This window comes from Nicotiana attenuata, chromosome 6 (genome assembly GCF_001879085.1).
Source record: "Nicotiana attenuata strain UT chromosome 6, NIATTr2, whole genome shotgun sequence".
Taxonomy (NCBI): Eukaryota; Viridiplantae; Streptophyta; class Magnoliopsida; order Solanales; family Solanaceae; genus Nicotiana; species Nicotiana attenuata.
In genome coordinates, this window is record NC_031994.1 from 77,723,205 (window position 1) to 77,795,293 (window position 72,089).

The 72,089-nt window shown below is 41.5% G+C and overlaps 1 protein-coding gene, 1 long non-coding RNA gene and 1 other non-coding gene across 4 annotated transcripts; all 3 read left to right on the forward strand.

Annotated features, from left to right (window-relative positions):
• Window positions 33,752-33,823, forward strand: TRNAR-UCU. Its single transcript has one exon. It is a non-coding gene; the product is annotated as a tRNA-Arg (tRNA).
• LOC109227278 lies at window positions 35,468-46,381 on the forward strand. Its single transcript, XR_002068250.1, has 3 exons — window positions 35,468-35,954; window positions 42,606-42,608; window positions 46,370-46,381. It is a non-coding gene; the product is annotated as an uncharacterized LOC109227278 (long non-coding RNA).
• Window positions 62,135-63,984, forward strand: LOC109227279. Of its 2 annotated transcripts, XM_019392382.1 has the most exons (3): window positions 62,135-62,214; window positions 62,301-62,432; window positions 62,841-63,984. In XM_019392382.1, the coding sequence occupies exon 3, from the start codon at window positions 62,930-62,932 to the stop codon at window positions 63,809-63,811; it is 882 nt and encodes a 293-aa protein (XP_019247927.1). In that variant the 5' UTR covers window positions 62,135-62,214; window positions 62,301-62,432; window positions 62,841-62,929; the 3' UTR covers window positions 63,812-63,984. The 2 variants fall into 2 exon arrangements, with proteins under 2 accessions (XP_019247927.1, XP_019247925.1); XM_019392380.1 differs by having other exon boundaries at window positions 62,301-63,984.

Consider the following 72,089-nt stretch of genomic DNA (forward strand, 5'->3'; position numbering starts at 1 on the left):
GAGAATTAAGAACTTGAAGATTCAATAGTTCGATTCATTTGGTTTTAGGGGGTGATTCCAAGATTTAGCGTTATTTTGAGTAATCTGAGGGTTCGAGTAGGTCCGCCTCGTGATTTCAGACTTGTCGGTATGTTCGGGCGGGGCTCGGGAGCCCCGAGCGTCAAACGAGCGAGGTTCGAGCGAAGTAGAAAAACTTAGGAAGAGCTGAAGATTTTGCTGCTTCTGTCATAACCGCATCTGCGGTTCTTGAGCCGCAGAAGCGGGACCGCAGATGCGGTCAGACTATCACAGAAGCGAAAAGGGCAGGCCAAGGGGAAAATCGCAGAAGCGGCCCAGGGACCGCAGAAGCGGTTCCGCTTATGCGATCCCCAGACCGCAGATGCGGTCCAGTCACTTTAGGCCCAAGCCGCAGAAGCGGTTCCGTATATGCGGGCCTCAGGCCGCAGAAGCGGTCCAATCCCCTCTTGCCCAGTTCCGCAGATGCGGCCCCATTTTTGCAGATGCGGCCCCATTTTTGCAGATGCGGGACCGCAGATGCGGTCCCCTAACCGCGGAAGCGGAAATCGCTGGGCAGTGGCCTTCATTTAATTCGAACTCAAACACCATTTTTCATTTTACACTCCACACTTAGGCGATTTGGGGGCTTCCAAAGAGAGGGTTCCAACATAGCACTTCAAGGTAAGTTACTCCCATTCATTATTAGTTAAATACATGTATATTAGGTAGATTAAACACTAAAAATTAGATAAAATCAAAGGGTTAGAGCTAGACCTAGGGTTTTAATAAAATTAAGATTTAAGCATGAAATTTGTTAGGGAATGGACTAGAATTTATATATTATTGATCCTTAGGTTGTAGAGAACAATTTCCTTCGAAAAATATCTGAATCCGGGCACGTGGGCCCGGGGTCGGAATTTAGGAAACTTGTGGAAAGGGTTGGGAAATTACTTAAATAGTTAGAATTCGACCTTTTAAGCCTTTATTGACTAGTTCTTACCTATTTTAACTAGTTTGCGATCGATCGGCTTCGAATTAAGAACTTGGGCTTGTTCTCGAAATTGGGAGCGCGCTTTGGAGCGAGGTGAGTCTCTTTTCTAATCTTGTAAGAGGGAATTGTCCCCATAGGGTTAATAATTGAGTAATTGTTGCTAAATGCGGGGGCTACGCACGCGCTAGGTGACGAGAGTCCGTGCGTAGCTACTACTATGTTAATGGTCTGGGTAGTTTAGGACCCACATCATGCTTATTTTACGTGACTCTCTATATTATCTTGTTACTACGAGCACTAGGATATGCTAGAGATTTAAAAAGGGAATAAGAACGTACTTGTACAATTGTTGAAGTCTTGCTTGGCATTTATGACTATTGATGTGCCTTGTGTGTATACTTGATATTTCTTCTTATTTGTGGATCGGGCCGATCGCCTCGGTATGAATAGATGCACCTATAGGCGCGCCGTCGACCCTCGGCAAGTGCACAATTTATTTCTATTGGATCGGGTCGTCGCCTCGGCATATTTGCGTATGCTTATATAGCTTTGCCTGAGATTGTTAAATATTGGTACTGCTTTCATGGCCCGAAATGCATTGATAATTGTAACTGTAGTAATCGATTAATCGGAATCCTAGCAATAATATGACTTATATGCCTTGTTGTAACTGCTGCCTATTAAAGATTTTCATTGTTAAACTTATACTCATAATATTATCTGACCCTAGTGAGTATCAAGTCGACCTCTCGTCTCTACTTCTTCGAGATTAGGCGGGATACTCACTGGGTACATATTGTTTATGTACTCATGCTACGCTTCTGTACTTAAATGTATAGGGTCTGAGGCAGGTGGATCCGGTTATTTCTCTGGTGAGCATTCGTGAGCAGACTTGGGACTTCTACGGTGAGCTGCTTTCCTTCCATGTCGATCCGCAACCGAAGAAGTCTTTCTTTTGTATTGTTATTTTCTTTCTATTCTAATCCAGACAGTAGGGTAGTGTAGTATTCTTTTGGTTTGTATATTCTACTAGTTGCCCGTAGCTTGTGACACCAGGTTCTGGCACACACTTTGGTAGACGATTATTTTGGGGTTGTGTAACTCTTTTATTATAGTACTTATCTCTCCTGGTTTTAAATTCCAAGTTGAGTGCTTATTCCACTTATTCTAATTAAAAACAATATGATTATTTTAGTAATATTTCCGCACTGGCTTGCCTGATAAGGGTGCCAGGCGCCCTCATGACCTATTGTGAAAATGGGTCGTGACAACATGGTATCAGAGCACTAGGTTCACATAGGTCTCACGAGTTATGGGCAAACCTGATAGAGTTTTATTGATCGGTACAGAGACGTCTGTATTTATCTTCGAGAGGCTAAAGGGTATTAGGAAAGACTACTCTTTATTCATTTCCTGTGGTGCAGTGCTTAGAGTACTAAATTTCCCTCTTCTATTCTCTCACAGATGGTGAGAACTCGTACCGCTGACGTTCTGGACCCGGGAGGAGCTGCTCCCCCCGGTGCTAGAGGTCGAGGTAGAGGCCGGGGGAGGGCACCGGCCCGTGGTAGGGGACGAGGGCGTCCTAGAGCTGTTCCAGTTGCACCACCAGCAGATCCTGTGGAGGACCCTATTATTGAGGAGCAGGGCGAGGTGCCCGCAGCTGAGCCTACCCCGGCGGATTTCATGACAGCACCGGGATTTTAGGAGGTCATGGGCCGCATGCTACGGTTCATGGATACCATGACTCAGGCTGGGTTATTTCCAGCAGACCCAGCCACTTCACAGGCAGGAGGGGGGCCCAGACCCCTACTACTCAGGCTCCAGGCCATGCAGCTGCGGTGTATCAGACTCCGGGTGCACTACCCGCAGATGGGGCACAGCTAGTTGCTGAAGCGGCACCCCAGCCCAGGCCAGCTGCGGATGGTGATCCACAGAAGCTACTAGACAGATGGACCAGGCTTCATCCTCCAGTCTTCGGGGGTGAGCGCTATGAGGATGCTCAGGACTTCATAGACAGGTGCAGGGACAGACTGCACAACATGAGGATATTGGAGTCGCACGGAGTTGACTTCACTACCTTTCAGCTCGAGGGCAGGGCCCGTAGATGGTGGCAGTCCTACGTTCTCGACAGACCAGCGGGTTCTCCTCCAATCACTTGGGATCAGTTTGTACATTTGTTCAAGGATAGGTACATCCCGCCCTCTGAGAGGGAGGAGCTGCGGTACCAGTTTGAGCAGCTCGAGCAGGGTCAGATGTCTGTGACTGACTATGAGGCGAGGTTTTTCGAGTTGTCCCGCCATGCACTCATGATACTTCCTACAGATGCGGAGAGGGTGCGGAGGTTTGTCGCTGGATTGCAGCCCGGTATTCGATTTAGTATGGCTCGAGAGGTGGAGATGGGCACAGAGTATCAGCTAGTGGTCGAGATTGCTCGTCGGATTGAGGGATATCGCCAAAGGGGTAGAGAGCAGATACAGCAGGATAAGAGAGCTAGGTTCTCCGGCGGGTTCAGAGGTGCCCCAGCTAGGGGCAGAGGTCAGTATGGGAGAGGCCAGCCTAGTAGGCCACCAGTTTCAGCACCACCTCCTACCCGGGGGGCTCCAGCACGCCCCTATTTCAGTGCTATGCCAGAGACTTCCTACCGCCCGCCAGCCATTCAGGGTTCCTCCAGTGGGCATTCAGGTCCCCAGGGTCCTCCTGATTCTTATTTCAGTGCCATGCTGGAGAGTTCATGTCGTCCACCGGCTATCCAGGCTTCTTCCAGTGGTTCTACGGGTTATCAGGGTCAGCCATCAGGGCAGCAGGTCGCAGCCCCGCGCTGTTGTTTTAAGTGCAGAGATCCCGGTCACATGAGGAGATACTGCCCCAAGCTTCGGGGCAAGGCAGTGCAGCAGGGTCAGCAGCCCATGATTCCAGCACCAGCTGCCCAGCCACCTAGAGGTGGAGGGCAGACGGGTAGAGGCCGTCCTAGAGGTGGAGGCCAGATAGGGAGAGGTCAGCCAGCTACTACTCAGTCAGGTGGAGGTCAGACAGTCGGCGTTCCAGCCAGGTTCTATGCTCTTCCAGCCAGGCCGGATGCATTGTCCTCAGATGCCGTCATCACAGGTATTATTCCCGTTGGTGGTAGGGATGCTTCGGTATTATTTGATCCAGGGTCTACTTATTCATATGTATCATCTCTATTCGCTCGCTTCTTGGTTATTTCTCCTGAGCCCTTGGGTGTTCCCGTTTATGTGTCCACACCTGTGGGTGATTCTGTGGTTGTTGATCGGGTCTACCGGTCCTGTGTGGTCACTTTCTGTGGTCTCGAGACTAGAGTAGATCTTCTATTGCTGGACATGATCGATTTTGAGGTCATCTTGGGCATGGATTGGCTATCTCCATATCACGCCGTCCTTGATTGCCATGCCAAAATTGTTTCACTAGTGATGCCAGGATCGCCGAGATTGGAGTGGAGGGTTCCACAGTTGACATGCCTAGCAGGGTTATCTCTTTCCTGAAGGCTCAGCACATGGTTAGAAAAGGGTGTTTGGCTTACTTAGCTTATGTTCGAGACACCACTGCAGAGTCTCCGACGGTTGATTCAGTGCCAGTAGCTCGAGAGTTCGCCGATGTGTTTCCTTCTGATCTTCCCGGCATGCCTCCGGATCGTGATATTGATTTCTGCATTGATTTGTCCCCAGGCACTCAACCTATATCCATTCCACCGTACCGTATGGCCCCTAAGGAGTTGAAGAAGTTGAAGGAGCAGCTAGAGGAGTTATTAGCAAAGGGGTTTATCAGGCCCAGTGTATCTCCTTGGGGCGCACCAGTGCTATTTGTGAAGAAGAAGGATGGGACCGTGCGGATGTGCATTGATTACCGCCAGTTGAACAAGGTCACCATCAAGAACAAGTACCCGTTGCCTCGTATTGATGATTTGTTCGATCAGCTGCAGGGTGCTAGGGTGTTCTCTAAGATTGACCTGAGGTCAGGATATCATCAGCTGAAGATTCGGGACTCAGATGTTCCGAAGACTGCATTCCGGACTAGATATGGCCACTATGAGTTTCTAGTGATGTCCTTTGGCTTGACCAATGCACCAGCAGCATTTATGGATTTGATGAACAGGGTATCCAGGCCTTATATTGATTCCTTTGTCATCGTCTTCATTGACGACATCTTGATATACTCGCGTAGCCGGGGAGAGCACGAGCAGCATTTGAGAGTAGTGCTTCAGACCTTGCGAGAGCAGCAGCTGTATGCTAAGTTCTCCAAGTGTGAGTTTTGGCTCGAGTCAGTGGCATTCTTGGGGCATATTGTGTCCGGAGAGGGTATTAAGGTTTATCCCAAGAAGATTGAGGCAGTTCAGAGTTGGCCACGTCCCACTTCAGTGACCGAGATCAGGAGTTTCCTGGGATTAGCAGGTTATTACCGGCGATTGGTACAGGGCTTTTCATCCATTGCGTCACCCTTAATGAGACTGACTCAGAAGGGTGCCCCATTCATTTGGTCCGATGATTGTGAGGAGAGCTTCCAGAAGCTCAAGACAGCTTTGACTACGACACCAGTTCTTGTATTGCCTTCCGGTACGGGGATGTATTCGATGTATTGCGATGCCTCACGCATTGGTCTGGGATGTGTGTTGATGCATGAGGGGAGAGTTATTGCATATGCCTCGCGTCAGCTGAAGATTCATGAGAAAAATTACCCCGTGCACGATCTGGAGTTGGCAGTGATTGTTCATGCTCTTAAGATATGGAGGCACTATTTGTATGTGGTGCCTTGTGAGGTTTACACCGATCACCGCAGCCTACAGCATTTGTTCAAGCAGAGGGATCTCAATTTGAGGCAGCGCAGGTGGCTTGAGTTGCTGAAGGATTATGACATCACCATTCTTTATCATCCGAGAAAGGCGAATGTGGTCGCGGATGCCCTGAGCAGGAAGGCGGAGAGCATGGGTAGCCTAGCATTCATTCCAGCGGAGGAGAGGCCACTAGCCTTGGACATTCAGTCCTTGGCTAACAGACTTGTGAGGTTGGACATTTCAGAGCCCAGCCGAGTTCTAGCTTGCGTGGTCACCCAGTCTTCGTTATTGGGGGAGATCAAGGCCCGGCAGTATGATGATCCACATTTGGCGGTCCTTAGAGAGACGGTACTTCAGGGAGGTGCCAGGGAGGTTTTATTGGCAAGGATGGTGTGTTGCGGCTCCAGGGCCGTCTATGTGTTCCTAATGTTGATGGTCTCAGGGAGCGAATTCTAGAAGAGGCCCACAGTTCGAGGTATTCTATTCACCCGGGAGTCACGAAGATGTATCGTGATTTGAGGCAGCATTACTGGTGGCGGGGGATGAAGAAGGACATAGTGAAGTATGTGACTAAGTGTTTGAATTGCTAGCAGGTCAAGTAAGAGCATCAGAGACCAGGCGGCCTACTTCAGCGGATGCCTATTCCAGCGCGGAAGTAGGAGTGCATTACTATGGACTTCGTAGTTGGGTTACCGCGGACCTTGCGGAAGGTTGATTCAGTGTGGGTCATTGTGGATAGATTGACCAAGTCGGCCCATTTCATTCCAGTGGCGACTACTTATACAGCGGAGAGGTATGCTCAGATCTATATTCGGGAGATAGTCTGATTGCATGGTGTGCCGGTGTCTATCATATCAGACAGAGGCCCTCAGTTTACTTCCCATTTCTGGAGAGCCGTGCAGAGTAAGTTGGGGACTCGTGTAGAGCTTAGCACAGCATTCCATCCTCAGACCGACGGATAGTCGGAGCAGACGGTGCAGATTTTGGAGGATATGCTTAGAGCATGCGCGATTGATTTTGGAGGGTAGTAGGATCAGTTCTTGCCCTTAGCGGAGTTTGCATACAATAACAGCTACCAGTCCAGCATAGAGATGGCCCCGTACGAGGCTTTATATGGTAGGCGTTGTTGTTCTCCTATCGGGTGGTTCGAGCCTGGTAAGGCTAAGATACTTGGTACAGATTTAGTACAGGATGCCTTGGATAAGGTAAAGTTGATTCAGGAGAGGCTTTGCACAGCTCAGTCCAGACAAAAGAGCTACGCAGATCAGAAGGCACGGGATGTATCATTTATGGTGGGCGAGAAGGTTCTCTTGAAAGTCTCGCCCATGAAGGGTATTATGAGGTTCGGGAAGAAGGGCAAGTTGAGCCCAAGGTTTATTGGCCCCTTTGAGGTGTTGAGCAAAGTTGGGGAGGTGGCTTATGAGCTTGCCTTGCCCCCTAGTTTATCAGGAGTTCACCCAGTCTTTCATGTTTCGATGCTTCGGAAGTATCATGCCGACCTATCCCACGTGTTGGACTTCAGCACCATTCAGCTAGATGAGAGCTTGGGCTATGAGGAGGAGCCAGTTGCTATTACTGATAGACAGGATCGCCAGCTGAGGTCCAAGAAGATTTCTGCTGTGAGAGTCCAGTGGAGGGGCCAACCGGTCGAGGAGGCGACCTGGGAGTCCGAGGAGGACATGCGGAGCAGATATCCCCACTTATTCAGCAGTCCAGGTACTTTTCTATGTCCGTTCGAGGACGAACGTTTGTTTAAGAGGTGGAGAATGTAACGACCCGATCGGTTGTTTTGCCTTTTAGAACCCCATTCCCCAAAATAAAGCCTCCCGTACTTGCTTTAACTAATTTACGACTTGCGGGGGCGATTGGTTCGGGAGTTGGAAGGGTTTTGAGTAAAATATGCTCATTTGTTTCTTTAAGACTTTCTTAAAAGACCAAGTTTGACTTCGGTCAACATTTTGGGAAAACGTACCCGAATTCATGATTTGACAATTTCTGAGGGTCCGTGGGAAAATATGGGACCTGGGCGTGTGTCCGGAATCGAATTCCGAGGTCCCTAGCCCGAGTAATGAATTTTTATCTAAAATTGTTTAATTGAAGCTTTAAGGAATTAAAGAAGCTAAGTAATCATTGATTCCCTAGGTATCGGGCTCGGATTTTGGTTTCGAAGCTTGGTACAGGTCCGTAATGTCATTTAAGACTTGCCCGTAAAATTTGGTGTCAATCCGAGTAGTTTAAGGGCGTTTTGACCCGTTAGAGGAGAATTAAGAACTTGAAGATTCAATAGTTTGATTCATTTGGTTTTAGGGGGTGATTCCAAGATTTAGCGTTGTTTTGAGTGATCCGAGGGTTCGAGTAGGTCCGCCTCATGATTTCAGACTTGTCGGTATGTTCGGGCGGGGCTCGGGAGCCCCGAGAGTCAAACGAGCGAGGTTCGAGCGAAGTAGAAAAACTTAGGAAGAGCTGAAGATTTTGTTGCTTCTGTCATAACCGCATCTGCGGTTCTTGAGCCGTAGATACGGTCAAACCATCGCAGAAGCGAAAAGGGCAGGCCAAAGGGAAAATCGCAGAAGCGGCCCAGGGACCGCAGAAGCGGTTCCGCTTATGCGATCCCCAGACCGCAGATGCGGTCCAGTCACTTTAGGCCCAAGCCGCAGAAGCGGCCCAGTAACCGCAAAAGCGGTTCCGCATATGCGGGCCTCAAACCGCAGAAGCGGTCCAATCCCCTCTTGCCAAGTTCCGCAGACGCGGCCCCATTTTCGCAGATGCGGTCCCCTAACCGCAGAAGCGGAAATCGCTGGGAAGTGGCCTTCATTTAATTCGAACTCAAACACCATTTTTCATTTTACACTCCACACTTAGGCGATTTGGGGGCTTCCAAAGAGAGGGTTCCAACATAGCACTTCAAGGTAAGTTACTCCCATTCATTATTAGTTAAATACATGTATATTAGGTAGATTAAACACTAAAAATTAGATAAAATTAAAGGGTTAGAGCTAGACCTAGGGTTTTAATAAAATTAAGATTTAAGCATGAAATTTGTTAGGGAATGGACTAGAATTTATATATTATTGATCCTTAGGTTGTAGAGAACAATTTCCTTCGAAAAATATCGGAATCCGGGCACGTGGGCCCGAGGTCGGAATTTAGGAAACTTGTGGAAAAGGTTGGGAAATTACTTAAATAGTTAGAATTCGACCTTTTAAGCCTTTATTGACTAGTTCTTACCTATTTTAACTAGTTTGCAATCGATCGGCTTCGAATTAAGAGCTTGGGCTTGTTCTCGATATTGGGAGCGCGCTTTGGAGCGAGGTGAGTCTCTTTTCTAACCTTGTAAGAGGAAATTGTCCCCATAGGGTTAATAATTGAGTAATTGTTGCTAAATGCGGGGGCTACGCACGCGCTAGGTGACGAGAGTCCGTGCGTAGCTACTACTATGTTAATGGTCTGGGTAGTTTAGGACCCACATCATGCTTATTTTACGTGACTCTCTATATTATCTTGTTACTACGAGCACTAGGATATGCTAGAGATTTAAAAAGGGAATAAGAACGTACTTGTACAATTGTTGAAGTCTTGCTTGGCATTTATGACTATTGATGTGCCTTGTGTGTATACTTGATATTTCTTCTTATTTGTGGATCGGGCCGATCGCCTCGGTATGAATAGATGCATCTATTGGCGCGCTGTCGACCCTCGGCAAGTGCACAATTTATTTCTATTGGATCGGGCCGTCACCTCGGCATATTTTCGCATGCTTATATAGCTTTGCCTGAGATTGTTAAATATTGGTACTGCTTTCATGGCCCGAAATGCATTGATAATTGTAACTGTAGTAATCGATTAATCGGAATCCTAGCAATAATATGACTTATATGCCTTGTTGTAACTGCTGCCTATTAAAGATTTTCATTGTTAAACTTATACTCATAATATTATCTGACCCTAGTGAGTATCAAGTCGACCTCTCGTCTCTACTTCTTCGAGATTAGGCGGGATACTCAGTGGGTACATATTGTTTATGTACTCATACTACGCTTCTGTACTTAAATGTACAGGGTCTGAGGCAGGTGGATCCGGTTATTTCTCTGGTGCGCATTCGTGAGCAAACTTGGGACTTCTACGGTGAGCTGCTTTCCTTCCATGTCGATCCGCAGCCGAAGAAGTCTTTCTTTTGTATTGTTATTTTCTGTCTATTCTGATCCAGACAATAGGGTAGTGTAGTATTCTTTTGGGTTGTATATTCTACTAGTTGCCCGTAGCTTGTGACACCAGGTTCTGGCACACACTTTGGTAGACGATTATTTTGGGGTTGTGTAACTATTTTATTATAGTATTTATCTCTCCTGATTTTAAATTCCAAGTGGAGTGCTTATTCCACTTATTCTAATTAAAAACAATATGATTATTTTAGTAATATTTCTGCAATGGCTTGCCTGACAAGGGTGTCGCGCCCTCATGACCTATTGTAAAAATGGGTCGTGACAATAGCAATCAGCGATGTCGGGAGCCAAGCTTGACGTACGGACGGATGTTATCAAGGACACCGACATCATGGAAGCATCCGATTCAACGATAGAAAATCTTAATCCCGTCCTACTGGACGGCAACGACAACAAAAAAAGGGCTTATATCGGGCACAACATCTCGGAACCAGGTAAGTTTTATAAGTTCTTGACTGACCATGCCGATCTGTTATCTTTCTCCCATGCAGATATGCTAGGTATCCTAAAGGATATCGCCACACATAAGCTAAATGTCGACCCCCTATACCCGCCAGTACGGCAAATAAGAAGGAAGTTCAACGCCGCGATCAACGAAGCCGTCAGTGAAGAAGTCGATAAGCTGCTCGCAAATGGCTCCGTACGAGAGTCATAATACCCTCAATGGGTCGCCAATGTGGTCATGGTGAAAAGGAAAAACGGAAAGTGGCGGATGTGTATAGATTTCACGGACCTAAACAAGGCATGTCCAAACGATTCTTTTCCATTGCCACACATCGACCAGCTCATCGACGCAACAGCAGGACACCAGTTGCTAAGCTTCTTGGATGCCTGCTCGGGTTACAACCAGATCCTCATGGAAGAAGAAGACCAGGAGAAAACCACTTTCATCACTCACCAAGGAACATACTGCTATAAGGTTATGCCATTTGGACTAAAGAATGCAGAGGCGACGTATCAGAGATTGGTCACCAAAATGTTCAAAAACCAACTAGGCAAAACAATGGAAGTCTACATCGACGACATGCTGGTTAAGTCAAAAAGGAAAGAAGATCATATCGATCATCTGAAGGAAGCCTTCGACATATTAAGACGATATGGCATGAAACTGAACCCCGAAAAATGCGCCTTCAGCGTAAGCTCAGGAAAGTTCCTCGGTTTCTTGGTATCACAAAGAGGCATCGAGGTCAACCTAGAACAGATTAAGGCCATTGAAGGAATACCCGAAACATTGACCGGCAAAAAACAGGTACAAAAATTGACGGGACGGATAGCCGCCTTGTCGAGGTTCATCTCACGCTCATCGGATAGATGCCATAAATTCTTTAATGCGTTAAGGAAAGACAATGGACTTCACTGGAATTCAGAATGCGTCGACGCCCTAAGGAAACTAAAAGCATACTTGTCTTCACCACCCTTACTCGCCAAGGTAGATCCAGGCGAATGCCTCCTGGTCTACCTAGCCGTATTCGAAGTCGCGGTAAGTGCAGTTCTATTCCGAGAAAACAAAGGTACGCAATCTCCAATTTACTATATCAACAAAACCTTAATTGACGCCGAAATAAGGTACCCCCACCTTGAAAAACTGGCTCTAGCGTTAGCCGTAGCTTCACGAAAGCTTAGACTATATTTTCAGTGCCACCCCATAAAGGTGGTGACAACCTTTCCTCTCAGGAGTATCCTGCACAAACCCGATTTATCAGGTAGGTTGGCCAAATGGGCCATAGAGCTGAGAGAGCATGATATAACATATCAATCGCGAACCGCAATAAAGTCGCAAGTGCTCGCCGATTTCGTCGCCGATTTCAGCGCAGAGATACTGCCCGAAGTCGAGCAAGAAGCGCTTCACACTCCATCTAAACGACCCGACCTCTGGGTCCTCTACACTGATAGTGCGTCCACCGCGTCGGGATCAGGACTGGGACTCGTACTCGAAGTCCCAACGGGCGAAGTAATTTGCCAATCTATACAATGCCCTGAAATGACTAACAATGAGGCCGAGTATGAGGCGGTAATTACAAGACTGAAATTGGCCCTCAAGTATGGTGCTCGGCAAGTCATCCTCCGCTGCGACTCTCAACTTGTTGTAAATCAAGTTACTGGGACTTTCCAGCTTAAGGAGCAGAGGTTACAGAAATACCAGACCAAAATCCACAAACTACTGCCAGAATTCGACGAATGCCGACTCGACCAAATACCCCGAGCATAAAACATCGAAGCAGACGGTCTCGCCAAGCTGGCAGCAACAACTAAAAACATCACCAAGGAGAACGTGGTCACCCTCCTCCACTCATCAATAGACCAAGTCAAGGTACATTCTATAGATTTAACTTGGGACTGGCGAAATTGCATCATATCATATCTACAGGAAGGAACACTCCCACAAGATAAAAAAGAAGCCAAAAAGCTCCGAATACAAGCGGCCAGATACAGTCTCATAAACCACGACCTTTACAAAAGGACGTTCGGCGACCCGTTAGCCAAATTCCTTGGACCAAATCAGACAAGGCGTGTGCTCGAAGAGGTACACGAAGGCCACTGCGGTGCCCATACAGGCAATCGGGCACTCGTTAGGTGTATTATTCGTGCAGGATACTACTAGCCCAATATGAAAAAGAAATCGTGGAGTACGTCAAGAAATGTGAGCAATGCCAAAAATAAGCCCCTATGATACACCAAGCGGGGGAACTCCTGCATTCCGTCACCTCTCTATCGCTGTTTATAAAATGGGGGATGGACATTGTCGGGCCCCTCCCAGCAGGGCGAGGTAAGATACGCTTCCTTTTGGTTTTAATTGACTACTTTTCCAAATGGGTGGAAGCAGGTGCGTTCTCTCAAATATGCGGACAAGAAGTCATCGCGTTCATCTGGAAAAACATCATATGCCGCTTCAGCATCCCTAAAGAAATCAGTTGCGACAACGGACCGCAGTTCATCAGGAAAAAGACGACTGAGTTCTTCGAAAAATGGCATATCAAGCGGATACTCTCCACGCCATATCATCCTACCAGCAACGGCCAAGCGGAATCCTCCAATAAAACAATATTAAACATATTAAAGAAAAAGCTTGAGGACGCCAAAGGGCTATGGCTGGAACTGCTACCGGAGGTGCTATTGGCCTACCGCACAACGCCAAATACCAGCATGGGTGAAATGCCGTATTCACTGGTCTACGGCATTGACGCAGTCATACTCGTTGAGGTCGAAGAACCCAGCCTGAGATACTCCAATGAGAGTGGATCAAGCAACGGCGAAAGCAGTTTGCAAGACCTGGATGAGGTCGAAGAACGAAGGGATATAGCACACATAAGGATGGTGGCCCAAAAACAACAAGCAGAAAGGTACTATAACAAGAAGGCCAAAGTACGACCACTCAGAGTCGGGGACTACGTGCTAAAAGCAAAAACGCAAGCAGCAAAGGACCCGGATGAAGGGAAATTGGGAACAAACTGGGACGGGCCGTATAAAATCTCAGCAACAGCAAGCAAAGGAGCATTCCAATTAGAAACATTGGAAGGAAAACTACAACAAAATAACTAGAATGTCGCCCACCTCAAGTACTTCCAATTCTGAAAAGAGACGCAGCCCAAGTCGTACTCTTTTTCCCTCACCCGGGTTTTTCCCCAATTGGGTTTTCTCGGGGAGGTTTTTAATGAGGCGACGAGGGGGACGTCTCGAGGTCCCAAGTATTGTTCATTGCCCCGCCTACTGATGCCATCTCCAGGCCGAGCGATGAAGGGACTATATACAAAGAATCTACATTGTATGTACGACGTCGACATGTATCGCCACTGTTATAGATATAAAGAATCTCCATTGTACGTACAAAAACGACATATATCACCATTTCATGGATAAAGTCAACATATATTTCTGGCAGGAATATAATCACTCCAGTATGTGTACGAAATGAACACACGCCTCCAATGCATGAATAAGATTGGCATATACAACACTCCAGCAAATATAATAGAACGCCATCCCCATGACGGGATACTACTTCGGCACTAGCTCGAAAGTAATATCCCAATGGCTAAGGCCATCGTAAAAAACATGAGTTCGACATCGTTCGAACCACGACGGGATACTACTTCGGCACCAGCTCGAAAGTAACATCCCAATGGCTAAGGCCATCGCCAAAAACATGAGTTCAACATTGTTCGAACCACAACGGGATACTACCTCGGCACCGGCTCAAAACTAACATCCCAATGGCCAAGGCCATCGCCAAAAACATGAGTTCGACATCGTCCGAACCACGACGGGATACTACTTCGGCACCAACTCGAAAGTAACATCCCAATGGCTAAGGCTATCGCCAAAAACATGAGTTCGACATCGTTCGAACCACGACGGGATTCTACTTCGGCACCAGCTCGAAAGTAACATCCCAATAGCTAATGCCATCGCCAAAAACATGAGTTTGACATCGTTCGAACTACGATGGGATATTACTACGGTACTGGCTCGAAGGTAACATCCCAATAGCTACAGCCACCGTCGAAGAAAGGATTTCAACTCCACTCAAAGCACAACGAATTTAACATTACGACAAAGGGTCGGAATAGCATAACTGCAGCAAAGATCACCGCCAACATAAAAAGGGGGGGAATAACAACTCAGAGGTATACGACCAAGACGCCTTTCATTACAGCAAATATATTACAAGCAATTGTCTTTAAAACGGGCTCAAAGATGCCCTCACAAAAATGGTGAAGAAAAAATAAATACAAACCAAAATACTACACATCATTTCTTGAGGGATACACATCCTCATACCAAGATTCGGAGGCAAGTTTGTTCGCATCATCCAAATTAATATCATCCCCGCCAGGCGAGAGGGGATCATACCCGCATGCCTCACGAGCTGCACGGGCCTTGGCACGCATATCCTGTAATTCCGATTCGGACGCCCTCCCACTAACATGAAGAGCCTTATACACATCGAGTTGGGCTTCAGCATGAACACACAACTCGTACAAATGTCGAGGCACTACAGGATCAGTCGAAACGTGGGATATAGAGGGTTGCGACTGTCGTCGCATGTCCCCCGCTTTCAAAGAAGCCACTTGCTCATTCAATGCGGATAATTTTGCCTCCAAAACGTGAATACGCCCCTCCAGTCCCGTTATCTTAAACGCAGATGCCTCCATCTCCTGGCCCTACTCCAATCTACAAATACGGAGGGCGTCTTGTAAAGCCGCAGCCTCAGAGACGGCAGTTGCCCTGTCCCTTTCAGCGTGGGCTAACCCGTCAGCACTTGCGCTCAGCTTACTCTTAAGCTCGGCGGCCTCTGTTGCCTTCATGCGCAGCTCAGCAGTTAAAGTGGCCACCTTTGCTTGGAGATCGGCATTTTCGGCCATCACTACCTTCTGCAGATCGAGCTCATCTTCCCTGACCTTAAGGGCCACGTCAAGCTCACTACAGCGCGCAATGACCTTTATGAGGTCCTTATCTCGCTCTTTCAATTCTTCGACCTTCCGCGCTAATTGGTCCTCCCGTTGCTTGAGCCCATCGCGGAGTAGCTGGATGTCGCAATCCTAAGTGAAGATATCGGCCATCGCACGATGCTTGGTGCGGTACTCTTGGTACTTAGAGGACATCTTCCCATAGAGGGTCGTCCTCTTCCTTTCCCGACGCTCCCGCTCAATCTCCATGATAAGAGTCTAGTATGAACAGCAAAGTTAGAACAAAGGGATGAGCTAGAAATGACAAAACAGATCCAACAATGGAAGGAAGAGAAAAACATCTACCCGTAGAGCCATGCCGAAAATGCTCCATGACAACTCCGCGTCACTCATCGCTCTAAGTGCCTCGCTCTCAGGAACAACACATAACGTGGCAAGAGCGGACGCCACCTGATCATAGTGTGTTAATAGATCATAATCCCTAGGGATGACTATGTGTCGACTAGAACCCTCCGTTCTAACCTCCACACGAGTGCGACGCTCCAAAAATTCTTGAACATCCTCTGGGTCGATGTCCGAACCCGAGCCAGCGTCCTCAGTACATACGCCTTCTCCAACAGTAGATAACGCACCACCCTCAGCGGAATGCGCCGATCCTCCTCCCTGGTATACTCCTTCAGTTCGGGGAGACCTCCCCGCCAAAATAGCATCTGCCATGAACACGGGAACGGGTGTCGCCTCTGATGCATCCGTCCTGCTCTTGCCAGTATCAACGGCCATATCTTTCCCTAGTTCTACCCTCCTCATTAGAGGACTCATCCACAAGGTGGTAGACCGGAAAAGAAGAGGTCTCTTCCCTCACAACCATGTCCCGAGAGGAGTCTCTCGCCTGTTCCGGCTGAGCACGACCCTCCTAGACGGACTCTTCCAGCATAAATTGCATTCCTGCCGAGGCGACGGCTGATAACTAGGGATTCTAGTTCATTTTACGCTCCTTTTTACTTGAGTTTTGATTTAAAATGCATACAAATAGTCCCAAAGGCTTACATGTTGTACTTGTTTGTAGGGTTTGGTCAAGAGAGTGACAAGAGGTCAAAATCAGCTCAAAAAGAAGTGAAACCTGCACAAGTACCAAGAACAAGTCAAAGCACAGCTGCAACAGACCCACCGCGGTAATAATCCATTTAGTGGGGTCCGCGGTGGCCAGATTCTGAGGCTCAAAAATCAAGCTAAAAAGCCTCACCGCGGCCGCGGTGCATTTTCCGCGGTCCGCGGTACCTTCGCAGGGGTATTTTAGTCCAAAAATTCGGCCTTGTATAACTAGTTCTTTTTCAGATTTTTAGGTTATCTAACTTTTAGTTGAGCACGTGAACGAGGAGATTTTTAGGGTATCTAACTTTTAGCCTAGTTCATCCAACAATGACATGGGGAGAATTGAAATGATGTTTGAACAGATGATGAAGAAGAATGCTGACTCCCATGCTCAGTTGGCATCCCACAATACTTTAATCAGAAACTTGGAGGTTCAGTTAGGCCAAGTCTCACAATCTTTGAATACTCTCCCTAAGGGGGCTCTACCTAGTGATACGGTAGTCAACCCGAAGGGTTGGAACAATACCGGGCATGCAATGGCGGTAACAACAAGAAGTGGACAAGGCGGTGATGTGAATGCCTCCAAACAAAAGGAAATTTTGAATGATGAAGTTGAGTTGCAAGAGGATGAGATCGCTTTGGTGGTTGAAAATGTGATTGATGAGAACGTGAATGAAGAAGTGAGGATTGATATCAAAGATACCGAGGTGGAAACTCAGAATGACGTGAACTCGTCTAGGGAACACGTAATAGACATGCCGGAAATGGTCGTGCCTAAAGCCAAGGCTCCTTTGCCAAGGCCACCTCCACCTTATCCTCAAAGGCTAGCGAAGCAGAAAAATGAGAATCAGCTTAAGAAATTCATTGACATGATGAAGAACTTATCCATTAATGTGCCTTTGGTGGAGGCACTAGAGCAAATGCTGGGTTATGCTAAATTCATGAAAGAGTTGGTGACAAAGAAAAGATCCATGGATTGTGAAACTATCAAGATGACCCACCAAGTGAGTGCAATAGTGCATTCAATGGCTCTGAAGCTAAAAGATCCTAGTGCTTTCACCATTCCTTCCACCATTGGGAGTGCAGACTTTGCAAAAGCTCTATGTGATTTGGGGACAAGTATCAACTTGATGCCCTACTCAGTTTTCAAGACTTTGGGTATTGGGAAACCGAGGCCGACTTCCATGAGATTGCAAATGGCGGATAGATCAATGAAGAGACCATCGGGTATTATTGATGATGTTCTTGTCCGGGTGGACAAATTTATCTTGCCGGCTGACTTTGTGATTCTTGATTGCGAGGTCGATTTCGAGGTGCCTATAATCTTGGGAAGACCTATCCTTGCTACTGGGAAGGCCTTAGTTGATGTGGAAGCAGAGGAACTCACTTTCCGAGTGGGTTGAAAAAGTGGTCTTTCATGTGTGTAAGTCAATGAAGCAGCCCAACTGTACTAAAGTGTGCTCATTTGTGGATCTTGTCACGGCAGTGGTAATTGATGATACTAGTGCAATGATCAATGTGGAGGACCCTCTAGAGGCGGTTTTGTTGAATCTTGATGTAAATGAGGATGAAGGCCGTGTGGAGTGTATTAATGCTTTACAAGGAATGGGTTCTTACTCTTATGAGCCTCAGAAGCTATCTTTGGATCTTGAGAATAAGAAGACTCCACCAACAAATCCCTCAATCGAGGAACCTCCGGTGTTGGAGTTGAAGCCGTTGCCTCCACACCTCAGGTATGAATTCTTAGGCCCTAGTTCAACTTTGCCAGTTATTCTTTCCTCTTGTCTTACTAACATGCAGATAGATGCCACATTGGCGGTGCTCCAAAAATGGAAGAAGGCAATTGGATGGACTTTAGCTGATATTCGGGGAATAAGCCCCGCCTTTTGTATGCACAAGATTATTCTTGAAGATGATGCAAAGCCCTCCTTGGAACATCAAAGAAGGTTGAACGAGGCAATGCAAGAAGTTATGAAAAAGGAGGTGATCAAGTGGTTGGATGCCGGGGTTGTGTACCCCATCTCTGACTGTTCTTGGACTTCGCCGGTGCAATGCGTGCCGAAGAAGGGTGGTATGACCATGGTGACCAATGCGCAAAATGAATTAATTCCTACCAGGACAGTCACGGGATGGAGGGTGTGCATGGATTACCGTAAGTTGAACAAAGTGACCCGCAAGGCTCACTTTCCATTGCCTTTTCTTGACCAGATGCTAGATCGACTTGCTGGGCGTGCCTTCTACTGTTTCTTGGATGGGTATTCTGGGTACAACCAAATTTTGATTGCTCCGGAAGATCAGGAGAAGACTACCTTCACTTGCCCATATGGTACCTTTGCCTTTTCTAGGATGTCATTCGAGTTGTGTAATGCACCGGCTACATTCCAACGGTGTATGATGGCCATTTTCACTGACATGGTGGAAGATATTTTGGAGGTGTTCATGGACGACTTTAGCGTCGTGGGTGACTCATTTGATGAATGCTTGAAGAATCTTGATAGGGTGTTGGCCCGGTGTGAAGAAACCAATCTTGTGCTCAACTGGGAAAAATGCCACTTCATGGTTGTGGAGGGCATAGTCCTTGGCCATAAAATTTCAAAACATGGCATAGAGGTGGACAAAGCTAAAATAGGAGTGATTTCAAGGCTTCCTCCTCCGACTTCTGTCAAGGGGGCTAGAAGTTTTCTTGGGCATGCAGGGTTCTACCGGAGATTTATCAAAGACTTTTCGAAGGTAGTGAATCCTTTGTGCAAGCTATTGGAAAAGGATGCTAATTTCGTGTTCAATGAGGGATGTATGCAATCTTTTGAACTTCTCAAGCACAAGTTGACCACCACTCCTATTATTACCGCACCCAATTGGACCTTGCCTTTTGAGCTCATGTGCGACGCGAGTGATGTTGCGGTTGGGGCAGTTTTGGGTCAAAGAGTGAATAAAATGTTTCATCCGGTGTACTACGCGAGCAAGACAATGAATGATGCCCAAATGAACTACACGGTGACTGAAAAAGAGCTTTTGGCTATTGTGTTCGCAATGAAAAAATTTCGACCGTATCTCATGGGCGCCAAGGTCATAGTGCATAATGATCATGCCGCTCTCCGGTACTTGATGACGAAGAAAGATTCCAAAGCTAGGCTGATGCGATGGGTCTTGTTACTTCAAGAGTTTGATTTGGAAATTGTGGACCGGAAAGGTAGTGAAAACCAAGTGGCGGACCACTTGTCCCGCTTGGAGGAGAAGGGGAGGCCTCGTGATGGACTAGAGATCAACGATTCATTTCCCGATGAGCAACTACTTTCTGTGTCAGTGAATGATCTGCCATGGTTTGCGGATGTTGCTAATTTTCTTGTTGTGGGTTTGAGGACAGCTTCGAAGGTTCTTAGTTTTGGGTTTTACTAGCCAACTTTGTACAAAGATGCAAGTGAACTTATGAAGATATGTGATGAATGTCAAAGAGCGGGTGGTATTTCGAAGAAGGATGAGATGCCTCTTAATACCATTCTCGAAGTTGATATTTTTTATGTGTGGGGTATAGATTTCATGGCCCCGTTTGTCAGTTCGTGTGGCAATACCTTCATTCTAGTGGCTTGACTATGTTTCAAAGTGGGTTGAAGCCGTGGCTTTACCCAATAATGAGGCCCGAAGTGTTGTTGCGTTTCTCAAGAAGAGCATTTTTACTAGGTTTGGCACGCCTTGAGCAATCATAAGTGATGGGGGGTCGCATTTTTATAGTCGAGCTTTTGACACTTTGCTTGCAAAGTATGGTGTCAATCACAAAGTTTCTACTACTTATCATCCTCAGGCGAGTGGCCAAGTTGAAGTCTCAAACAGGGAAATCAAGAGTATATTGTCAAAGACGGTCAATGCAAATAGGACAGATTGGTCAAAGAAATTGGATGATGCTCTATGGGCTTATAGGACTGCTTACAAGACTCCGATTGGTATGTCTCCGTACCGGTTGGTGTGTGGGAAAGCTTGCCATCTTCCGGTTGAGTTAGAGCACAAGGCCATGTGGGCTTTGAGGAAGCTGAATCTTGAATGGGATGTGGCAGCAAATCTTCGTGTGGAGCAGCTCAATGAACTTGATGAATTCCGATTACATGCCTACTACAGTTCGTCCTTGTACAAGGACAAGATGAAGTACCTTCATGATAAGTATGCTCGTAGCAAGGAATTCAAAGTGGGTGATTTGGTTCTCTTGTTCAATTCTCGGTTACGTCTGTTTTCGGGAAAGCTTAAGTCAAATAGAGTGGACCTTTTGAAGTGGTGCTTGTCACTCCGTTTGGTGCACTTGACTTGAAAAACAAAAATGGTGAGATCTTTAGAGTTAATGGGCACAGAGTCAAGCACTATCTTGGCAAGATTGATGACAGCCACGTGGTGGCAATGATCCATCTGAAGTGATTTGATGGTAACCTACGTCGTGCTGCGATGTTAAATCGGGCGCTTCTTGAGAGGCAACCCATGTGTCTTTCTTTTTGTTTTTCTTTGATTTTCTTTTTAGTGTAGGATTTGATTTTGGACTAACTGGTTTTGAGATGTGTGTAGGGTTGTTTTGATGCAGTGCAGGACCAAGTTGGAAAAATGTGCACTCTCTGAAGTTTGCACTGCGGCCGCATTGCATTTTTCGCGGCCGCAATGGCCTTAGTGCGGGGGCAAAATTTCAATGCGGATTAGAAGCGTAATTAAGATCATTACGCATTGCTAGTTTAGATAGGAATCCAATTCCCAAATCTAGCTCCCTGTGGATTCAATCCCCAACCTTTTCGGGTAAAAGCTGCATCGACCGCTCTCGCCACTCTGTAGTGGTGCAGGGTTGGCTCCGATCAACGACCTGGAAAAATGTGGGAACTGGAGCCCTCCGCCTAGAGGATCCACGACCTATCATCATAAGGAAGACGCGACAATAAATAAGGGCAAGTAGCCAAAGGCCGGTATAGAAGAAGACACTTACCAGATGAGACCTTCGGCCCGAAACGCTTCACGAATGTTGGCCAGTCTCGAGTCTCCACCGCATGGTGCAACAAACGGGCTACCCAGTCCCTTATAGTGGCAATGGGACGGGGTGCACGCCCCATAGCTACAAAAGAAAGCGGTGAGTAAATATTGAGTTGAACGAGAAGAACTAATTTCAAAAATCTAATAAGTTACGACACTTACGATTATCATTCCACCGCTCCGGGAATCCAGTGGGGTTCGACACAATATGTTCGATCCTGACGAAGAAGTACTTGTGCCAAAACTTACGGCTCGCGACCAACAATCCTTTGGTCCCACGGTGCCTCAAATGTACCATAGTACCCCTGTGAAAGCTAGGGGAAAACAAGTGAATGAGGTAGTGGATGTCGACCTCGCATCCCGCCAACTCCGCATACTTTATCAACACCAAAAATATTTTATAGGTGTACGGAGAAAGTTGCGCCGGGCAAACTTGGTAAAATCGACAGAATTCTTCCGCTAACGGAAGAAGGGGGAAAGAATGACCGATTACGAAGGGATATTCATAAAAAGCGCGGTACCCTGGCATGTGGACCTCCACGAGGTCCCTCCCCGCCGGAACCATCTCAACATAGGGAGGAATTCTATATTTGGTACGTAGGGCATCTATGTGGGCCTGCCCGGTTTCAGATATTACTGGAGTTGGAGTAGGAGTTGGGTCCTTAAGAAAATCACTTCGAGACATGGGATACAACTCGTCTACGGTGGGGAAACTGTCCCCTTCCCCAGCCATCGTGTCTTCGCCTTCAGTAGGAAGCGCCGCGGATAGTGGGGTAGCGTCAAAAATCCCTTCACGAGGTCGGTGTGTTTTAGGCATGTCTATGGCGAGAGAAGTATTAATGAAACATAAAAGATCAAGGACAATGAATGGGAAAGAAGAAGTGAAGAGAATCACATAAGCAGAGCTGAAAATACGAGAGGGAGTGATCAGAAGAGAAATGGCCAAGGTTATCGTATTGACGCTTAATCATTCGGTTTCGAGATATTAAGAAGCCTTATTCATCTTGTTCGTCCCTTGCATCTTTCAATCTAGAGTTTATTATACTTGGCTGAGATTTACCTTTTCATCTTCTTTAATTGATTTAATCAAAAAGGTTTCAATATCTTTTGGGTCAAACATGAATGACATCTACAATATTGAAGGTTAGATTATATTACTAATATAGAGAAGAACTTTTTCATCTTATTGACGATCATTGTATCAAAGAAGGAGGTTCTATAAAAACCTTATAAACGAAGTAAACATTGAAAATCTATGTAACAGTGGAATAAGGAGTGCTGATTCTATAATTTTTGATAGATTGAATAGTTGGCCTCTAAATTCTGTACTACGAATGGTGAGACAATGGTGTGCAATGCATTTTCTTATATCAATCCATTGACTTGTAACACCTGGCTTCTTATGAGTAGGATAGTGATAAAGACATGGACCTTAAGATAGATTTTATACTAGAATTATAAGAAGTGATCAAATAATGGTCTAAAATGTCGAATAAAAAGGTGATTCGTCAAAAGAAATGCCTGATAACAACTGATAGAGTATAAATTAGTAGGCTAAATTTACACCACTTTGAGTCTTTAGGGGAGAAAACTGTAAAAAGTAGAGTTATTAAATTGAAAGATATCATATCTAGGATTAAATGTATAGAAAGTATTATCCGTTAAAATTTAGAGAAAGAAAGCCTGTAGGGAGTATTAGGCTGATCATCATGGGTTACTTTTAATTAAGTAATGAAATTCTTAAGCAATGTAACAAATTGCATTTCTTTGTCAATAAGTTAGATACATAGTAAAGATTAGTAATTGATCTGGTGATAATGGATTCGAAAGATTGATTGAGCTGAAGTGAAGTGACGAGGATTCTGAAGACTCCAACTGCATAAATTATGACCCCTGTGGAGTAAAGGACAAAAAGGCAAATGATGGTCCAATGTTGGAAGCTCATAAATGAAACGTAAGAACACTTTATTTGTGCCTTCTTCTTATACAAATGTTGTGAGTCTGTCATGATTTCTTTGTTACCAAACCCACCCACGTCTGTCAACTTTTGTATTATTTGTCTTTCTTGGTGCATGCTGTTACTTTCATGTTTCTAAGTTGTGATGTTGTTTTTTTGGCATCATGGATGACCGAACAAGTAGTTTATTTGTGAGGCTATTAAGTTCAACTATATTGAAACTTTTTTTTTTGATTTCAACTATATGGCTATATCAGAGTTGCTTAATTCCATCATGCCCATTTCTCTTCTGTTACAACTAAGTGTTGCACATAGTTCCATGAAGTCAGTCTTGCACACACCGAATATTATATATACTATGTTAGATATTTTGTGATAGAGGAATTGTAAGAAGGCCTTGCTTCTCTTAGCTTTATTTTCAGTACTCATAAGTTGGCAAATACTGTCGCAAAATCACTTAATAGTTTCAGCATCTCCGTGCTACTGGTGAGTTGGGTGTTCGAGTTCTCTTACACTCAAAACTATAGAGTTTAGGGTTGTCGCAACTGGGAGAAAGCTTGCAGCAAAGAAGTTTTAGCTCACTCAAACATGCATGAAGCACCAGAAGACATCACAAGTTGAGCTCAGAGCTCATTAATGAAAATCCAGAAGCTCCAGTAAGAGCTATTAATCAGTTATTTAGCTGGTTAATTATTTTTGACTCAATAAGCTGAAAGTGTATATTTTTTCTCCCACGATTAGAGCAGGTGGTTGCATTTTTTTTTTAACAGATAACTTCATTTGCTTGATTTGAATTGTACCCCGGGCCGGCTCTAATGTACCTCCACTCCGAGTAAGGCTCTTGCCTTAGGCCCCCAAATTTTGGGGGCCCCATTTTTAGAAATAATAAATTTATAAGTATTTAAAAAAATAATATTTAGCACTTTTTGTATAAAAGTATGCTTCAAAGAAAAGAAGTTTTCAAGATTATAGTAAGTGATAAAATCTTATCTAATATTAACAATTTTTAAGATAGATTAAATATGTTGGTTATATTATCAATTGAAAAGGAATTATTAGAGGAAATCGACATAAAAAAATTATTAACAATTTTTTTAAAAAAAAATTTGGGCCTCACATTAAACTTTGGCTTTAGGCCACACATATGTTTGAGCCGCCCCTGATTGTACCTCGATATTGAACCTTGTATTCTCTTTGATATCTTCTCATAAAAGTCCTCTACATTATGTACTTCCAGTTTGCCGGTTATTCTACAATTAAAATTGACAAACTCAAATGTTAGATAATTTGTCATATATTTTTTTTCTTTTTCTTTTTGACCAGAAAACTAACCGATCTTGTGCTGTAAAGTAGTATATTTACCAAAAAATATATGTGGTGTAAAGATATAAGTCTAGGATATATTTCAAGTTAACTAAATTGTTATATCAAATTCAATATGCATATTAATTTGTGCTTGACAAGGTTCTTCAGTTTAACACGTCAAATTAAATGCTAACTAAATTTTCTTTCTTTAATGTCTTTAATTTTTTTTTCTGAGACAAATATTATAAAGCATGGACACATATGTCGGGCCCGTGATCAGTCCAAGATGATCTTTTTATTTGCGTCGCATTCCCGTGTTGCAGTTTCTTGTGTCAAAACTTTCAGGAAGGTCATGCATGCTGTGCAGTACTAGAAATATGTTTTTGACTGTTGTGAGACTTGAAACTTATCAGGTCATACGTGCAAGGTGATACTAACTACTTACTTGTTAGCTAGCTGGTGCCAAATAAAAATGCCACTGAAAAAGTTTGGTAGGATGGACCAAGAGGAAGCTCCAAAGATGTGACCACAACCAATTCATGATCCTTTGTTCATCAAGATTAAGAAGAGGAAGAGGAAATACAAGTGTCAACAAAAGGATATACTCTTTTATTGAAGTCAGGACCAGCTTTTTAAAACAATTATCAGTAATCAGAGTATACTGGACATTGTTTTTCTATCACATTACTAATTCTGATGGTGTGTTAATGTGAAATCTTTGCAAGAACATTGATTACACTACTTTGTCCAAGTACTGGACAATGTCTTTTTTGTTTCCATTACTAACTTAGATTGATGTGATTTTTTGTTGGATTTTTTGAACTGGATAGTCTGTGAAATAAACATTATTCCTGGAACAATTATGGTGCTTGCATTATATAGGGCATGCAAATAATGTTGTTATTGTATTACCATTCGTATTGAGGCTTCTTGTGAACATCCTGAATCGAACGAGATTTTGGAAAGAATCTGATTAGGGTTTTGTAGAATATTCGAGAAGAGAGAAAATAAGAGAGACTGAATTTGTGGCTCGATAAATCGATAAATCTGATTAGCCTAACTAACTAATTAACTAATGGCTATGTACAATAAAATAATATCTGGCCAAAATACTAAGATTGCCTTATTGGGCCTGAGGCTTCTGATAGCCCAACACCCCCCTTCAAGTTGGAGGGGAAGAACACCTTCAACTTGGACAAGAAGGACTGATGAAGCATGCCAGTAAGAGGCTTAGTGAAGATGTTGGCAAGCTGATTAGAGGTGGTAACATGAAACAGCTGAATCAAGCCATCTGCTAACTTCTTCCGTATAAAATGACAATCCACCTCGATATGCTTGGTTCTCTCATGAAACACCGGATTCTTAGCAATATGAATGGCAACTTGATTGTCACAAAAAACAGAAACATGATAAGAAATAGGAACAGAAAGATCAGGAAGCAGCCTAGTGAGCCAGGTAAGTTCAACCATCAATTTACTGAGTGCCCTATATTCTGCCTCAGTGGAGGAGAGTGAAACAACAGGTTGTTTCTTAGATTTCCAAGAGACCAAATAGTCACCCAAAAAGACACAAAAACCAGAGACAGACTTGCGAGTATCTAGGCAAGCTGCCCAATCACTATTAGAATATGCTGTGAGAGTACAATCAAGGGAGTTAGAGTAGAATAGCCCAACATCAATGGTGTCCTTCAAGTATCTCAACATGTGAAGGGCAGCAGTCATATGAGGCAACCTGGGAGCTTGAAGAAACTGACTTAAATATTGCACACCAAAAGAGAGATCAGGTCGAGTATGAGTCAAGAAGAGAAATAGTGTAACAGACCCAAGAAATAGTGTAACAGACCCAAATCTTTTATTTTAAACTCATTGTCCAAGAATTCCTTCAAAGCAGAAATCTCAACAAGATTGTTCCCTGTCAAAATGATATCATCTACATACACAACAAGAATCAAAATGTTACCAGAAGACCCTTTTACAAACAAGGAATAGTCATTTAAGGAATGAGTGTATCCTCTTTGAACACAAAGCTTGAGACAACTTTGCATACCATTGTCTGGAAGCTTGATTCAAGCCATAGAGGGATTTTTTTAGCTTGCAAACTAAGAGGGCAGATGAGGAAGATGAAGAAATGGAAAGACCTTGAGGAAGCTTCATATAAACCTTTTCATGTAAATCACCATGAAGAAAAGCATTATTTACATCAAGTTGAAACATAGACCAACCCTGCTTGACAGCAACATCTATAAGGCATTTAACAGTAGACAACTTGACAACAAGTGAAAAAATTTCAGCGAAATCCGCTCCCTCAACCTGTGTATCACCTCTAATCACAAGCCTTGCTTTATACCTTTCTACACTACCATCCGCTCTATATTTTATTTTATAGACCCACTTGCACCCATTGGGTTTCTTTCCAGCAAGAAGTTCAACAATATCCCAAGTCTTATTGGCATCTAGTGCCTCAAACTCCTTTCTCATTGCCTCTTGCCAGGCTGGAATAGGAGCTTCCTGAGCACAAGTGTATGGTTCAGATTTAGTAGGCTGAACAGAAGAACAAGAAAAAGAGGCAGGTAGCTGATATTTATAATCCTGTAAATAGGAAGGAAGATGATGTGATCTGTCAGATCTCCTTAATGGAGGGACATTAGTTACAGGGACAGGAAGAATGTCAGGATTGAAAGTTGGGGGTTGAATAGAGGAAACAGGATTGGAAACGGCAGGAGAATTAGGTGGAGAATGCAAAGGAGCAGAAGTTGCAGCTTGAGAATCAGAACTAGGAATATTAGTAGTAATAGATGGTGATACAGGAGAGGAACTGTTGATAGGAGAGGATGGAGAGGAACTGTTGACAGGAACATCTGCAGTGGATATAACATGAGGAGGTGGCTGAGAAGGTACAGGAGTAGTAGTGTCAGGAGGGGGATTCATCACTACACTCTGAGGAAGAGAATGGGACTGCGTAGCAGGTGATGGACAAGAAGAAGACTTATCAAAAGGAAACACAAGATCATGAAAGACAACATCTCTAGAAATGAAAAATTTGTGAGTATCTAAACAATATAACTTGTATCCCTTTTTGGCAAAGGGGCATCCCAGAAACACACATCTCATTGCCCTTGGTTGGAGTTTATCTCTTTGTGGAATTGGTACAGTTGCATAACACAAGCAACCAAATGATCTTAGGTGAGAATAATGTGGGACTTTCCCATATAATATTTCAAATGGTGATTTGTTGTTGAGCAATTTAGAAGGAACTCTATTGATGATGTAAGTGGTTGTTAATAAGCAATCACCCCAGAATCTAAGTGGTAGTTTAGACTGAAAGAGAAGTGCTCTAGATGCTTCAAGTAGAGTTCTATGCTTCCTTTCCACCACACCATTTTGTTGTGGTATGTGAGGGCAGCTGGTTTGATGAATGATGCCATTATCAGAGAAGAAGGAAATGGTTATGTGACTGAAACCAAGTTCCAAGGCGTTGTCACTTCTAATGGTTTGAACATTCACATTAAATTGAGTTTTGACCATGAGAACAAAGGCTTTTAGAAGAGAGAATGCATTACTTTTAGACCCCAATAAGTGAGTCCAAGTAGATCTGCTAAAATCATCCACAATTGTTAAAAAATATCTAGAGCCAGAGTAAGTAGGTGTGTGATAAGGACCCCAAGTGTCAACATGAATAAGTTGGAAAGGTTTATTGGTCTGAATGCCGCTGTCAGGGAAGGGCAACCTAGTTTGTCTAGCCATAGGACATACATTACAAGGAAAACATTGTTTAGAAGAAACAGAGATAGCAGAAATAGTCTCCATTCTCACAAAAGGAACATGTGCAAGTCGTTGGTGCCAAACAATGTCCATATTATCTTGTGCAGCTTTATTACAAGTTGAAATGGAAGTATTTACAGAAGTGGGGGAAACATCAGAATATAAGCTGCAAGAATTAAAATTTTCAGCAATAGAATTGTGTGGGAGAGATGTCAAAGGCAACTCTGACTTGTAGAGTCCATCATCCACTCTACCAAGCTCCAGAGGCTTCTTCAGAAAATGGCCCTAGATAAAACATCCAATATAAGTGAACATAACAACGCAAATGTTGTACCAGTCTACTCATACAACGCAAATGTTGTACCAGTCTACTCACAGATATTAAATTGTGATGAAAAGAAGGGACATAAAGGACATTGTGTAATGTGATAGATTAATTTAATGAGTAGGATCCTGTACTTGTAACCTTGACTTTATAGCCATTTGGAAGAGAGACTAGATATGGAATAGTTAATGGAATTATATTGAAAAGGACATCTTTATTTGAGGTCATATGATCAATGGCACCAGAATTAATTATCCAGATTAATTTTGTAGAGTTTGTAGAGTTGGTGGTTTTTGTCAGCATATAAGAACTAGAACCAGACACTACAGGATCAAACAACAATATACCAGCAAAATTGGCAGATGCCGTGAGATGAGGTGGAGTGATTGAATCATATAGTTGAGATTGCTGAAGCAGATTTATCAACTGAGTGTACTGCTGATGTGTTAGACCAAGCACTGCAGAGTTTTGACCCTCAGAAGCCACAATAACACCACTGTTGGCATTAGGAGTGTGGCCAGATGAATTTGGGTTGGAGTCATTGGAGCATTCACATTCTGTAGTCGCATTTGCTGCAATTCTCTTACCTTTGGTAAACTTGAAATTAGGAGAAAACCTATGAAGCTTGTAACACTTATCAATTAAGTGTTCAGGCTTCTTGCAATATTTGCAAAAGAGATTACTCAGGTTTCCTTTACTCTGATCAAAATTAACCCTTTGAGTATATTGTCTTTGAGGCTGAACAAAAGATGCCTTGTTGTTGAGGCCAGACACATTAAAGGATGCAGATTCAGAACTGAAATTTGGACCAGGATTTACTTGTCTTTGTTTTTCATCTTGTAAGAGGATGTTATAGGTGTCATCAAGTGATGGAAGTGGTTGCATCATCAGAATATTACTCCTAACCCCCAACATATATATATCTTATTTAGACCCATTAAAAATTGGTGGATTCTATCCTCTTCTTCTTCTTTCAGAAGTTCTGCTCTAATAGGGCATCCATAAGCATTTACCTTATTACTATGCATTACCCTCAATTCATCCCATAATTTCTTAAGTTTGTTGAAATAGGAAGCTATGTCAAGAGCCCCTTGCATAGTGGAAGCAAGTTCTTTCTTTATTTCAAAAACTTTCATCCCATTAACTTCCCCATATCTTTTATTTAATTGTTCCCAGATGCTTTCGCCAGTTTCTGAATATTGAACACTCTCAGCAATTTTTGGAGAAAGTGAACTAGTCAATCAAGAGATGACCATATTATTACATCTGTTCCATTGTTTGATGTGTGGAGAATTTTCAGCAGGTTTGGGGCAAGTACCATCTACGAAACCAATTTTATTCTTAGCAGACAAAGATACAATTATACTTCTTTTCCACCCACCAAACCCTGTACCAGAGAAAGGTGTGTGGACTAAGGAAATCCCAAGGATATCGGAGGGATGGAGGAACATTGGACTGGAGGAATCAATAGCAGTAATATTACTGGTTTCGTCAGTACTACCCATTGTTCACAATCCAAAATACACCAAACACAAATATCACAACAACAACCCCCTGAGTTCGAGGAGTACATCAGCTCTACTATAAAACACAAAATTTTGAGAAGAAAAGATATTACCAGCCTCTTTTGCAACCGAAAAGAGTACGACCTTGATAATCACGAGAGTCTCCAAAAAAACCAGGATTTGAAGGCTGGAAATCGAAAACCCTAACTTCGACGGTGAACTCGAACCCTAGCTTCAAACGAATACTGGAACCCTAGCTTCAACAACGACAGTCGCCACTCGAAACCAAGAGAAAACCTCAAATCAACCGAGATAAAAGATATAAGCTAGAAATTGCAGAGAATTCGAAGAAAATACTTTGCGAGATAAAAAACACGATTCTGAATTTTCTTCTCTAAAATGAACGCGGGTACCATCGCTCGATTCAGCATAACGAGATCAATCAGGATCCATGCTCTGATACCATGTGAACATCCTGAATCGAATGAGATTTTGGAAAGAATCTGATTAGGGTTTTGTAGAATGTTCGAGAAGAGAGAAAATAAGAGAGACTGAATTTGTGGCTCGAAAAATCTGATTAGCCTTTCAGCCCTTTTCTATTTATATGTGTGTCCTTTACAAAAAGAAGCCTAACTAACTAATTAACTAATGGCTATGTACAATAAAATAATATCTGGCCAAAACACTAACATTGCCTTATTGGGCCTGAGGCCAAGTATTCTGATAGCCCAACACTTCTCGCTCATTATCTTTTGGACATGCATGTTTGTATAGCTTTCAAATGGTTGTTGTGACTTAATGATGACTTCGTCTGTAAATAACAAAATGCTTCTATTTCATAAGCTAACAACCCATAATCTTATGAACCTGCTGTTCACAAAAATAATGATCACACAGAATTCTCTAGCTTTGAATCTTCTTTAAATGTTGTTGGGGTTTTAAGTATATTAAATGCTTAAAAGAGGGTGAATGGGAAATGGAGTGAAATGAAAATTTTAAGTGAAATTTTAAGTTTCCCCCTTTGATGAAGGAACATTGTCCCATATTGGAAGATGAAGAGGTTTTTTATGGGTATATAAGCAATTTCTCTTCTTCTAGCTCTTATAGAGTTGAGAAGAAGGCAAGCCTCGCGCCGTCGTCGTTGTCACTCGCTCGGCTTTGGCTTCGGTCAATTGATTGATTAATTTTTTGGACCAAATTTATTTGTTAATAGTAAAATATTAACAGAAATGTTATTAAATATTCGTTTTAATAATAGAATATTAATATTAAAACAAATATTAATATTAAATCCAATCAGTTTTCCGTTTTTCAGTTGTGTAACTGAAAATTAAACTACCCTCTTCAATTTTCTTTATTTTCCCTCTTTATTGTTGTGTAAATAGCCATTTATGTTATGGCATTTATGTTATGGCCGTTTTGCACCACTTCAGATTTCAGGTCAACTTTGGCTATAAATACAAGTCTATTCTCTCAGAATTTCCATACGATTTTCTGAGTTTCTCCTCCTTCTTCTGCATTGTTTTAACTTCAAAGAAAGCAACAGTAAGTGTGATTTGCTACCGAACTTTGTGTTCGCTGAAACACTGGGGTTTGAAGTACCACTACACCAGTGTGTAATTCGTTCTATCCTGGGAGGAAATAATCCATAACCTTGGGTACTAGGAGGAGATTAAATTTCTTAAGGAAACACTGTGAATTCAGTGGGCTCGGATTCAATTCTGTTTCTGTTTTTTTTATTTCTGTTTATGTTATTTTATTTTCTCCACAATTATTTTACAAATAAAGTTTACTAACAAATCTTTCATATATTTGTGCATGCACATGATGACAGATCATTAATGATGCTTACTATATGCTAATCCCAAGTCCATTGGGAACTTGTGGTCTCATTAAATAAACTTCTCAATACTCAAAATGCATTATCCAGATCTTACTGCTTTCCTTTTGTGTTACGGTAGCTAAAAAGAACATGATTGGAAGACTTTGATAGACTTCTTCACAGTAAGTTAATGATGCTCCAGTCTCATGTTAGTAAAGCTCTAAATTGAAGTCTTCAAATTTTTTGGACTTTCAAGTGTTTTTAAAATTATCAACCGTATTTCTTCTCTAGATTACAGGTATATATACAAATGTGGTTTTCCCGTTAAGAAAAGGGAAACAATATAGATTGTGTAAAAACATTAACATGCTTTGCCTCTCATTATCTTTCCTTCGAGACCCCATAACATAAGAAAGTCGTGGAGTGCATAAGCCCCTTTAGAGATAGGGGCGACTTTCTTGTGGTAGTAATTGCGAGCGGACTGCAATTCGTCTGAGCTTAGTCTTCTCTTCTGAGACGATTGGATTGGAATCCCCCAGGAAAAAAGATCAACACTCTAATTTGGATGATTCTGTGACGACCCTATCTTATCCTATCTTGATTACCACAATCCCCCTGTTCGACAAAAGTTGCATTTGTATACAATAATCGGATTGTAGCGGGTATAGTTTAGTGGTAAAAGTGTGATTCGTTCTATTATCCCTTAAATAGTTAAAGGGTCCTTCGGTTTGATTCGTATTCCGATCAAAAACTTTATTTCTTAAAAGGATTCCTTTTCCTCTCAATCACAGATTCGAGAACAAATACACATTCTCGTGATTTGTATCCAAGGGTCACTTAGACATTGAAAAATTGGATTATGAAATTGCGAAACATAATTTTGGAATTGGATCAATACTTCCAATTGAATAAGTATGAATAAAGGATCCATGGATGAAGATAGAAAGTTGATTTCTAATCATAACTAAATCTTCAATTTCTTATTTGTAAAGAAGAAATTGAAGCAAAATAGTTATTAAACGATGACTTTGGTTTACTAGAGACATCAACATATTGTTTTAGCTCAGTGGAAACAAAATCCTTTTCCTCAGAATCCTATTAAATAGAAATAGAGAACGAAATAACTAGAAAGGTTGTTAGAATCCCCCTCTTCTAGAAGGATCATCTACAAAGCTATTCGTTTTATCTGTATTCAGACCAAAAGCTGACATAGATGTTATGGGTAGAATTCTTTTTTTTTTTCAATTTTGTTCACATCTTAGATCTATAAATTGACTCATCTCCATAAAGGAGCCGAATGAAACCAAAGTTTCATGTTCGGTTTTGAATTAGAGACATTAAAAATAATGAATCGACGTCGACTATAACCCCTAGCCTTCCAAGCTAACGATGCGGGTTCGATTCCCACTACCCGCTCTATATCTATTTATTCTAAATATTTTAATCTATTCATTAAATCAAATTTAGTTTATTAGTATTAGTACATCATTGAATATACAATTCCAAAAATTCATTCACATCCGATTCTTTCTGGGTTTTCTTTCAAACAAAAAGTTAAAATACGAAAAAAAATCAGAATGAAAAGCATCCATTGTCTAATGGATAGGACAGAGGTCTTCTAAACCTTTGGTATAGGTTCAAATCCTATTGGACGCAATTTATTTCCATATATATATATATTTTTTTTAGATTTCGATAGCAAAAAAGACTGTTTGAATATTTGAATCCAAGACGCTTGATTCCTTTTTCTTATTAAGATTAAGACAAAAGTGATCAATATTTCTTTATGCTTGTTCCTGAAGTATAAAACGGTCCATTTGTTCCTGAATAGCTTCTTTCAAAAGGGCTTCTGCTTCCTCGGTAAATGTCTTGGTAGAAGATATGATTTCTTGGAACTGAGGTTTATTAGTTTTTAAGTAAGTACGTAGCTCAACAAGAAATTTCCTTACCTGTCCAACTTCTAATGAATCAAGATAGCCGTTTGTTCTGGTATAAATAGTCATTATCTGCTCTTCTACCGTGAGAGGAGCTGCTTGGGATTGTTTAAGCAATTCACGTAATCGTTGACCTCTTGCCAATTGATTCTGAGTAGCTTTATCGAGATCAGAAGCAAATTGTGCAAAGGCTTCTAATTCTGCGAATTGTGCTAGTTCTAATTTTAATTTACCAGCTACTTGTTTCATGGCTTTTATTTGAGCTGCGGACCCCACTCTGGAAACGGAGATACCCACATTAATAGCAGGTCTGATTCCAGAATTGAATAGGTCGGCGGATAAAAAGATTTGTCCATCAGTAATGGAAATTACATTAGTAGGAATATAAGCCGAAACATCTCCCGATTGGGTTTCAACTATTGGTAAGGCGGTCATACTTCCTTCACCTAAACTAGAACTTAATTTAGCGGCTCTTTCAAAAAGGCGTGAATGCAAATAAAAAACATCTCCTGGATAAGCTTCACGACATCTTCGTAATAGAAGAGACATTTGGCGATAAGCTTGCGCTTGTTTGGAGGGATCATCATAAATGATTAAAGTGTGTCGTTCACGATACATAAAATATTCAGCCAGAGCTGCTCCTGTATAAGGAGCAAGGTATTGTAATGTAGCAGGGAAATCTGCCGTTTCGGCTACCACAATAGTGTATTCCATCGCTCCCATTTCCTGTAAAGTAGTTACGACCCGGGCCACAGAAGATGCTTTTTGCCCAATAGCTACATAATCACATATTACATTTTGACCTTGTTGATTGAGGATCGTATCTGTGGCTACTGCTGTTTTACCGGTCTGTCTATCGCCAATAATTAATTCTCGCTGACCACGTCCTATAGGGATCATCGAATCAATAGCAATAAGCCCGGTTTGAAGAGGCTCATATACGGAACGGCGCGAAATAATACCCGGGGCGGCAGATTCAATTAATCGAAATTCAGAAGCTGAAATTTCACCTCTACCATCAATAGGTTTAGCCAGGGCATTTATAACACGACCCAAATAAGCCTCACTCACGGGTATCTGAGCAATTCTTATTTACTTGAATGCTACTTCAGGTACATGCGATGAAATGATCAAAAGAGCTGTATTTGCTAGAGAATTGGGTGTTCCGATCGTAATGCATGACTACACGAGGGAATTCACCACAAATACTAGCTTGGCTCATTATTGCCGAGATAATGGTCTACTTCCTCACATCCACCGTGCAATGCATGCGGTTATTGATAGACAGAAGAATCATGGTATCCACTTCCGGGTATTAGCAAAAGCGTTACGTATGTCTGGTGGAGATCACATTCGCTCCGGTACCGTAGTAGGTAAACTTGAAGGTGAAAGAGACATAACTTTGGGCTTTGTTGATTTACTGCGTGATGATTTTGTTGAACAAGATCGAAGTCGCGGTATTTATTTCACTCAAGATTGGGTCTCTTTACCAGGTGTTCTACCCGTGGCTTCAGGAGGTATTCACGTTTGGCATATGCCTGCTCTGACCGAGATCTTTGGGGATGATTTCGTACTACAGTTCGGTGGAGGAACTTTAGGACATCCTTGGGGTAATGCGCCAGGTGTCGTAGCTAATCGAGTAGCTCTAGAAGCATGTGTACAAGCTCGTAATGAAGGACGTGATCTCGCCCAGGAAGGTAATGAAATTATTCGCGAGGCTTGCAAATGGAGCCCGGAACTAGCTGCTTCTTGTGAAGTATGGAAAGAGATCGTATTTAATTTTGCATCAGTGGACGTTTTGGATAAGTAAAAACAGTAGACATTAGCAGATAAATTAGCAGGAAATAAAGAAGGTCTTTTCTAATTTACAAAAATGGCTCCTTATGCCCTATCTTAACTGGAAATGATAGTTTTTAAGTGTGACTGCACTTCTATTAATACATGTGACTGCTCTCCAATTTGTTATCTCAATGAGATGCTACTAACTCATCTACAAGTGCTTTTAGAAATAGAGTGATGCTTTTATTGCTAAGTTTTTCTCTTGAATTCTCCTTACCAAGGGATGTGAGCTATAATATCTTGATTAGAACAATCGCTCCAATTCAACATTATTATCATATATTCGTAATAAAATCTCTTAAATACTTCCAAAAATTGCAAAATATGCCGTATGCGATGATTCTATTTTATCCTCTACCCAAGAAATTGAATTCATCACGTTGTTTGAGCTCTGTAGCTCGGAGAGTTTCTATTTTTTTCTTGACATACAATGGCAATTATATGCTATGTATTAGCTCTTTGATTTGTGAGTTTGAAAGATCTCAATGAAGAAACTATTGGAGATTTCGTTAACCCGCACTCTAATAGTGTAATATCACACCTTAAACTTAGTGTGAATGTTATTTGCATTAAGAGAATTTAGCTTTGATCTAGGTTATGAAATTAGGGGTTTTGTGGTGGCATTTGTTAATTAATAGTCTTAATGACAGTAAGCTGCAGTATATGTGCAATATTTCTTGATATATGTCACCAATATGAAGAACAAAGTGTGTTTCGAATACATTTATCTCGATATTAAGTTTCTTCTCTCTGTCAAACAGAAAATATAATCTGTTAAAATCACATATGTGGCATCAGGTAGCAAACTTGCAAGAAAATTGATTTTGGGTGTCAAAGAAATTTAATTTTTGAGACGTAACTAAGGGGCGGTTTATAATTTTTTTTTCTTTTTTATCAGGAGCATCAGTTTCACCTCACTAACATTGTTAGCTAAAATGTTTATGTAATTTGACTGCTGTGTACAGGATGCAATCTGGGAACTAAATGATGCAGTCCTTGGTGTGAACAAGCATGTCCATATTATGTAGCCTTTCTTGGTGGACGCAGGCGTTACTGTCCACTTGCATTTATATTTGACATGACGCCTCATATGATCGTGTAGTTTTTCAGATGATCTGCATGTATTATTCATATAAGGTGCCTTTCATTTTTTATCTCGAAACTGACAAAAAACTGCCATAGTTTTAGGATTTCATTAACTTCCTTTTGTGCGAAGTTGTTTAGCCATTACTCAACCATATATATGTATTTATTTGATTAGCAACCGCGTTGACTTATTTGATTTTATGAATGAAACAATTCCAAGATTTTTTACACTGCATATGTTCATTGATCATGTTTCCATTCTTTGCGCTCTGACAGTTAGCGAGAGTTACGATGGTAGGGACTATCTGTAAATGGTAAAATATGCTATGTTAAATCGTGCATGGAAAATATATAATATAATTTAGTATAATTTTCAAGAATATATAATGTATATTATAAAATTACCTTTATTTAAATAATTATATTTATATTACATGCATGAAATATATATTTTACAACCTTTATTTTCTTTCATTCTGCATTGTGTAAATAATTTTTTAATTTTTTGTTGTTAATACTAAAATTATTATTACTAACAAATTATTCTAATTAATTTTTTTACTATGCTCATTATTTTGTTATTCCAGCATTATATATGCTTAAATACTTTTTATTTTTTAATTTATAAATAAAATTTATATTCTATAGGTAACTTCATAATGTAAATTAAAAAAGAAAAAATTATAATATTAAAAAGTTTTAAAAAAATAAAAAGAAGATAAATGTTTATAATTTAGAGGGTAAAATAGGTATTTGGCAGTCCAAAATTTGGAAAAACTAGTTGAGTGACCTTCTGAGTGCAACATGCTTAGTTCAGTGACTTTGTTGTTACAAACAAAAGAAAAGTGACTTTAGGAAATAGTTTGGGATAGTTGAGTGACCATTTGAGTAATGGACTCGAATTTAACGGTGTTATGTTTGTGAATCTTATTCATATATTTTTTTAACACTAAAATGCAAGTGGTTGTCAAGCGGTAAACTCATGTAATTAGAACCGCGTAGGACGACTTCAATATTTTGCAAAGCTTTAAGACATTAATATGCATGAATGGCTAGCTTTTCCAACAAAGCGCGCAACTTCTCCTCCTCTATTTGTTCCCTCGCCTTTCCCTGGAGTTCTAGGCATTAATAAAGTTCTTTGCCCACAAGCATAAAAAGAGTACAAGATTAATGTCACTAAAATTAAGGAACGACAAATAAGCAAGAAGCATACTCAATGCAGAAGCACCTGATATCTTCCATTGCAATGTCAGATTCACCTTGCGACCTACGGGTTCACGTGAACCTAGTAGCTTTTATCCAAACAGTGTAAATGTGTTCAAAAAATTTACTAAATATCTATAAATGTTTGAATGTGAACCCACTTACTATTGAAAATTTACTCGAGGTTGTTGCAGGAACCCATAAAAATTAAATTCCGGATCCGCCTATGTTCCATTGTCTTCAGTGCATCAATTACATTGCAGTAGGAGAGTCTTTTATATGAATCTCATATTACACAAAGTATTTAAGAACTTCTGGAATCTACTAAGAAAAACAAAACTTGAAATGTAGAAATAAACCTTTGCCACATCTCACATGACCTTATCTGCTTAAATCTTATTAGTCAAATATTTAACGCATAATAGACCAAGATTGCACAATTTACCAAGAAGAGAAAATAATAAAAACAGAGGGGGAAAAAAAAGAAGGAAAAAAGAATAAGCGTCTTAAAGACAAAGTATTACCTAATCCATCTCTACTCCGTTTATCCACACAAATATTAATATATCCTCATGTTCAAATATATACTCATATCAGCAAAGTAGATACAATATTTGGAGAAAAAAAAGTTCCTCTCAACGGTAACTTCAACTACAAAAACGTGACTTCACACGACCTCTGTGGAACCATCTCCGGCCGGTCAACCGGCGCGTATCACTCAGCCAAAAGACCCACCTACAGATATAAGGCCACCGGTGGCTATACCACCTGACCCAAAAACTTCATACTCCACCGCTGTCGCTGGAACATCTAGCTCTTGCAATACAACCAACACCAACACCGTTGTGGCAAGGCAAACGACCAACAACGGCAAACCGGCAGTTATTTTTAAAGCTTCCGAATACTATGGGTTATTGGAGGAGAATTGCAAATGGACTCTGGTCGGAAAATTCACAATGGGCAGACCCAAAATTGAAACTATTAGGACAAAATTCATTGAGCAAATTCCTCTGAAAGGAAAGGTAAGAATTGGGGCTTATGATTATAGACATGTTTTCATTGAATTTAACAATGAAGCAGACTTCAACACTGGCTACTTCCAACAATTCATGAGAATTTCTGGAGCTCTAATGCGGATGTTCAAATGGTCCCTCGACTTCGATCCAAACGAAGAAACATCCTTGCCTCTATTTGGGTATTATTACCAGAACTATCTTCCCATATGTTTAAATGGGATTACTTAAGACAAGTATTAGAACAAATTGGCACTCCAATGAAGGAGGACATTGCTATCGTTGCAAGAACCAGACCACACATAGCTAAAGTGAGGGTTGAAGTGGATTTGATGAAATCTCTCCCAGACTCTGTCTTCGTAGGTAATGAAGGTGATACAACAGGCCTGAAGGGCAGAGATAAAAAATTAGAATACGAGGGTGTTCCAGCATTCTGTAAAACATGTAAACTGCAGGGACATGATTTCGGAAGGTACAAGGTCGAGGCAAGAAAGAGAGAACATGCTAGAACTAACAGAGACAATGAAAAGGCTGAGAAAAATGAAGATCAAGCAAGGAATAACAACTCTTGAAATGCAGGAATTAAGGCTGATATTGTGGGGGCACAAACACGCAATGAGAACCAAAAGGACGATGGATTCACACAAGTTAGAAAAGAGAGGAACAAGAAAAAGAAGGCCTTTCAGGCAGAGAGCTCAAATACCAACAACAATGAAGCCAAACAAACTGATATGAAACAATTACAATCGCCACATGACCAGACAACTCCACAAAACAGAAACATTCAAGAGAAAGAACCTGCAAAAGACAATCTGGTAGGAAAAAATGATGGAACTACTACTATCCAGGGAAAAGGAGCTAATCCAAACAAGAATAACAGTAGAAACAAGAAAAAGAAAACAAAAAAGGCAGACTACCCAATGTCTGAAAGTTGAAAACAGACTTTGGATCAAACAAAAGTCAAGGCAAATAGAAGAGAAAATCATAGAAGATGTACAAAAGGAAGGAAAAATCAGCATGGAGAACAGAATAAAAGAGAATACTACAGGCAAAGACAAAGAGATTGAGGCTCAACAGGAAGAAAAAACAAAAGAGCACGAAAGTAGTAGTGCTAGCTCAAACAATCAGATTTTGTCTCCAGTCACTGCGGATACGGCTTGCATTCAAAATAAAGGAGGCAAAATTATTATTGATCTGGGAACACTTGAACATACTCCAGGGGAGTTGGACAACCAACATGGCCCAGATATAGACAACAACTCAATCTATGAATGCTTTACGTGTTTTCTTGCTTTTAGTTATTATTTATATTCATTACTCACTGCGTTGGAGTACTCACTTTACTCCCTGCACCCTGTGTGCAGATTCAGGCGTAGCTGGTTCTGCTCCGGAGTGTTGATTTCCTCCGGTTCCAGGCGGGCTTTTTCGGAGATTACGAGGTAGTTGTTGGCGTCCGCAGCCCCGTGTCTCTACTCTTCTATAATTTTTGTTTCCTACAAACACTTGTAGTAGTTTATGACTTTAGCAGACGGTACTGTGACTCGTAGATGCTCTTGACTTGTGACACCCCAGTTAAGGGTGTGTTGGGTTGGATTTCCGCATTATTCTTGATATTTCCGCTAGTTAGAATTATTAAATCATGTTTAGACTATTTTGTGTTGTTTAACTGCTTTAAAAGATGAATTGGATTAAACTGGCTGGCCTTGTGTTTACGAGAGGCGCCATCACGATCGGGTTCGGGGCTCAGTTATGCAGTTCCCAATAGAAGTATATTAGTGAAATATGTTATTTTCAGTAACCTATAAATTATGGCTCGGTTATTATTCCATAATATTGATTTCTTCATTGTTGTTGCATACTTTTCAATCTTGCAGGCTTTAATAAAGAATGCCTCTCTTAGCTTGGTTGAGATGAATACTCCAGTTTCTCATTTCAATCAGAATCGGGCTACTTTGGAAGGAGTACTTTTGAATTTTTTGTTTCAGTGTTGCAACAGTTCTTCTGACATAATAGTTTATTATTTTTTTCTACGGTAATTCTAATTTCTACCATCTACATTTTGTATCAGGAGGTGTTGCTGCAAAGCCATATGTTTTCTTGGGTAACATATGAGTTAAAAACAGCAGGATTAGAAAGTGAGATTTTTGTAGTAGCTATGTAGTCTTCTTTTTCTCTTTCGAGTAACATCTCACTAATAGCTCCGTAGTCTTCCATTTGTTTGCACAAGCTCATCCCTTTGGATACATAGTCACTACACTCACTACAAACTATAGTATGCTGATGGAGTCGAGACAACTCCAAAAATAACCTGGAACAAAAGGCGAAGATCCAACATCTACATGTTCTATATTTCATATTACCACAGAACATGAAAATCCATTGATCAAGATTTTTATTCATAGGAAATATGAAGCTAATCAGAAAACTTGAAGGTAGAAATATTACTGCAAAGCCTGAATAGCATAGAGCTCTTAGGAGTGAAGTAATAGGCTTACTAAGATTAATTTTAGGCCGACATAGCTTGAAAATAAAGGCAAAATTATTGCGAAGGAAAGGATCAGTCAATTTGCCTTCGAAATTCAACAAATATTATCAATATTCCTGTAAGAACGTTCAAATAAAGTCAATCCAATTCCAGAATCATTATTGCCTAAAACCTGGACATTAACAGTAAATTGTCCATTCAAATTGTTTATATTCCTTTAACAATGGCTTCTACTTTTCATGCATTTTCCTTTCATAGAGGAGCACAAGAATCATTTAGTTTTTCCAAGCATATCATCAAACACCTTAATTACATCAACTGTTGGATTGTGCACCAACAAATATAAACAAAGAACGAAAAAGATGTAAATAAGGAATAACAGACATCCCAGAAAAATGAGAAGTGAGAGACTATCGCATAATGAGAAACTTGAGAATGGAATGCTTGGTATTTACCATCCTTGACCGAGTTCATTCTAAAACAGAACTGAAATATATTTGTTCACTTTCCCTTTTGCCAGGGTTAAATAAAAGCATTATCCTGCACTTCATCGAATAAGTTAAAGATGACAAAGCAGTAAACCTATATGACACTAGCTATAGAGAAAATCAAAGGAAAAAAAGCCTAGAAATAGAGGGGTAAATAGAATGTCAGTGAATAAAAATAAAGAAGGGTAGCTTGGTTGAAGAGTAAAAGGGATCCAATGCGGGTAAAAGGGTTGATTCACCTGTATTTTCATAATTGAATGGTGTTTATTTGTTTTCTGAAGGTATACAAGTGGTAATATAAGTCTTCTCATAGTTAAATGATATTTTGGAATGTAAGAGGTTGGCTACCAAGTTGGGTTCTATAGCAAGTTACTCATAGCTGATGGTTAGGATGTGCTTGTGTGCTTGAAAATATAAACAATTCCTTTGCATTTGGGTATTGTATTTATAACAGTTAACTGTGGTTGGACAATGTTTCCAGAGCCATACACTATTCTTATGTCCTCTTCCACACATATTGTACAGAAAGTGCCATATTATGCCCATATTGTATTTTTATTGTTATGGTTATCCATGTTTAATTCATTATGGAGCACTATTAATCCGTTGAGAAATGAGAGATAGAAGATGCTTTGATGGTGGCAAAACTTTACTTCAACATCTTACATGCGCCGAGAGCTCATCATTTTTACCCCCTTCTTTTCTTTCTCCCCCGCTAATCTTTTTCTGCTTCTTCCTTTTTTGGTTCCAAAACCAGGCAGCAGTAGTGAACAATAAAGAAAATCAATAGATTTTGTTAAAATTTTCTGTTAATCCTTTGTCTCACATTAACTTCCTCTCTCCTTTTTGTATCCATCTCAAACTGGAAGACAAATAGAGAAAAGAGAAAGACCATCAAAAAATTAACGCAGCTCGACTTCTTTTCTCTTAATGATTTCACCATTCATGTCCTTCTTTGACATAGCTTCACCAGCTCTTTTGTTGCCTTGACGGAATTTTAGTAGGTGGACCGTCGACTCTTTGACCTGGGGTATGGATTTATGGATTTTGTTAGAAGTGAAAGATGGAATGAAATTATAGTAGTTCATGGCTGATTGAGGCAGTCACGTGATGTTGGGATTACGGTGCTAAAATGTGTAGAAGAAATAGTGAAAGAAGAAAAATAAGAAAAGAAATTTTGATAAATTAGTTTTAAAAAAAGGGACCCACAGATGATACATGTAAAATAATAAATGGTCTTAGCTTTTGGTGTGTTCTTCCTGTCAGGCAATTGAGTTACACGCTCTGACGAAGAGGTTTATTTATACTCAACTGATTGAATTGATGTGCTAAAATGGGAAAATCCAAAGTTTATATATCGGCTTTAAAATCGTGTACAAGTTTAAGGGGCCACGAGGCCATTTAGCCTTTAATCTGGGTTCATGAAGTAATGATATGAGAATAACAATAATATTTATATGTATGTTGTAATTTAAAATCTGCATTGTGTAAGTATGTATGCTATGTGTATGGCTATAGACAAAAAAGAGGGAATAATTTTTATTTAGATATTTATGAATTAAATACCATACTGAATACCGACGATAACTTAAAGCAATTGATGGTTCATGAGTTCTCCAACTGTGAGAAGGAACCTCTATATAACATCAAGATCATGAATTTTGGAAAAATTCTTTATTTTGTGAGACAGGTTAGCAAAATTTTTGGGATTGTCCTTTGAGAAGTATAGAGCTTATTCCATTACATCCTGCACACAAATTCACAACTTTCAAATAGAGTTCAAGATTTTTGAAGTTAGCATCACAAATATCACCCTTTAAGAGAAAGTCTTACATTTTACGCATTTATAAGGCATCATGTAATCTGTTCATATGTATAGCCAAAATTGCAGTATTTGACTGACATGTAGAGTATAAAAGATTGATATTGTAATCTTTTTTATTCCTTCTCTCATCTTATGTTTGATCAATGTAAGAACTCAAATATTTGAGTGATCCAAGTATCCAACTTTCGTGGGTGAGACAACCCTTTGAATTATAAGATAGACAATAATATATTTATCAATAATGAAACAATTAAAAAAACGACTTCAAGAAGCATTGTAGTAAAGTGAGAAGCAGGCAAGGTACCACAATTGGGGCAAGTGTCGGGTATGGGTTCCCGAGAATCAGTAACTTCTATCTACCACAATTGTTTTTTAAAGCTAGCTATGACAAAGAATTTTGCAAAACTCTATAAGAAATGCTCTTTTTTAAAACCTTGAAAGGTTTTTAGGTGATAATTGGAAATTATATGTTTTTTGATCTGTTAATCGAACCATATCATAAATCACTGGAATAACCCAGTAGCATACAACAATGATATTACCCGCGTTATTATAGCCCATTTCTGTAAATTTATTTTTTTCTAGGACGGTGGCTGACACTACTTTACGTTCGATCTTACTTGTCTGCCATGGCTAATAGGTAAATACCGGTGAGAACAAGAACATATAGACAAGATGTTCTGCATGTTTCCACCCTCAAAGTCTCTACCAAGAAACGACATCGTTGGAGGCTTTCTTTCTGTTTGCAACATTGACTCATGAATGAGAAATCTCAGTAGGTAGCTCTTTGGTCAGGTTGCTATTTTTAAGTTTCTTTCTTGATAATTCTAATTGCTGTTTTATGTGTTTGATGTTGTTGTCCAGGTTATAACTTTTAGGTAATGGCTGCAGTTGAGTTACTTTAATAGGATGGTTTTCCTGATTTAATAGATTTGACCTTAGCCAATTGCTAAACTACTTAGGAGCTTACTAAAATTGTAGTCTATAATTCAGGTTCTTCGTATTTTGTTCTAGAAATTGGTAGGTTGAATCCTCGATTTTATTCTCAGAAAAGTCTTTGATAATTTCAGTATTTTTTTAATTTTGTATTTGTGTTCTTTATAGGTTCTTGTGCTTATGTTATCTGCCGTCTGAGTCTAGAAGCTTTTTTAGGCAACTGGAATCAAAAAATTCTGTTGATGGAGATGGTCAATTTCCTTGAAAAAAGGGTACATGTGTCTTACATATATTGTGTTTGTGCACAGGGGCACCCGTGTTTTCTACTAGAAAAACTGGAAAAAAATACAATTTTTCTGAATAATATTTAATCTACTTGATTTAAAATATATCAGTTAATGTGTGTTTTTGTTGTGATTTGTGATTCTAATATATCAATGGATATTACTCTATGGTGTTGTTAATATGTTGTGATTCTTTGGGTTGGTTCCAGTTGTTGATAAGAGACTTTTATCTAACGTTAAATAGTTATTGGATTATGATATATTAGTGGACATTTGGGGTGGATGCACATTGTGTCAAACTGTGTATGTATGTATATGAATGTATACATAATATGCAATAACAGAATACTTATACAAACATTATAAATGACACTGCAACACAAATAGCTCTATATCTTGCTGGTTAAGCGCCTACTATTCAGAGTTTAGTCTAGAGTTCAACCTTGGTCATGAATTGCGCTTTAAAAAAAATTTGGTCAAAGTGAAATTTTTAATTTCAGCCAAATGTAGGTTGTTTACAAACTAGCTCTATTTGACTCTAGAGACTAGCTCTCAAAAATAGCCTCTGAACAACAACTGAGAAAACAACCTAGCTAGTGAGGCTTTAATTTCAGCCAAATGTAGGTTGTGAGAGTGAGGCTTGAACCACAAATCCTTACCAAGTGAGGATAATCCAAAGCATGTCAACTTTCTTATCAAAAAATACAAAGCAATCAACTTACAATTCGTCTCTATAATAAACTTCTTTTTCTTTTTTTATTTGCATAACTTAGACAATTAGTTTATTGATAGTTGATACTTGATACAACCTTGAACACGATTATTGTCACGACCCCAACCCCAGTCGTGATGGCGCCCAACACAACGCTAGGCAAGCCTGACCAACTACCAACCTCAACCAATTCCTTATAAAATTCATTACCAGCTAACATAGTTTAAGTATCAGTTTAGCATAATAAACGTTTGAAACAGTAAATTAAATATGCGAAAGTCAAAGATAATACCACTACATAGCCCACCGATCCGGTGTCACAAGTCAAGAGCCTCTATCACAAGTCTGAACAACCTAATACAGAAATGTTCTAGGAATATGGAAAATAATAAGATAGAAGGAGAAATCGGGTCTGTGGATTCCATGCAGCTATCTCGATAACTCCGGCAACTGCTGATCAACGGGAAAGCTCTCACTCAGCCTCTGGAACACCTGGATCTGCACGCAAGGTGCAGGGAGTAATGTGAGTACTCCGACCCAGTGAGTAATAATTATAAATAATGGCTGAAAGCATGAAAACACGTAAGGGCACAAAGCAATTCTATATCAAGCAGTAAAATCACTTAAAGCAGTAAACCAGTGAAGAAGTCGAATGAAATCTCTTTAAATCAAGTAAAAACAGGTAATTTAACAGGTAAATGACAAGTAAAATTCGCTCCTCGGGCACAGTATTACTCACTTAGTACACACTCTCAGCACTCGACTCATAACTCTCACAATAACAGAAAATCAGAATAACCGCTGCAGCGTGCAGCCCGATTCGTACATCGCTGCGGTGCGCAGCCCAATCCATATAGATAGTCGACTACGCTCACTGGGGCTGTGCAGATTCCGGAGGGGCTCCTACAGCCCAAGCGCTATGTTGCTGCGGCGCGCAGCCCGATCCATAACATATATAATATCCTCACCGTGGGGTTCTCAACCCCTCTCAGTCATTAACCTCACAGCCCCTCGGGCACAATAATAGAAGATAGGGATCTCAGCCCACACATTCCTCTCATTTAGAAATAAAATGATATAACAAGCTCAAATCGTTTAAAACAGATAGAAACATGACTGAGGATATGATTTTTAACAAGTGAAGTGAGGAAAAATCAGTCAAAGTCCCTGAAGGATTTAAATAGTTGGCACGAAGCCAAAATATGGCAATTAGCCCAAATCATGATGATAACAAATAAGTTTCGGTCAAATAAGCGATAATTTCATCAATCGGAACGGACCAAGTCACATTCCCCAATGGTGCTCTACCCCACGCTCGCTATCCGGCGTGCAAGTCACCTCAATATAGCACTACGATGTGCAAATCCGGGGTTTCAAACCCTCAAGACATCATTTAACATCATTACTCACCTCGAACCGGCTAAATCTCTAGCTCGCGACGCCTTTGCCTCTAAAATCGGCTTCCACGCGCGACGAATCTAACCAAAATCAGAACGAATACGTCACAATATGCTAAGGGAACAAAGCCCAAGCGAAAAAATCGAAAAATATCAAATATCCCGAAATTAGCAAAACCCGAGCCCCAGGCCCACTTCTCGAAACTCAGAAATTTTCACATCATTAGGTTCGTTATCCTCCCACGAGTTCATACATATCAAAAACACAAGAATCGGAGTTCAATTGACCCCTCAAATCCTTAATTTAAACTCTCTTAAACTCAAGCCCTAAACATCCATTTTTAGTCCATTAATTCCTTAAATTTCAGTCCCAATCCGTGAAATATTACCATATAAGTATGTTTTAGGTCCAAAATCCTCACCTTATCGAAGTTCCCTTAAAATCTCTCTTCAAAATCGCCCAAAAACTCTAAGTCCGAAGTTAAAATGAATAAACCCTTCAAAAATCGCGAAGAAGAACTATATATACCTTCTGCCTAGTCATAACCGCACCTGCGGTCAAATACCCGCTTCTGCGGTACCGCTTCTGCGGTCACTTCTCCGCATCTACGGAATTCACTTAAATCCCGCCTAACCGCATCTGCGGTCTAATATCCGCATCTGCGGCTCCGCAGGTGCGACCATTCTTCCGCATCTGCGGTTCCAAGCCTCCTTCAGCCTTTCCGCTTCTGCGATCCAAATCAACGCAACTGTGATACCGCACCTGCAGTCCCCACACCCCAGGTGCAAAAACACCAGAAGCAGCAAAAAATCTGCAATTGCACAAGTCCAACTCTTCCTGTTAGCCATCCGAAATCACTCCGAGGCCCCCGGGACCTCAACCAAAAGCACAAACACGACCCAATACCTTATCCAAACTTGATCCAAACATTAAAACACCTCAAACAACAACAAAATATCCAAAATTCATCGAATTCAAGCCTAAGTTTCTAAAAATCTTCCGAAACACGCTTTTGATCAAAAACCCAAGCAAACCATGTCCGAATGACCTGAAATTTTGCACACACGTCCCAAATAACATAAAGAAGCTACAGCAACTCTCGGAATTCCATTCCGACCCTCGAATCAAAATCTCACCTACCAACCGGAAATCGCCAAAATACTAACTTCGCCAATTCAAGCCTAATTCTACACCGGACCTTCAAAACCAATTCCGATCACACTACTAAGTCATAAATCACCTCCCGAAGCTAACCGAACCATCGGAACTCATATTTGAGCCCTCTAACCCATAAGTCAACATCCGGATGACTTTTCTAACTTAAACTTTTTTAAAAGAGACTAAGTGTCTCATTTCTTACCAAATCCACTCCGAACGAAAACTAACCAACTTGATCACATAAAACACGGATAACGAAGCATAAAGAAGCAGAAATGGGGGAAACAGAGCAGTAACTCATGAGACGACTTGCCGGGTCGTCACATCCTCTCCAACTTAAACAAACGTTCGTCCTCAAACGAGTCAAGAAACATACCTGAAGCCTCAAATAGGTGAGGATATCTGCTCTGCATCTCCCGCTCGGTCTCCTAGGTAGCCTCCTCCACGGGCCGACCTCTCCACTGCACCTTCACTGAAGCAACATCCTTTGACCTCAACTTCCGAACCTGACGCTCCAAAATGGTTGCTGGCTCTACATCATAAGTCAAATAACCCTCCAACTAAACCGTACTGAAATCCAGAACATGGGACGGGTCTCCAATATACTTCCGGAGCATAGAAACATGAAAAACTGGATGCACACTCGACAAGCTGGGTGGCAAGGCAAGCTCATAAGCCATCTCCCCAATCCTCCGAAGTACCTCAAAAGGCCCAATGTGCCACGGACTCAACTTTCCCTTCTTTCCAAATCTCATAACACCCTTCGTGGGTGAAACCTTCAACAGGACCTTTTCACCAACCATGTAGGATACATCTCGAACCTTCCTGTCCGCATAACTCTTCTGCCTCGACTGCGCCGTACGGAGTCTCTCCTGAATTACCTTCACTTTATCTAAAGCATCCTGAACCAAATCTGTCCCCAATAGCCTAGCCTCAACGGGCTCGAACCAACCAACCGGAGATCTACACCGCCTCCCGTACAAAGCCTCATATGGAGCCATCTAAATACTCGACTGGTAGCTATTGTTGTAGGCAAACTCTGCAAGTGGTAGAAACCGATCCCATGACCCACCGAAATCAATAACACAGGCGCGTAGCATATCCTCCAATATCTGAATGGTGCGCTCGGACTGCCCGTCCGTCTGAGGGTGAAAGGTTGTGCCCAACTGCACCTGAGTACCCAACTCCTGCTGAATAGACTGCCAAAACTGGGAAGTAAACTGAGTGCCCCAATCTGATATGATGGAAACTGGGACACCAAATAACCGAACAATCTCCCGAATATATATATCTCTACCTGTCGCTCTGAAGAATAAGTAGCACAGATAGGAATGAAGTGCGCGGACTTGGTCAGCCTGTCTACAATCACCCAAAAAGCATGGAACTTCTTCAAAGTCCGAGGAAGTCCAGTAACAAAATCCATAGTGATCCTCTCCCACTTCCACTCGGGGATAACCATCTGCTGATGCAAGCCACCCGGTCTCTGATGCTCATATTTCACCTGCTGACAATTTAGACACCGAGCTACAAACCCCACAATATCTTTCTTCATTCTCCGCCACCAATAATATTGTCTAAGATCCTAATACATCTTCACGGAACCCTGATGAATGGAATCTGCGAGCTATGGGCCTCCTCCAATATCAACTCCCGAAGCCCATCCACATTGGGAACGCAAATCTGGCCCTACATCCTCAACACTCTATCATCACCAATGGTCACATCTCTGGCATCATCATGCTCAACTCTGTCCTTAAGGACAAGCAAATGTGGATCATCATACTGGCGCTCTCTGATGCGTTCATATAAAGAAGACCGAGAAACCACGCAAGCCAACACCCGACTGGGCTCCGAAATATCTAATCTCACAAACCGATTAGCCAAGGCCTGAACATCAACTGCAAGAGGTCTCTCCTCAACTAGGATATATTCCAAACTCCCCATACTCACTGCCTTCCGGCTCAAAGCATCAGCCACTACATTGGCCTTTCCCGGATGATACAATATAGTGATATCATAATCCTTAAGCAACTCCAACCATCTTCGCTGCCTCAAATTAAGATCCTTTTGCTTGAACAAATGCTGAAGACTGCGATGATCAGTGAATACCTCACAAGATACGCCATACAGGTAATGCCTCCAAATCTTCAATGCATGAACTACAGCAGCCAACTCAAAATCGTGAACGGGGTAGTTCTTCTCATGGGTCTTCAACTGACGAGAAGCATAAGCAATAACTCTACCCTCCTACATCAATACACAACCAATCCCAACTCTCGAAGCATCACAATACACGGTATATGAACATGAAGCTGATGGCAAGACCAATACTGGAGTTGTGGTCAAAGCTGTCTTGAGCTTCTGAAAGCTCTCCTCACACTTGTCCGACCATACAAATGGAGCACCCTTCTGAGTCAACTTGGTCAAGGGAGATGCGATAGATGAGAATCCCTGAACAAACCAGCAATAATAGCTTGCCAACCCAAGAAAACTACGAATCTCTGTGGCTGAGGACGGTCTGGACCAACTCTGCACCGCCTCTATCTTCTTTGGATCAACCTGAATCCCCTCACTGGACACCACGTGTCCCAAGAACGCCACTGACCTGAGCCAAAACTCACACTTGGAGAACTTCGCATAAAGCTTTTCCTCCCTCAATCGCTGCAACACAAGCCTTAAATGCTCCGCGTGCTCCTCCTGACTACGCGAATATACCAAAATATCATCAATAAAGACTATAACAAACGAATCAAGATAAGGCCGGAACACGCTGTTCATTAGATGCATGAATGTTGCTGGGGCAGTAGTCAGCCCAAAAGACATAACCAGCAACTCATAGTGACCATATCTAGTCCTGAAAGCAGTCTTAAGGATATCTTCAACTAGTGATAACCTGAACGGAGATCAATCTTGGAGAACACCCTCGCTCCCTGAAGCTGGTCGAATAAATCATCAATGCGAGGCAGAGGATACTTGTGCTTAATTGTTACCTTGTTCAATTGCCTATAATCGATGCACATTCTCATAGTGACATCCTTCTTCTTCACAAACAGAACCGGTGCACCCCAAGGTGACACACTAGGCCGGATGAACCCCTTATCTAGGAGTTCCTGAAGCTGCTCCTTTAATTCTTTCAACTCTGCTGGTGCCATACGATACGGCAGAATAGAAACGGGCTGAGTGCCCGACACTAGGTCAATACCAAAATCAATATCCCTGTCCGGCGGCATGCCCGGCAGGTCTGCAGGAAATACATCAGAGAAATCCCTCACAACTGGGACAGAATCAATACTGGGAGCCTTAGCTCCAACATCCCTCACGAAGGCAAGATACGAGAGACAACCCTTCCAAACCATACGCTGGGCTTTCAAGAAAGAGATCACTCTACTAGGAACATAATCAGTCACACCACACCACTCGATCCGCGGTACACCCGGCATAGCCAAAGTGACTGTCTTAGCATGACAGTCTAGAATAACACTACACGGAGATAACCAATCCATGCCCAAAATGACATTAAAATCCACCATGATCAATAGCAATAGATCAATTCGGGTCTCCAGACCCCCAATAGTCACTGCACATGACCGGTACACACGATCTACAATAACATTATCGCCCACCGGGGTAGATACATGAACAGGTAAAGAAAGAAACTCACAGGGCGTACCCAAATAATGAGAAAAATACGAGGACACATAAGAATAGGTGGAACCGGGATCAAATAATACAGAGGCATCTCTGTGGCAGACTGAAATAATACCTGAATGACAGCATCGGAGGCAATGGCATCGGACCTGCCTGGCATAGCATAAAAACGGGCCCGACTGCCCCTAATTGACCTCCCCCTCTAGGCGACCCCTCGCTGACTGATCCCTACCCCTAGCTGGTTGGGCGGGTGGTGGTGGAGAACCTAGAGCCGAAGCTGATGACTGGCCCCTCTGTTGGGATGAACTAGCAACACGGCGGGGACACTGCCTCCTCATATGTCCAAACTCCCCGCACTTATAGCAACTCCCCGGTGCTGGAGATGGGGACTGAAGGGAACCCCTCGCACCGGAATGACCGGCAGATGAACCCGGCATAGAAGAGCCCTGAACAGATGGAGCACGGGATGAGCTCTGAGCTGGAAGGGCACTAAGTTATGAATGGCCCTGGTGCGAACTGTGGGAACCATGACCTGATGGAGCTCTACGATAACCTGAGCGATCAGACTGTCCATGTCGAAACTGTCGGCCTCTGCCGTGCTGAAACTGGCCCCTCGAAGGAGCACCACTATAGCTGCCAGATCCCGAGGCCTCTTGGCCTCCCTCTCCTCTCGCTCCTGGCGACGGACAGACTCAATCTCCCTGGCAATATCCACCACCTCCTCGAATGTGGCACCAGTAACCCTCTCCCTAGTCATGAGAATACGGAGCTGATATGTGAGGCCATCAACGAACCTCCTGATCCTCTCTCGATCTGTGGGAACCAGCCAAACTGCATGTCGGGCTAACTCAGACAATCGCATCTCATACTGCGTTACCATCATATCCCCTGACGCAGCTGCTCAAACTATCTACACACCTCCTTTCGTCGTGACTGTGGTACATACTTCTTAAGAAATAGAACAGAGAACTACTGCCATGTAAGGGGCGCTGCTCCAGCAGGCCTACGCCTCTCATACGCCTCCCACCAAGTGAAGGCAGCCCCGGAAAACTGAAAGGTGGTAAATGCCACACCACTGGTCTCTAGAATCCCTGCTGTATGAAGCATCCTCTAGCACTTATCCAAAAATCCCTGAGCATCCTTGCCCTCTGCACCGCTGAATGTCGGAGGCTGGAGCCTACCAAACCTCTCAAGTCGATGCTACTCATCATCCGGCATCAGTGGTACTACAAACTCCTGGGCTGGTGCAACCGGCTGGGCTAGAGGTGCCCCCAGTATCTAGAGTCCCTGCACAACCTGATCAGGTGTGCGAGCAACGGGGGTCTGAATACCTCCCCCGGTCTGTGAAGTAGCTGCGGCCGTAGTAGCTGAGACCGCTTGAGCCAAACCGGTACACACTAATAATATCTGAGCTAGAGCCTCCTGAAGGCCTGGGATCACAATAGGCACAGCTGGTGCCTGAACTGGTGCTGCTGCAGCATCCACAACGGGGACCTGGTCTTGAACTAGGGCAGCTGGTGGCACTGGTGGTCGTCCACCCTGACCAGTAGCGCATGTCCTCACCATCTATGAGAGAATAGAACAACAGAAGTTTAGTACTCGGATCAACAAACTCGCACGATCAGAATTTCAAGAATGTGAAGTTTCCTAAAGGTTCTGCAGCCTCTCGTGGATAAATACAGACGTCTCCGTATCGATCCACGAGACTCAACTAAACCGACTCATGACTCGCGAGACCTATGTAACCTAGGCTCTGATACCAACTTGTCACGACCACAACCCTGGTCGTGATGGCGCCCAACACACCGCTAGGCAAGCCTGACAAACTACCAACCTCAACCAATTCCTTATAAAATTCATTACCAGCTAACATAGTTTAAGTATCAGTTTAGCATAATACACGTCTGAAACAGTAAATTAAATATGCGGAAGTCAAAGATAATACCACTACATAGCCCACCGATCCGGTGTCACAAGTCAAGAGCCTCTATCACAAGTCTGAACAACCTAATACAGAAATGTCTAGGGATACGGAAAATAATAAGATAAAAGGAGAAATCGGGTCTTTCGGACGCCATGCAGCTACCTCGATAACTCCGGCAACTCCTGATCAACGGGAAAGTTCTAACTCAGCCTCTGGAACACCTGGATCTGCACTAAGTTAAAATGAATAAACCCTTCAAAAATCGCAAAGAAGAACTATATATACCTTTTGCCCAGTCATAACCGCACCTGCGGTCAAATACCCGCTTCTGCGGTACCGCTTCTGCGGTCACTTCCCCGCATCTGCGGAATTCACTTAAATCCCGCCTAACCGCATCTGCGGTCTAATATCCGCATCTGCGGCTTCGCAGGTGCGGCCCTTCTTCCGCATCTGCGGTTCCAAGCGTCCCTCAGCCTTTCCGCTTCTGCGATCCAAATCAATGCATCTGCGATACCGCACCTGCGGTCCCCAAACCGCAGGTGCGAAAACACCAGAAGTAGCAGAAAATCTGCAATTGCACAAGTCCAACTCTTCCCGTTAGCCATCTAAAATCACTCTGAGGCCTCCGGGACCTCAACCGAAAGCACAAACATGACCCAATACCTTATCCAAACTTGATCCAAACATCAAAACACCCCAAACAACATCAAAATACCCAAAACTCATTGAATTCAAGCCTAAGTTTCTAAAAATCTTCCGAAACATGCTTTTGATCAAAAACCCAAGCAAACCACGTCCGAATGACCTGAAACTTTGCACACACGTCGTAACATAACGAAGCTACAACAACTCTCAGAATTCTATTCCGACCCTCTGATCAAAATCTCACCTACCAACCGGAAATCGCCAAAATACTAACTTCGCAATTTCAAGCCTAATTCTACACCGGACCTCCAAAACCAATTCCGATCACACTCCTAAGTCATAAATCACCTCCCGAAGCTAGCCGAACCATCGAAACTCACATCCGAGCCCTCTAACCCATAATTCAACATCCGATTGACTTTTCCAACTTAAACTTTCTAAAAAGAGACTAAATGTCTCATTTCTTACCAAATCCACTCCGAACGAAAACTAACCAACTTGATCACATAAAACACGGATAACGAAGCATAAAGAAGCAGAAATGGGGGAAACGGAGCAGTAACTCATGAGACGACTGGCCGGGTCGTCACATCCTCTCCAACTTAAACAAACATTCGTCCTCGAACGAGTCAAGAAACATACCTGAAGCCTCAAATAGGTGAGGATATCTGCTCTGCATCTCCCGCTCGGTCTCCCAGGTAGCCTCCTCCACGGGCCGACCTCTCCACTGCACCTTCACTGAAGCTACATCCTTTGACCTCAACTTCCGAACCTGACGCTCCAAAATGGCTGCTGGCTCTACATCATAAGTCAAATCACCCTCCAACTGAACCGTACTGAAATCCAGAACATGGGACGGGTCTCCAATATACTTCCGGAGCATAGAAACATGAAAAACTGGATGCACACTCGACAAGCTAGGTGGCGAGGCAAGCTCAGAAGCCACCTCCCCAATCCTCCGAAGTACCTCAAAAGGCCCAATGAACCGCGGACTCAACTTTCCCTTCTTTTCGAATCTAATAACACCCTTCGTGGGTGAAACCTTCAACAAGACCTTTTCACCAACCATGTAGGATACATCTCGAACCTTCCTGTCCGCATAACTCTTCTACCTCGACTGCACCATACGGAGTCTCTCCTGAATTACCTTCATTTTATCTAAAGCATCTTGAACCAAATGTGTCCCCAATAGCCTAGCCTCACCGGGCTCGAACCAACCAACCGGAGATCTACACTGCCTCCCGAACAAAGCCTCATATGGAGCCATCTGAATACTCGACTGGTAGCTGTTGTTGTAGGCAAACTCTACAAGTGGTAGAAATCGATCCCATGACCCTCCGAAATCAATAACACAGGCGCGTAGCATATCCTCCAATATTTGAATGGTGCGCTCGGACTGCCCGTCCGTCGGAGGGTGAAAGGCTGTGCCCAACTACACCTGAGTACCCAACTCTCGCTGAATAGACTGCCAAAACTGGGAAGTAAACTGAGTGCCCCGATCTGATATGATGGAAACTGGGACACCATGCAACCGAACAATCTTCCGAATATACATCTTTTCCAGCCGCTCTGAAGAATAAGTAGTACAGATAGGAATGAAGTGCGCGGACTTGGTCAGCCTGTCTACAATCACCCAAATAGCATCGAACTTCTTCAAAGTCTGAGGAAGACCAGTAACAAAATCCATAGTGATCCTCTCCCACTTCCACTCGGGGATAACCATCTGCTGATGCAAGCCACCCGGTCTCTGATGCTCATATTTCACAAACCGATTGGCCAAGGCCTGAACATCAACTGTAAGAGGTCTCTCCTCAACTGGGATATATTCCAAACTCCCCATACTCACTGCCTTCTGGCTCAAAGCATCAACCACTACATTGGCCTTTCCCAGATAATACAATATGGTGATATCATAATCCTTAAGCAACTCCAACCATCTCCGCTGCCTCAAATTAAGATCCTTTTGCTTGAACAAATGCTGAAGACTGCGATAATCAGTGAATACCTCACAAGATACGCCATACAGGTAATGCCTCCAAATCTTCAATGCATGAACTATAGCAGCCAACTCCAAATCGTGAACGGGGTAGTTCTTCTCATGGGGCTTCAACTGACGAGAAGCATAAGCAATAACTCTACCCTCCTGCATCAATACACAACCAATCCCAACTCTCGAAGCATCACAATACACGGTATATGAACCTGAAGCTGATGGCAAGACCAACACTGGAGCTGTGGTCAAAGCTGTCTTGAGCTTCTGAAAGCTCTCCTCACACTCGTCCGACCATATAAATGGAGCACCCTTCTGAGTCAACTTGGTCAAGGGAGTGCGATAGATGAGAATCCCTGAACAAACCGGCGATAATAGCCTGCCAACCCAAGAAAACTACGAATCTATGTGGCTGAGGATGGTCTGGACCAACTCTGCACCGCCTCTATCTTCTTTTGATCAACCTGAATCCCCTCACTGGACACCACGTGTCCCAAGAACGCCACTGACCTGAGCCAAAACTCACACTTGGAGAACTTCGCATAAAGCTTCTCCTCCCTCAATCGCTGCAACACAAGCCTCAAATGCTCCGCGTGCTCCTCCTGACTACGCGAATATACCAAAATATCATCAATGAAGACTATAACAAACGAATCAAGATAAGGCCGAAACACGCTGTTCATCAGATACATGAACGTTGCTGGGGCATTGGTCAGCCCAAAAGACATAACCAGGAACTCATAGTGACTATATCTAGTCCTGAAAGCAGTCTTAAGGATATCTGAATCCCTGATCTTCAACTGGTGATAACCCTAAAGGAGATCAATCTTGGAGAACACCCTCGCTCCTTGAAGCTGGTCGAATAAATCATCAATGCGAGGTAGAAGATACTTGTTCTTAATTGTTACCCTGTTCTATTGCCTATAATCGATGCACATTCTCATAGTGCCATCCTTCTTCTTCACAAACAGAACTGGCGCACCCCAAGGTGACACACTAGGCTGGATGAACCCCTTATCTATTAGTTCCTGAAGCTGCTCCTTTAATTCTTTCAACTCTGCTGGTGCCATACGATACGGCAGAATAGAAATGGGTTGAGTGCCCGGCACTAGGTCAATACCAAAATCAATATCCCTGTCCGGCGGCATGCCTAGCAGGTCTGCAGGAAATACATCAGAGAAATCCCTCACAACTGGGATAGAATCAATACTGGGAGCCTCAGCTCCAACATCCCTAACGATGGCAAGATACGAGAGACAACCCTTCCAAACCATACGCTGGGCTTTCAAGAAAGAGATCACTCTACTAGGAACATAATCAGTCACACCACACCACTCGATCCGCGGTACACCCGGCATAGCCAAAGTGACTGTCTTAGCATGACAGTCTAGAATAACACTACACGGAGATAACCAATCCATGCCCAAAATGACATCAAAATCCACCATGATCAATAGCAATAGATCAATTCGGGTCTCCAGACCCCCAATAGTCACTGCACATGACCGGTACACACGATCTACAATAACATTATCGCCCACCGAGGTAGATACATGAACAGGTAAAGAAAGAAACTCACAGGGTGTACCCAAATAATGAGAAAAATACGAGGACACATAAGAATAGGTGAAATCGGGATCAAATAATATAGAGGCATCTCTGTGGCAGACTGTACCTGAAATGACAGCATCGGAGGCAATGGCATCGGACCTGCCTGGCATAGCATAAAAACGGGTGACGCCCCCTGATCGACCTCCCCCTCTGGGATGACCCCTGGCTGACTGATCCCCACCCCTAGCTGGTTGGGCGGGTGGTGGTGGAGCAACTGGAGCTGAAGCTGATGACTGGCCCCTCTGCTGGGATGAACTAGCAACACGACTGGGACACTGCCTCCTCATATGTCCAAACTCCCCACTCTCATAGAAACTCCCTGGTGCTGGAGATGGGGACTGAAGGGAACCCCTCGCACCGGAATGACCGGCAGATTAACCCGGCATAGAAGAGCCCTGAACAGATGGAGCACGGGATGAGCTCTGAGCTGGAAGGGCACTAAGTGATGAATGGCCCTGGTGCGAACTGTGGGAACCATGACCTGATGGAGCTCCACGATAACCTGAGCGATCAGACTGTCCATGTCAAAACTGTCGGCCTCTGCCGTGCTGAAACTGGCCCCTCTAAGGAGCACCACTGTAGCTGCCAGATCCCCGAGGCCTCTTGGCCTCCCTCTCCCCTCGCTCCTGGCGACGGACAGACTCAATCTCCCTGGCAATATCCACCACCTCTTCGAATGTAGCACCAGTAACCCTCTCCCTGGTCATGAGAATACCGAGCTGATATGTGAGGCCATCAACGAGCCTCCTGATCCTCTTTCGAACTGTGGGAACCAACCAAGCTGCATGTCGGGCTAACTCAGAGAATCGCATCTCATACTGCATCACCGTCATCTCTCCCTGATGCAGCTTCTCAAACTGCCTACACAGCTCCTCTCGTCGTGACTGTGGTACATACTTCTCTAGAAATAGAACATAGAACTGCTGCCATGTAAGGGGCACTGCTCCACCAGGCCTACGCCTCTCATACGCCTCCCACCAAGTGAAGGCAGCCCCAGAAAACTGAAAGGTGGTAAATGCCATGCCACTGGTCTCTAAAATCCCTGCTGCACGAAGCATCATCTGGCACTTATCCAAAAATCCCTGGGCATCCTCGCCCTCTGCACCGCTGAATGTCGGAGGCTGGAGCCTACCAAACCTCTCAAGTCGACGATGCTCATCATCCGGCATCGCTGGTACTACAAACTCCTGGGCTGGTGCAACCGGATGGGCAAGAGGTGCCCTGGGTGTCTGGAGTCCCTGCACAACCTAATCAGGTGTGCGAACAACGGGGGTCTGAATACCTCCCCCGGTCTGTGAAGTAGCTGCGGCCGTAGTAGCTAAGACCGCCTGAGCCAAACCGGTACACACTAATAATATCTAAGCTAGAGCCTCATGAAGGCCTGGGATCACAATAGGCACAGCTGGTGCCGGAACTGGTGTTGCTACAGCGTCCACAACGGGGACTTGGTCCTGAACAAGTTCAAGGATGTAGAAAATTACAGCAGGTTGCTGGTGCTAAATACATTTCATGCCATTTTCGTTAAAAAATGGCCCATCCATGCCATTATTGACTTATGGCAGTGGCATGGATGGGGCCAAATAAAAATTGAGCAGTTAGTCAATAATGGCATGAATGGGCCATTTCTTTAACGGTAGTGGCATGAAAATAACATTTTTTTAACGGATGGCATGGATAAACCATTTCTGAAAGTTGAGTGGCATTTTTAGGCTTTTTCCGTAAATATAATTATTTGAAAAGAAATCACTTTTTTGTTTCTAGGAGTGTTTCAAACTGTGATTCAATTCGTTATGATACTTTCTTATTCTAATCGTAAAATTTGCTGTGGCTTTTTGTTGAATAAGTATTTGATGGCGGTTGCAGATTTGTATCATGTAAAAATGAGATAAAGGATGAGTCTACCTTCGTTGAAGCAAATTGAATTGCTGGTATCCGCAGAGGAAACAAAATGTCTTTATTCTTCTTTTACATGCTTTTTGCTGCACATGTACCTTTAATTTACCTTTCCTTTTAACACAGACATGTATAGTTATATTAAAATTCACCTTTCCTTTAAGCACAGATATAAATTTTGATTTGATAATCTTTTTTTAATTGCATCAACACAACAATTGGCAACTAAGTTTAAACAATTAGTGAATGATTCAAGTTCTTACACAGAAGTTTGCCGCATTGGAATCGCAGTATAAAGCTGTCACATCACAAACTACACCCTAGACGTGACTGGCACCCTGCTAACACCACCTGCCAAGCGAATCATACTTTCATGCCTTAACCATTACTTTGCAATATTTGGTTAATTATGAGTATCCAAACAATTTGATAATTAATTATGAACAATTAGTATCTCAGAATATTAAACTAAAACTCTCGCCCAAATTCTACACTAGACCATGGAACATCTAAGAGAATTACAAAAGACATCACATGGATAAACGATAAAGACTCTTTTGGCAGCCTCCACGAACAATGCGGCGGCTCACCTCAATAACTGAATCAACTCTAGCGACCTCGTCAGCTATTAGCTCCGTCATCACCAATAGTATCTGCATAGACATGCAGGTAAGGAGTGAGTTATATGTAAATATAACCCAGTAAGATCCTCGACCCGCCACTCTGAATACCTCTGGAATAAGTATTATAAAATACAAGTACACCACAACAAGAACGATGATAATTATACAATAACTCAATACATGTTAATCAACAGAGTTAATAAGAATTAACCAACAAGAGTACACATATCTTAACACAATATACATTAAGGACTTGTCATGACTACAGTGAAAGAAATTAAACAACGCCTTTACGAGTCCACAACGGCACCACAATGCCTCAAATGTGTAACAGAGCATACACAATGACCCAAATATAAATATCAATTAAGAAGCATACACAATGTTTGGGTGATGTAGAAAGGCATACACAATGCCCCAACATCATGGCGCACAACCGTATCAAACTCAACATCATGGCGCACAGCCGTATCAAACTCAATATTATGGCGCACAGCCGTATCAAACTCAATATCATGGCGCACAGCCGTATCAAACTCAATATCATGGCGCACATCCGTATAAAACTCAACACCATGGCTCACAGCCGTATCAAACTGAACATCACGGCTCACAGCCGTATCATACCATCAAAATAAATTTTTTTTATTTGTATTTTTTATTTATAAAATAATATAATTGTGGCTAGTCTAAGACCACCGATTCTGCCAAGCGCACGCTTGTCCCAACAAATGGACCAGGCAGAGAAAATACATTTTTCAAAACGAATTTTAGAAAAGCCACTACAAAAATAGTCAAAATTGTGACGGAAATTTTGTGATAGACAAGTTGTTCAAAAAATTGTGACGGAATTTTATCGGATTTGTGATGGATCATCCTTACGTAGCCTAAAATTTGCTGAAAAAATATAATATTTTACAAAAATTATATTTGTGACGGATTTGTAACAAAATTGTGACGGAACTTAGAGATGGCAAAAATAAATTGCCACGAAATTATGGCGGCAAAATAATCTGACGAAATTCCGTCACAATATTATTTAAAATAAATAAGTAATGCAAATTATTTTTTTGTGACGGCCGAATGCATCACAAATTTGTGACATACATCTAAATCCGTCACAAAATTAAAAAAGCTTAAAATAGGTAATAGTTTTGACCCATGTGTGTAGCACTAGTTTTAGAAAATTTTGGACTACCTTTTAGTTTTCCCACCCGTATTTCCCCCCTTACATCAAATATTAGTCCAAAACCCTTATTTTCTCCCCCCCNCCATCGATTCTTCAATACCTTGTCCATCACCATCCTCAACAAGCTTCACTACAAGCTATTTGACTCCCTCATTCTTTTCAGGTTTGCTTCTTTATCATTCTCTTTGTTCATAAATCTAGTAATTTTTGGGCTACTTTTTTATTCTTTTTTATTTCAATCTGTTTCAGCTTTGATTTGCTCCATTCCCAGTTAGGCTTTGCTCGAAAAAGTAGTTTGTTGAAGTGAACAGCATCATCCCTTCTTAATTTTTCTCTGCCCTTTCTATTGGATCCTTCAACTAAAGCTCAAAAATCTTCAAGGTAAACTAAAAAACTATTGCATACCATGCATTTAATTATTTATTTATTTTATTCAATTTTATTTTATTCCAACTCTAAATATTTGAAATTTATAGAAAAATTTTAGTGGGTCTTCATCAAAAGTGCCAGAATAGATAAATTGTGAAGTGAAAAACCTACATGTGTTAGTTTCTTAACTAGTAAAATAAAAGAATAAATTAAGTCTTTACTGTTTTTAAGCTTGGGTTTTAAGATGTCATCGACAATGCATGGATGATGAAAAGCTAAGATGTCCTTGTAATCATCGTAAATGCCGGAATAGAAATATCTTAGATGAAATTAGTGTTATGGTACATCTTGGAAGACACGGTTTTGTACCGAATTATTATTGTTGGTATCACCATGGTGAAAGTTATATTCCATATCCAGGAGTATGTAATGTTAATCAAGAAGAAATAGTTGGTGAAACTGTACAACAAGAAACTCATAATCCCCAATCTCATAACTCATTTCAATCTATGGTTTTTGATGTTGTTGAGCCATCTTATGATCGGAACTTAGAAGAGGACCCGAATCCAACAACTCAACATCTTTATAATATGCTCAAAGCATCAGAACAGGAATGGGTGGGAAACCCACACGGACATTCGCAGTTGTCTGCCGTTGCTAGACCGTTGAATTTAAATGCAGAACATCATTTTTCTGAAAGGTGTTATGATGACTTGTGTCAATTTTTATCAGAATTGATGCCCGCTGATAACATAATGACAGATTGCTTTTATAGTACAAAAAAGCTAATGCGAGGCTTGGGCTTGCCAGTAGAAAAGATTGATTGTTGCAACAATGGTTGTATGATTTATTGGCGTGAAGATAATGAACTTGATAATTGCAAGTTTTGTAGCCATCCTCGGTTTAAGAGATCAAAACTTAGACGTACCGAGCAAAAAACTAATATTTCCTATAAGAAGATGTATTATTTTCCTTTAACTCCTTGTCTTCAAAGGTTGTATGCATCTAATTCTACGGCTAAACATATGAGATGGCATTTTGAGCATGAAAAAGATGGTGTAATGCGTCATTGCTCAGACTCTCCTGCTTGGAAACATTTTGATGTGCCATATCCACATTTTGCATCTGAAGTAAGAAATGTCAGATTGGGTTTGTGCACGGATGGGTTTAACCCATTTGGTCAATCAGGACAACAATATTCTTCTTGGCATGTGATAATTACACCATATAATTTGCCACCGGGAATGTGTATGAAAGATGAATACATGTTTTTATCAGTGATTATACCTGGTCCAAAAAATCCTAAACAGAATATTGATATCTTCTTACAACCTCTCATTGATGAGTTGAACTGTTTTGGACTCAAGAAAGTCACAGAACTTGGTGGTTGAACACTTCCCATGGGTTTTTATCTTTTGCACTTGCATGCATTTATGAAGTCTGATATAACCATTTGCATTTGTAATTTTTCTAACTTATATGCCAGAAAAACTAAAATAGCTCTTTCGCGAAATTCTATAATTTGTTTGAAATTTCGCTGACAACAAACTATAAAGTGATATTGGAGAGTTTTAAGCTACTATCTTAATCTCTTCTAAATTGGATTTTTGGTACAATGGTTTCTGCAGTTATGTTATGTGAAGTCACATTTTCTATAGGATTCTCTGCATTCTCTATGAGAAGGTTTCGATGTGTGTGTTTCATGGCAAAAAATTTAAAACTGTGGGTATTTTAGTCTTTTTCCTAATTGCCTATTGTGATTTGACGTGTCTTTTTAATCGGGTACTGATTTGCCACGTTTGAGGTCTTCTCTCATTTTCTCCATTGCTCCCTCCAGATCTCTCTCTATCCCATTCGCTGTCTCTCTCTCTCTCTTCTTCTCCCGCTCATCGTCGTTGTGTGCTCTTCCTCAGAATTGAAGCTCCTTGTTTATTTCTTCTGATTTGTCTGTTAAATGGGCTACATCAGCAATAGATTTTGCGGAGGTTTCAAACCGCCGCAATTCGTAATTGAAAATTATTTTAAGAAGATTTAATTTTAGATTTGCAGGGGTCAACCGCCACAAATTAACCGCCACTACTTAGTTCTGGCGGTCAGCAAAAAACTGCCGCAAATTGATTGCGACGACTGTTATTATGGCAGTTTTAACGACTGCCGCAACAACGTATTGCGGGAGTTTCCAACTGCCGCAAACCTTAAAAATAACCCCCGCAATTAAGCTGTTTTTTGTAGTGTTTATACTTGTGAATCTCCTCTTCAACTGCAACACGTAGGGATCATCGAATTGTTTCTCCTTCTCTTCAGCTACTAATGGGGAACACGTCCTGTTCTAGACAACAACTCCATCATCTTCAAAGTCCGAAGTCGAACTCCTATCTTGGTTGGTGAACTTCTTTCACCAGAGTTCTCTTATCTACCTCAATCATGAGTTATACTTCTCACACTTTATCTTCTTAAACATTTCCTGAAAACACCTATAGCATTATTGTGACCTATGTCTTTGACATGTACTCAGAAGACTAGAGTCTCGTGCAATGGCACTACCCTCGTGACACATAAATAGGCATGATTTTATAGTTTTTCTGTGATCACTTTATCATCAATAACTAAGCTCGGTGATCATTCTAATCACTTTGTGTTTCTTACACATGCTAGACATAATCCCTGTGGTAATTATACATTTTCCCTCATTATCGAACTGATTATCTTTTTCATATCCCATGCTAACTATTCGGGTTTCAAATCTCTAACTAGACTTACTGAAAATTTTCACATCACCCCTTAGACCAAAGGTTTTATACTTACGGATCCTTCTTCCTTTTTTTTTCGGGATCCAAAAAAAAAACTTTCCTTATGTCACGACTCATTTTCTGAACAAGCCGGGACCGGCACTCGATCACTAAACATGACCGAGCGAACCATCGCTGTTTATCAAATCTATTATAACTCCAAACCTTATATGCAACAAGGCAATACTCTAACCAAATACTTTTAATTAATTCGAATATTTAAATAAATCAACTCCAAAACTTTATTCGTAGTAACTATTTTGAATTACTGCTAAGTTATTATAAAGAAATATCTGAATCTCAGCCCAATGACTATGTCTATGAAGCCTCTTCTGATAAACTGACGCAGTGCTCAGGACATGAGATTTCCTGGCCAGTTCTCTAAGTAAACAAAGAAATAACTAAATAAAGATAACTCTAAGGAATACTCCACGAACAAAAGCGGAGCTCACCAATAGCACTGGAAGAGAAAGAAGTCCTAACCAGTAGCCTGATCGCCTGCAAAACCAGTTCCTACGTTGTATCGCAGACCAACATAGGTTCCCAAAAGAGAACGTTAGTACCATCCATTGTACTCAGTGAGTCTCAACAACATGGGCGAAACTTTAATAACATATACATTACGAGCAAAGGTTCTAAATGCATGTAAAACATAAAGCTTATAAGAATAATTCTAAAATAATTGCATAATAGCAGTGTATGAATATTCTAAAAGAAATTCTTTTCTTTTTTCTTTCTTATAAAAAAATACTTCACTTTATACTTTGGGAGTTCCAACTATCCTGACTTAATTCTGTCTCAGTCCCCGTGTGATCGGCACGGGTTCGATCCCAACCTGATCGAATAGGCCCAATCCACGAGGTGCCACTCGCTTCATGGTTCTCAGCGCTCATGTATCATACCTTTGCATGGCTAAGTAAATTCTCAGCAACGAGACCCTCGGCTCGTGTGCTCCCTACTTTGGCACAAGTAGTTTCAGGAAGTCAACGCCTTGGTCAGGACCCTCGGCCTGGACGATGACCCCTTCTCAGAATAAAGGATACTCCCGAAAATCTTTTCTTTCTAAAACTTCTTCTTGTGACTTTTCAAGTCTAAATCTTTTCTTTATAGAACATCATGTACATGCTCATATTGGTATCTTTAAACGTAAAGGGCATAAGAATGAAATAAACATGTAAAAATATTTCTAAAGATTGTTTCTTCTTCATAAAATTCAACATGAAAATAGCATATAAGAATAACACAAAAATCTGAAAATTTAAGCACATAGATCATCTAAACTTTTGCCAAAGTATATGAGTGTATGATCATCCTTCTACTTTTCAAATTGAACCACAAGACATAGTCAACTCAACTGTAAACTGAAAAAAACCATTTGACTAGTACATGGAAATAAGATTATATATAGTGATTAATTGTTTTAAATCAAGAAATCTTTTCAGCTAAGTAGAAAAAAGCATGAGTTCTAATCCATTCCGTATGTTAATCTTCATCCTCAAAGCCTGTATTTTAATCTCCCTTTTAACTCTCAAAGCAGTTACAAATGAAACCAAATTCCCGTATTGGGAAGGAACAGAAAACAGCTATAGCTATAGGTCTACAGTGGAGCATACTAGAGACTTGGTATTTCTTTTGACCTTTTAGTGTAGTAATTGCCTACTAATATGTTCAGTTATAATATATAATTGTATTTTGGATAAAATAGACTAAGAGCTACAATTGACCAATGATTTATGTCTGTGTTCTCCCTCGCTATCTCTTTCTCACACACACACGGAGATACTAATTCGAGCATGTAACTTTTTTCTGTTTTATATTTGTTGATTGGATTCATAGAGTTAGATAGTAGTTACTAAGTTTCTGTAAAGAGATCTGGCATCTTCTCCTTTGCTGTATTTTTATGCAACCAGCTACGTCGACCTCTCTGTATTTGGTTGTTCTTGTAATGAAATAGCCTCAGTGGATAAACTCGTTTATATAAGGGTATTCAAAAATACTCGTTTAACTGTGTGCAATAGTTGAATACGATTGGAATTGTCAAAGGAGATTTAATTATAATATTATATGATTATGTAGCCTCTCTTTTTGTCTTCTGTTGGCATGTTTAGCTGTTTTTATCCTTATGTGAAAGTTTGTTGCTGAAGGTTCTTTTTAAGTGTTTGCTTTCCTTGTTCCTTTTTAAGTATCTGGTATTGTCGATGCCCCCTTTTTCTAAAGGCAAAATCGAGTTTATGACATTTGGGCGGACAACTCTTTTCCTTTTGGGAATTGGGTTTGCAATTTAGAAGAGTCACCACTTAATGATTAAGTGCATTAGGACACTAAGAAATTCAAAAGAGAAGAAGAACCAGAGAATGAGTAAGGGCTTGAAATTATCTCGGGGGAAGGTGTTAGGCACCTCCCAAGATCCACTAGTATGGGTCCCGGCCATGCTACAATTGTGACTTTGACTGGAAACAACAAGTAAGCAAACAAGACCAACTTTCACATAATGATTGCAACAAGGAAAGTATAAAAATTAAAAGCGTGTTGAAGTTTAGAAATAGGCGATTTCATAATTGTTTAAAGGTTGTATAAGTACAGAAAGGGGGGTCAAATAATTGGTAGAAATAATCAAACAAAGGAGTAAAAGAGGCGGAGGTTCGGAGAAAAACAGTGCTGGAAATTAAATATCTAAAAGAGACTTTTAAAGGATTGAAGTAAAAGAAGTTTTAAGAACTGAAAATTTATAGCTTTTATAAAAATTCTGAAAAAAAGAAAATAAACAAGTAAAGAGGGAGGGGGGGGGGGGTCCTAGGTTTATAAATAACATGGATAACCCCATGCAACACCCGATAACCATTTATACACGTGGTGTTATCGCGCGGTCATCATATCCATGTCTACCCTTACTCATCCCGTTAAGGTATTAAATCGCTGAATGGTTTCGTTACTTATTGCATGCTATTACCCGCCCCAATCCTATCAGTCCCGGAGCCAGTTGGGACTACTAATCCTAAAGGGAAGGGAGATTGGCTTTTCAGAGTTTTAAAAGGACAAAAAACCTAGTGCGACAAACAAAAACACATAAAGCAGTAAAAGGGGAAGCACATAGCAGTTAAGGCTCAAATAGGCCTCCTCATTCAAAGCAACAAATTATTTAGCATGACTTACAGGTACTGATTAGGTCTGAATTAAATTTAAAGCGTTAGGACAGGCTGATTTATCACATATTTCTTAGATGAGGAATCCGTATTAGCCTTGTCTGGTTGTAGTTTATCAAAACTGACACAGTTAATTAATCAACTAATGGTTTGCCTAGGTGAGACCTATAGACATGATATCTAATATAGCGTACTGATTTTAAAGAAAAGATTATTGGTTTTATAAACAAAAGATCTGCAGATTTTAAACGACCTTGTGGCTGATTTTAGACTCAATGATGAAATAGACGAAGCTGATTCAGTTGATTACTCCTATAGACATGATTTCTAAACGTTATTAGTTTTAAATGATTACATAAATGCAAGAGTCCTATAGGCATGGTATCTAGAATGAAGTTGATTATTATTAGACCTATGATGGTTTGCCTAATGACATGTATATGCAAAAGTGCAGAAAACCTATGATCATGATTTCTATATGCGGAAATGCAGAAACTTAGAGACAGGGTTTCTATATGCAGAAATGCAAAAAAAACTTATAGGCAGAATTTCTAAGATGAGAATGCAGAAGTGCAGAAATTTATAAGTAACCTTATGAACAAGTTATCTACATGAATGCAGGAATTTATAAGTAACCTATAAGTATGTTGTCTATATGAACGCAGGAATCAGAAAATCCTATAGACAAGTTATCGACCCTTTACATGCATTCATTCCATCCCCAATAGTTATTACAAATTATTACACACCCGAGTGAATCAAGAAAAGTAAAAAAATTACATCAGAAACTCAAGCTACAACCAAATAGCCTAATTCAGACTCAAAGTCCAACAATATGAGATAAACCAACTTCCAGGATCAGATTTCCAAAAGCCTTTCTCATGTTTGGGATGTATCAAAGTTTCCAAGAGTCTCAAAGGGGGCTCCGGGCAATGCTTACACCCCTAATGCATTGCAGATTTAGATCATGGTGCAGTGTGGAAAGGCCAGCCCTCAAATGTCCAAGTTTAGAGGGAACTCAAGGTCCCAAAGCAGGGCTCATAGGAGGGGGCATAACTTAAGAGTCTAAGAGTAAGTGTAAGTGCATAGAGGGGAATTAGGGAAAGCCATGGCAGGCTGGTGGTCATGCCCAACAATTAAGAGTGCTGGCACACCCCTGACCAGCCTGTTAGCCAAATGTGAGGAGTTAGGATCCATTGAGGACCAGGTTCTGACCTGGGCAGTAATTTGGATACTGCCAGGCCAAGAACCTTAACTCAAACACATAAAGGGAATAGGGGGTAGGGATTCACAATAGAAACAGGTGCAAGGAAAGAACATACATAGTTTAATCACTGAACATGACCAGCAAAGTAAACAAGAGTGCTGAAACTATAAAGTAAACACATAGGGGTGAGGCAGAAAATTGAATCAGAACATACCAGTCTCAGGGAAAACAAGTAAAAGCAGTAATCTCAAAAAGGCCAAGTTGCAAGCAAAGTAGTTCCCAAAGATTTCAAGCAAAGCAGAGTGTTGAAAGAGTATTTAATTCAAAGCAGTATTGCAAGTGTGTATGTATTGAATTGGAAGTTAAGGATTGGTAGTGTGTCCGTCCTCTTAAAAGTGCAGAAGGGCAGTCCCTTTTATAGTGCAGAAAACAAGTAAGAGAGGCAAGGAAATAACATGGAAATCAATCTCCCTTTGGTTAAGGGATTCTGATTTCAACGGGTAAAAGCCAGTTAAGGAAAGGAGTTTTAATTAAAACCTTTTCAAAGTAGCATAAGAAGGGTAAATACATAGGAGTTATTTAAGGAAAACAATCAATGGTACACGGTTTGTGCTAAATATGGCAAGGGAGTCAATCAAACAGCCAGTGAAACCAAACTTACAAGTTCAATTAGAATGTACCAAGTCAGGAAAGGTAAAAGAAGTTCAATCAAAGAAAATCAGTGACAATCTGTCAGCCTTATTAAAAGGATTTTAGAATCAATCAATTAGTTGGTAAACCTTTTGAAAGAGGAGTTTCTCATATATAAAGCACACAAATAAGTGAATCAAGAAGGGATTGTCAAGTTATTTGGAAGAGAAGTTAATCAAAGAGAGGTCCAGAATCATAAGCAAAAGTAGTATAAGTCTAGTTTGCAGACTCAAAACGAGTCTGGGAGTCTAGGGTCCCAAAATAGAATCCTAACTCGCACACAAATCAAAATTTCCAAGAAACCCCCAAATCCTAGGGTTTTCGAATTGAATCAGACATAGAGGTGAGAAAGCAAACAACTTGAGAGAGGCTCAGAAGTCTTTTCCAAAGACTTATGAGAGACAAACATACATGACAGAAAGAAAACTAATTCAAGGTCATGAGAACATGTTTGAGAAAACCCGGAATTTACATAGGTTCAGAAGAAAGAGATGATACGAGCCTAAACAAATGTAGATGAAATATGCTTAGTAAGAACACAAACAGAGTTCAGTAAAGTAAACAAAAATCAAAGAACTCGACCGTAAACACATATAGCAAAGAATAAGGAAAACAACACGGATTAATATGTGAGCACAGGAATAACATGTAGAGTAGAAAAAAGAAAATAGAAGAACAGTACATGCGTAGTAAAAGAAGTCAGACAAACACACATAAGGAAAGAACAACAGAGTTAGAAAGATGCTTTTGAAAACCTTTCAGAAACCCAAAATCGAAAGAAAAAATGATTTTGAAAAAGGAAATTTGGGGAAAATCTTTTAAACGTTCAATAAAACATAGACATGTTCCAGATTTATGAAAATAAGCAAGTAAGAACCTCGGACAGCTTAGGGTTGCAGAGAAAAACCCTAGGAGTGAGAAAGGTCTTGAGGTAAGTCAGATCCTTAGTCGAAAAGACTCATATTGCTCGAATATGCCAGAATAATGGCCGGTGAAGCCATAGATCTACAGATCTGAGAAGGTCTTGGAGAGAACCATCGAAGTCAGGTTTCACAGCCTTGAATAGCTTAGGTCTAATGGTGAGGAAGGGCGAGTACAGACCATCCATGACCTGAGACGCCATGGATTCCGGTGGAAACCCGGTGAAATAAGGTGGGAGACGATTAGGGTTCCAGGAAGGTTCGAGAGGATTTGGGAGACGAAGGGGTTCAAAGGAGGCGTCTCAGACGAAATGAATTAGGTTAGGAGGGGGGGTTTGAAGATTAAAAAAGGAAAGGGGAACTTATGGCCGTTGATCAAAACGATCAACGGTCTGGATCAAATGGGAGTAGGGTGGGTTTTTTAATCGGGTCAGGGGTCGGGTAATTTAGGGATTGGGCTGGTTTAATTTGGGGCGGAATTGGGTCAAATTAAGGGCCAAAATTGAAAGGAAATGGGGGCTGTAATTGAAATAGAAATGGGCTAAATATTAAATAACCAATTTTCCCCTTTTATTTTATAAAAATAGTGAAAAATGATTTTAAAAGCAAATTAAAAGTACTGAGCTAATTAATAATACATAAATATTAATTTAAAAATACTGGAGCTAATTTTACAATTACAAAATACTATTAATCGTAAAATAGACTATAATTGCAATTATATGCAATTTAGCTTTAAAAATACCAAATAAATTTGTAAAAATATACAAAAATCACCTTAATTATATTTTGGTGTTAATATGAGAATAAAATAAGTTATTCACAAAAAGGATAGTTTTGGGGAATAATTACTTATTTTTGTACTGCTAAAATGGATAATAAATTGATTTTAAAATCTTTAAAAATTAGGGAAAAATACC

Excerpts from the sequence above, each read along its gene's own strand:
- LOC109227279 (XM_019392380.1), top strand. The coding sequence starts at position 62,681 with ATGGATGATGAAAAGCTAAGATGTCCTTGTAATCATCGTAAATGCCGG.